At 39.1% G+C, this 72,089-nt stretch overlaps 5 protein-coding genes across 6 annotated transcripts; 2 read left to right on the top strand and 3 right to left on the bottom strand.

Moving 5' to 3' along the window:
• Positions 1–10,067: 10,067 nt before the first annotated feature.
• On the bottom strand, positions 10,068–17,427 carry dnaaf10 (dynein axonemal assembly factor 10). The gene is made up of 8 exons (XM_052613816.1): positions 17,130–17,427; positions 16,505–16,605; positions 16,304–16,434; positions 16,085–16,186; positions 15,340–15,455; positions 11,302–11,436; positions 10,598–10,695; positions 10,068–10,499 (listed from the first exon to the last, which is right to left on the bottom strand). Exons 1-8 carry the CDS (start codon positions 17,313–17,315, stop codon positions 10,292–10,294), a joined length of 1,077 nt encoding a protein of 358 aa, XP_052469776.1. The 5' UTR covers positions 17,316–17,427; the 3' UTR covers positions 10,068–10,291.
• Positions 17,428–17,629: 202 nt separating this feature from the next.
• Positions 17,630–19,847, top strand: pno1 (partner of NOB1 homolog). Its single transcript, XM_052613822.1, has 7 exons — positions 17,630–17,921; positions 18,534–18,683; positions 18,785–18,868; positions 19,021–19,081; positions 19,158–19,275; positions 19,469–19,539; positions 19,633–19,847. Exons 1-7 carry the CDS (start codon positions 17,718–17,720, stop codon positions 19,698–19,700), a joined length of 756 nt encoding a protein of 251 aa, XP_052469782.1. The 5' UTR covers positions 17,630–17,717; the 3' UTR covers positions 19,701–19,847.
• LOC128026564 (calcineurin subunit B type 1) lies at positions 19,843–32,392 on the bottom strand. 2 transcript variants are annotated; one of them, XM_052613828.1, is made up of 6 exons: positions 32,127–32,392; positions 27,432–27,471; positions 23,337–23,513; positions 21,745–21,804; positions 21,477–21,661; positions 19,843–21,250 (listed from the first exon to the last, which is right to left on the bottom strand). In XM_052613828.1, exons 1-6 carry the CDS (start codon positions 32,127–32,129, stop codon positions 21,203–21,205), a joined length of 513 nt encoding a protein of 170 aa, XP_052469788.1. In that variant the 5' UTR covers positions 32,130–32,392; the 3' UTR covers positions 19,843–21,202. The 2 variants fall into 2 exon arrangements, with proteins under 2 accessions (XP_052469788.1, XP_052469787.1); XM_052613827.1 differs by lacking the exons at positions 27,432–27,471; positions 32,127–32,392 and adding an exon at positions 23,702–23,846.
• Positions 32,393–33,665: 1,273 nt separating this feature from the next.
• cnrip1b (cannabinoid receptor interacting protein 1b) lies at positions 33,666–36,003 on the bottom strand. The gene is made up of 3 exons (XM_052613829.1): positions 35,437–36,003; positions 34,532–34,676; positions 33,666–34,368 (listed from the first exon to the last, which is right to left on the bottom strand). Exons 1-3 carry the CDS (start codon positions 35,613–35,615, stop codon positions 34,204–34,206), a joined length of 489 nt encoding a protein of 162 aa, XP_052469789.1. The 5' UTR covers positions 35,616–36,003; the 3' UTR covers positions 33,666–34,203.
• Positions 36,004–41,229: 5,226 nt separating this feature from the next.
• On the top strand, positions 41,230–45,542 carry plek (pleckstrin). Its single transcript, XM_052613817.1, has 9 exons — positions 41,230–41,396; positions 42,327–42,482; positions 42,573–42,754; positions 42,881–42,972; positions 43,169–43,353; positions 44,136–44,240; positions 44,447–44,530; positions 44,606–44,678; positions 44,866–45,542. Exons 1-9 carry the CDS (start codon positions 41,355–41,357, stop codon positions 45,003–45,005), a joined length of 1,059 nt encoding a protein of 352 aa, XP_052469777.1. The 5' UTR covers positions 41,230–41,354; the 3' UTR covers positions 45,006–45,542.
• The last annotated feature ends 26,547 nt before the right edge of the window (positions 45,543–72,089 follow it).

The following is a 72,089-nucleotide window of genomic DNA, read 5'->3' on the forward strand; positions in this document are numbered from 1 at the left end:
ATACACACCCAGGTATCGGATCAGTACTCGGTATCGGCCGATACCCTGAGCCCAGGTATCGGAATCGGTATCGGGAAGAGAAAAAGGGTATCGGAACATCTCTAGCAGAGAGCACAGACAGAGATCAGATGATAGTAAATAAATAACGTCAGCGGCCATGGCATTGCACGAGCGATCGTTGTAATAGTTCAAAAGGGCAAACAGTGTAAATTAACTCGAGTCAGAATGTACATGTGCACAGTAGCATTTGTCATCCGTCACCGTGACATCAAGTGGACTTTTGAAGCTGAAATAACGAGTGGATTCAGCTTGGACTTGGAATAACGAGAGGAATAACATGAATAACTTTCTTGTCGGAGGATTGTAATGCATCACAGGCAGTCAGGTACAAGGAAGAGAGACAACGGCTCTTTAAATTAGGTAAGACAAAAAGCTGTATTCTTCGCAACATGTTTATTGACTTGTAATAGCAATTTAAAGTGGAATATGTGAACGTCGGGTCCAGTCGGGTCTGTGTCTTCCCGGCGGGTTCGGGTCCAGAATTCAAATAATATACAGGTCCGGGTAGGCATTTCTCGGATCTACGCGGGTCTGGGTCCAGCTTTTGAAATATTAGACGGGTCCGGGTCGGTTCGGTGTAGTACATTACGGGTCTCTGTCGGGTTCGGGCACGAATTTTTGGACCCGTGAAGACCTCTAGTCCAGACTACGAATGGAACCGCAAAGTGTTGAAGAGAAAGTGTTGAAGAGTGACACCAGATTCTGGTCTGGGCCATTCAGTAACGGCGCGGACCTTGACATGGTCCATACTAACCCCCTGGGAAGAGATAACGGAACCGAGAAACGTGACCGATTGAGCATGAAAGGTGCATTTCTCTGCCTTGACAAAAAGACGGTTCTCTTATAGTCGTTGGAGGACCTGTCTAACATGTTTCATGTTAACTTGGAGATTCTGAGAAAAACATCTGAATATCATCGAGGTAAACGAACACAAACGTCTCTAAGGACATCGTTAACCAGAGCCTGAAACACGGACGGAGCGTTAACTAGCCCGAACGGGAGAACACGATATTCAAAGTGCCCAAGGGGTGTATTAAACGCCGTCTTCAACTCGTCACCCTCCCTGATACGCACAAGGTGATAGGCATTACGGAGGTCCAGTTTTGTGAAGTATTGTGCCCCCTGCAGGATCTCAGAAGCAGATGACATAAGGGGTAATGGATACCGGTTCTTAACCATTATGTCATTCAAGCCTCTGTCATATATGCACGGGTGCAACGTGCCATCCTTCTTCAAAAAAGAACCCAGCCCCCGCAGGAGAGGTGGAGGGAACGATAGTGCCCGCGTCTAATGATTCTGAGAAATATTTCTCAATAGCCTTACACTCGGGAATAGAGAGAGAATAAAGCCTCCCGCGATCAAAGTACTCCTCAGGAACCCCAGACAAATCACCTGGCTCCTCCTGAAAAACAGAAACAGAAGACACGGGAGAGGTAGCAGACACCTGACATCTGACATGACATGACAAACCCCAGGAGAGAATGGAATTCTTAGCCCAATTAATATGAGGATTATACTCAGACAACCACGGATGGTCCAAAACTACAGGGGTCTCCGGGGAGTTAATAACTAAAAAAGAAATAGTCTCTCTGTGGTTACCGGACACGGTGAGACTCACCGGTGCTGTAGAACTATTCAGCTGGGCAAGAACGCTACCTTCAAAGACGAAGACAGAAGTGGGGTCCCGAAGACTAACAAGAGGAATACCTTGTTCCAAAGCCCAACTCCTGTCCATAAAGTTCCCCTCCGCCCCAGAGTCTATTAAGGCTGGACAAGATGCAGCGGATTCGGCCCAGCGAAGAAAGATAGGGAAGGTGGTCCGTAGGCGCGGTTGAGGGTCCAGAGAAGAGGCGCTCACCAGTCTCCCACTTACGACTGGTGAGCTCTGGCTTTTATCGGGCACGCCGCGGCGAAGTGTCCCTCCACGCCACAGTACAGGCAGAGGCGGTTTATGATCCGAAGCTGGCGCTCAACAGGTGAGATGCAAATTCCTCCCAGCTGCATCGGCTCAGGAGCGACAGAGACAGTAGGTGGGAAGCATGCAGTTGCAGATGAGGTGGGTGTGGTGTGTGCGCGGCGAGCCCGTTGGCACAGCTCGAAGCGCTTCTCAACTCGTAGGGCGGAGTTGATCAGGGTATCAAGGTGCATCGGGACATCTCAGGCCAATACCTTGTCCCTTATCTCACCATCAAGCCCCTCGATGTAACGGGCCACCAGGGCTGGTTCGTTCCATCCACATGACGTAGCGAGAGTGCGAAACTCCACGGTGAAGTCGGCGACAGTGCGGCGTCCCTCTTGTCAGGAGGACAAGGTGCGAGAAGCCTCTGGGCCATGGACCAAACGGTCGAAGACACGTAGCATCTCTTCTTTGAACTGGACATAACTGGTGAGACAGTCAGACTCAGCATTCCATACGGCCATCCCCCAGCATTCCATACGGGCTGGGAAGTATCCCTCCGAAGTGAGTGGAGTTGCTGCATCAGATCAGTCATCTGAATGGATAATGAGTCAACCATACGGCAAACCGTGTCGAGCTCTTCATCGTGCCTTCCAGGCAGTGCTCCCTGCATTTCAACAGCTGTCTGGAAAGGGTTACTCCCAGCCTGGTCCATTCCTCGCTTGTCGGATTATTCTGTGATACAGAGAGGGGTCCAGAGACAAAGGCAGGTTCAGTCTTGTTCTTTAATGAAGCAAATAAGGATGCACCACACGGCTGATTAATAGAACTGAGGATACACAGGATACACAAAGTAAACAGGGTCCTTGACCACTTCTTAAAAGGGAAACTCAGGAATACAGCCGGAGGTCCGGGCAACTCTTTGAGCGGCGAGATCGGGAACACAGGTGAGAAGCGCAGTTCTCTGCAACCCTCTACGAATCCCGCTGGGCACAGCACAGAGGAGGTAAGCACAACCGCTAAACTTAGGCTCTACAAGAAACACTGAATATGACAATGCAGGACTATACTTAGACAGGACAAGACAAGACTATGATGGAGAAACAATCACGCACAGCTCCGTACATCAAGTATTAACAATAATCCGACAACACAGACACGAAAAAGAGAACTAGATATAGCGAAGGCAAAGGGGCAGATAGCAAACAGGTGTGACTGATAAGAGAATGGAATTCAGCTTGCGGTAATGAGGGGTAAGAGTGAGAGTAGGACGAAAAACAACCAGCAGAGGGAGGAAAGGAAAAAAAGGAGGAAAGCCAGGATCATGACAGTCTATGCAAAGTGTAAACTATTAAATATAATATATAAATCATGCAATACTGTACAACTAAATAAGAAAAGTTTTTTATGGAGGTTTTAAGTTTTTTAAGCTAATTAGACAAATTAGAGACAACAAATCTCATTTTGTATTAGTCTTTCTTTCATTTCACTAATACATCTTTTTTATATACAGTATTGTTCAAAATAATAGCAGTACAATGTGACTAACCAGAATAATCAAGGTTTTTCGTATATTTTTTTTATTGCTACGTGGCAAACAAGTTACCAGTAGGTTCAGTAGATTCTCAGAAAACAAATGAGACCCAGCATTCATGATATGCACGCTCTTAAGGCTGTGCAATTAGTTGAATTAGTTGAAAGGGGTGTGTTAAAAAAAATAGCAGTGTGGCATTCAATCACTGAGGTCATCAATTTTGTGAAGAAACAGGTGTGAATCAGGTGGCCCCTATTTAAGGATGAAGCCAACACTTGTTGAACATGCATTTGAAAGCTGAGGAAAATGGGTCGTTCAAGACATTTTTCAGAAGAACAGCGTACTTTGATTAAAAAGTTGATTAGAGAGGGGAAAACCTATAAAGAGGTGCAAAAAATGATAGGCTGTTCAGCTAAAATGATCTCCAATGCCTTAAAATGGAGAGCAAAACCAGAGAGACGTGGAAGAAAACGGAAGACAACCATCAAAATGGATAGAAGAATAACCAGAATGGCAAAGGCTCAGCCAATGATCACCTCCAGGATGATCAAAGACAGTCTGGAGTTACCTGTAAGTACTGTGACAGTTAGAAGACGTCTGTGTGAAGCTAATCTATTTTCAAGAATCCCCCGCAAAGTCCCTCTGTTAAAAAAAAGGCATTTGCAGAAGAGGTTACAATTTGCCAAAGAACACATCAACTGGCCTAAAGAGAAATGGAGGAACATTTTGTGGACTGATGAGAGTAAAATTGTTCTTTTTGGGTCCAAGGGCCACAGGCAGTTTGTGAGACTACCCCCAAACTCTGAATTCAAGCCACAGTACACAGTGAAGACAGTGAAGCATGGAGGTGCAAGCATCATGATATGGGCATGTTTCTCCTACTATGGTGTTGGGCCTATTTATCGCATACCAGGGATCATGGATCAGTTTGCATATGTTAAAATACTTGAAGAGGTCATGCCCTTGAAATGGTTGTTTCAACAAGACAATGACCCAAAACACACTAGTAAACGGGCAAAGTCTTGGTTCCAAACCAACAAAATTAATGTTATGGAGTGGCCAGCCCAATCTCCAGACCTTAATCCAATTGAGAACTTGTGGGGTGATATCAAAAATGCTGTTTCTGAAGCAAAACCAAGAAATGTGAATGAATTGTGGAATGTTGTTAAAGAATCATGGAGTGGAATAACAGCTGAGAGGTGCCACAAGTTGGTTGACTCCATGCCACACAGATGTCAAGCAGTTTTAAAAAACTGTGGTCATACAACTAAATATTAGTTTAGTGATTCACAGGATTGCTAAATCCCAGAAAAAAAAAAATGTTTGTACAAAATAGTTTTGAGTTTGTACAGTCAAAGGTAGACACTGCTATTTTTTTGAACACACCCCTTTCAACTAATTGCCCAATTGCACAGCCTTAAGAGCGTGCATATCATGAATGCTGGGTCTCATTTGTTTTCTGACAATCTACTGAACCTACTGGTAACTTGTTTGCCACGTAGCAATAAAAAATATACTAAAAACCTTGATTATTCTGGTTAGTCACATTGTACTGCTATTATTTTGAACAATACTGTATATATTATTATTATTATTAAACACAATGCTTACATTATAAAAATGTGCAGATAACAGACACAATGTAGGCTTAGCTGTCTCTGCAGGCTGCCTGTTTAGGGAATATATTTAATTGTAGATTCTAAAGCATTGTATGGCTAATTAGATACATCCGAAAGTTAATCTAAGATTACCATGATCCTTCCAAGCTAGAGTCCCTCCAGTGAGTTCTGGCCATTTCCATCCCTCTGTTGAAGTCATTATGTTTCTGTACTGTAGGTTCTGTAGATTTTGACTTTTGTGCTGTGAGAGTTCATCCTCAGACAGCAGACAGACAGCTGTGAATGACACTTCTGGCTCTAAACTCATGTTAAATGGAGGAGAACTAGCTATGATAAAGGTGAAGTCAGCAGATGGAGCCAACACTCAAGTAAGAACTAAAACCAGCTACTAACCGAAGTGAAATACACTTATTCATAACTCCACACAAGAAACACAGTGCTACCATGTTTTGTTTTAGTCTTTCTACTTTTCTTTCTACTTTCAATTGTTGTGTTCAATTCAGTGTTACATGCCATTTCTTCGTTATTTCTGAAAGTTTCAAGAAATTTTCAAATATGTAAAATAGGATTCCCATGATATTTTGGGGTTATGATCATGGAATGATATTCTGCAATATTTTTTCTAATGGTTCAGTAGAAATATACATATATATATATATATATATATATATATATATATATATATATATATATATATATATATATATATATATATATATATATATATATATATATATACATATAGTTATTTTGATGAAAAGCTATGAATTAAATGATAAAAATGGATATATCAAACTATTTTAAAATGAAATTTTATCTAAATAAAACACGTTGTTTTCCTGCATGTCATGTGAAACATGAAAATATGGTACTTAATTACTAATTATTACTTTAAAATCTCAGGGCTACTTCAAGTAAAATATTATATTCGATGAAAGGGGTTCAGCTGACAACTTTTTTTCTTCAGGAAACTCTGCATTACATGTCATTAAGAAATAACATAAATCTGTGCATTTGAATGTATTTGAAAAACAAAGCTTTCCAAAGACATAGTAATGCATGGTTACATAACCCACTGAGTGATAATACAAATGGCTCGATTGCCTCCCTGCTCCTAAGATGTAAATAATGAACACATAAATACAGTTTAGCCAATTCATTTGTCATTAATAGCAGTCCACTTCTGTGATTTGGATTGTGTTCACATTAGAAGCGAACTGAAGCGAGTATCCCAGACCGCCCTTCACAGGCTGTGCACCCGAGTTCAGAAAACAGCCTTCACATTATCCAAGGAAAACCGCGCACTGGCGTCATACGAATCCAGCAGTGCAGCGACAGTGGGAGTGTGAAAGCCTCCTGTAATGTGTTCATCAGAATTTTGAGTGTTTATTTCGGTGTAATTATAGCCAGCTGACTAGTGACTGGTCTCTGTGTGAATCTCCACAAGACTAGAAGAGTTCATAAATGTAGGCTATATAAGTAGTAGGCTATTTTAGAAAGAAACATTCAAAAAACGAAAATGAATAAAGTGTCAGAATCAATCAATTATGAATTATTTATTGCTATTGAATGAATGTAATCATATAATCAATAAAAGAGTGGTGCATCGAAATTCTGATTTCTGCCACGTATTAATTTGCTACGTGCTTCACAGCACATCCCTTCTATAACAGTCTCTTCCAGAGTCCTTAGAAGACCTCTGCAGTCAGATGGAGACAGAGATAGATAAGGCCTTTTCATTTAGTTCCACAATGTCTGTATCTTGAGTTATTTAGGTTTCTGTTATGTCTGGGTTTTAATGAGAAGCACATTCTCTTAATGTATTTGTAACCCTGTATTAAACTGAGCCTACTCCCTTCGAAGAAATTAATTCTAAATATTGGCAATCATAGGACGTTCTGACCTGCAAAAATGTGGAAGCGAAACTGGACCGCAAGGCATATCTGGGTATTTCTGTATAGACTGGAGACATAAGACCAGTATCTCATATCTATTTGAGACATGACTTCAGCTTCGATCACAGGACCTAGGGGTATAAAAGAGGTGCAGACCCCCTCCCTTCTCAGTCTAGAGTCTAGTCTTGTCTTGTCTATACCTGACTGAACTTCAGTTTCTCATCTTTTCTTTATCTTTTATTCCGGGCTCACTTGAATGCTTTGAACTTTTACAGGTTTATTCAACTCAGATACTTTGACTTTTATATACTTAGACGTTTGATACTTTGATTTTGGATACTTTGAATTTTGGATAACTGAATTTTGGATTTGTAAAACTGCATCTCAGGGCTACTTCAAGTAAAATATTATATTCGATGAAAGAGGTTAAGCTGACAACTTTTTTGTAAAACTGCATTTTTCCATCTCAAAAATATATCTATATTACGGCCTATCAATGTCAAATGCATAAACGTTAATTCATGCATTAATGACCTCAAGGTTAGATTACTGTAATGCTTTATTGGGTGGTTGTTCTGCACGCTTGGTAAACAAACTACAGCTAGTCCAAAATGCAGCAGCAAGAGTTCTTACTAGAACCAGGAAGTATGACCATATTAGCCCGGTCCTGTCATCGCTACACTGGCTCCCTATCAAACATCGTATAGATTTTAAAATATTGCTTATTAATTATAAAGCCCTGAATGGTTTAGCACCTCAGTATTTGAATCAGCTCTTGTAACATTATACTCCTCTACGTCCGCTACGTTCTCAAAACTCAGGCAATTTGATAATACCTAGAATATCAAAATAAACTGCGGGCGGAAGATCCTTTTCCTTGTATTTAGTAAATATAATGGCTACATTTAATACATATATGATATTTTACTCAACATCGTCAGTACTTAATTTAGTTTTCCAAGAAAAAAAATAATTCTGAGAAAATGAAATTAACTACTTTTTTGTACTAAATTTACAGTATAAATGTTAGAGAGCCAGTTCCTCTCGACGTTCTGTGATGTGAGAGAGCAGATGAAGTTTGAGTGTCCTGTCTCTTTAAGAGCTTTGGTCAAACCCCTTCACTCATTCTGACATCTACATGAGCACGTGTGTCATGTTTGTGTGCAGTGATCCCAAGACACTATTTTCAGCCGCATATATTGACATGCTGGGGCAGAGGTCAAAAGTCGATCTGTTCACTGAACACAAGTAATTGATTTAGAGGGTTAGTGTTCAGAAATAACTAGACATTAACTCGTCTGAAATGGTTTATGACTTCTCAGGAAAAAGAGAATAAAAGTCATACACGGAAAATCAGAAGCATGTTTACCAAAACTTCAACTAAAAAAAAACAATTCAGTATCAGCTCTGTTTAAATGACAGATGTCAGTCCTCACAATAAAGTATGAACATAGTAAATACTAAAGAATATGTGTGTCTGTTACTGTCTGAGCACCTCAAACCTCTAGATGACAAAAGTGTGAAATCATTAGACCAGATTTTACTCCGGAGTGCTTATATATTAATATCTTTCTCATGTGAAAGAGCCATATGTTATCATGTGGGAGCGGATTGTTTGAATCCCACAGGCTCAGGAAGATGAGCAGGATACTGGCCCGGCCAAGTGTGCTGGGAGGCAGGAAGAGATCTGGCTGTCCTGGACCCCCGACAGAAGAGAAGCAGCTCGAAGATACAAGATCTCAAACAGCCAAGGCTGATCCTCTGGCTATCAAAAAATAGCTGGAAAGGTGCTTGTGCTGTCTTTTTTGGACAATGATTCACAGTCAAAGTTTGCAAGCATAAAAAGGCATACAAAAGAATTTAATTTTGATAGGCACATCCTTCTTATTATTTTTCTGTGACAGATGATAACAACCAGCATTGTGCTTAGTGGCTCTCAACCTTGTTCCTGTTGATCCTAGAACAAGATTCTTCTCAAAGAACAGACCTAACTACACACGCACACACACACACACGCCTCTGTGTGTGTGGTAAGGTCTGTGTTTCTGGAGAGGAATCTCGTTCTAGGATCCACAGGAACGAGGCTGAGCACCACTCAAACGTCTTGTGGAATAATAGTGTGGTCAGTATACTACACCACCATCATCTCATCACTACTGGAGCTCCTCCAGCGCGGTTAGCTTCCTGAGCCAAACCTCCAGACCGGGAACAGCTTGTAATCACACCAGGCAGAACCGTGTTTTGGAAATGCAGCTTTAACTTTTAATCTGACAACAGTTTTGCTTTATTGCGGTAAAATATTAGCCTATCAAGGTATCCAAACTATGATTTATGCAAAGTAGACAGTCTTGTTATAATCTTACTATGTATATGACATTAACAGAGGCAACACGCCGGTGTGTATGGATTAATATTAGGATGGTTTGGAGCTTGATCCTAAAAGTTTTGTGATCCTATTAGCTTTGTTTGCTTGGTTAAAATACTTTACATTGCCAAAGCGTTGGTTACATTAGATACAAATTTAGAAGAAAGGTTTGACTGGAGATTTGTTCTGGGGTTTAGCTGGACCTGGCTATATTGGGCGTTTGTACCATGGTTTATAACTGGATCCCAGACCTGATGGGTGCCATAACATATTATTATCTTTAGTCTGATTCTGATAGGGATGTCTATATCTTTCTTAACAGCAGAAGAAGCTCTTAGTGATTAGACAGCTCTCTGGTGATCACAGCCTTGGTGAAGTTTCCTGTGATGATGCTGATGTGTGGCTCAAGAGACTTGATCTGAAGTGAAGATGTTGGTCTTGGAGGTTTCTGAGCCACTTGGTGATAACTCATCATAAGTTACACTCTGAAGTAAATATAAGCTTGAAGGGAAGTCTTCTGAGGACAGTTTTCACTGTTATCCATGACAGATCAGTGGATGATGAGGAGCTGCAAGACGTCTTCAGATTCAAGTGCTGAATGTGATCTTTTTAGTTTGGGAATGTCCTTCTTAGTTAGGTGGGACAACAGGGAACTGATTGGATTATGAGAAGCGGGCATTAAAGAAAGACAGCAGGCTGAAAAACACCATTTAACTTGAACGAAGATTGCAAAGACAAAATTATTATTTGTACTTAAAATAACTTTACCGTGGTGTTACAGGCCTTCACATTGTGCATAAAAACACCAGCGAACAAAGAATTATGACAATTGTTTTCTTAAAAAAAAACGTTGCACATCTAAGCTGAAGCTATATCTGTGGCATGTAAACAGTGATCAGATTGGGAATAACAGTAGAGATGTCAGACGGTGTTGAGTTTGGTCACGATGAGGACTCGTACAGACTGGTCAAATGAGGAGCAGACACACAGCCCCTGTTTGTCCGGGCTCCAGTCTACACTGGATATGGGTTGTGTGGACAGAGTCACGTTCTGCAGGAGGTTCACCGAGCCAGCTACGCCCATGTCCACGTCATCCGCACCCTTTTTAGTCCTCTGGGCTGGATACTCACTGTGAGAGTAGAAAAATCAACCAAAAATGGCACAGTTAGAAAAATAATGAAGTTCTCTTCAGATGTTACAAAATATTAGCTGAAAGAAATCACTTACTATTTCCATAAATGCAGATTGCCGGCTCCACCGGCCGTCATGAAGATGTCGCGGTTCTGAGGTAAATGCCTCACTTGCCATATTGTGGATTTGTGAGCCTGAAATACAGAAAGCAAATGCTAAAAACTTCCAGAACAGTATTAAGAGTAATGGGCTGTTCACACAGAAGACATGGTTCTATTCCAATGTGCTAATTTTACAGAGTTTTCCATGTAAACACACACTAGATATACGCGTATGACCGCTGCGCTCGCATCTTTTACAGCATCCCAGGGAACACATGTTAGGAGAAAACTGTTAGCCTGGATGCAATGTCGCTTTGGATAAAAGCTAATAGTCAAAACTATGGACCAATTAGAAGACATCATCAGATATCATACAAGTGTCCCTCGTGACTCATGCACTACAATCCAAGTCTTCTGAAGCCTCATGTGATGAACAGACAGAAACTGACTCATTAATCAGTGACAGTTCCTCCTCACAGGTTTCAGATATCCGTCATCATGTATTGGTTTGAGACCTTAGAGTCATCACATGGCTTCAGAGGAATATAGTGCATACATATTACATCACTCTTTTATGCTGCAATAATTGGAACTTCATGAAAGCAAACTAAATGATCATTCTGCACATACATAAATCAAAAACAATAATTTCAATACTACTCCCTTTCATGAACGCCTGTTGAGGGGAGTGTGGCCTACCTTCTCCGACACTGAAGCGAATCCTTTGGTGGGGTGCTGGGTCCTCATGTCAAACACATGAAACTTGCCCTCCAGAGATGTGGCCACTAGTTTGTTCATGTTGATGTCTTTCCTGTCAAATTCAACAGAGCACACCTGCCAAAGACAAAAAAAAGAGAGAAGTTTTCCCCTGTTCCACTACATCTGCTCAGAACTGGATTGCTCCCACTGTAATGAAGCAGCTCTCTCTACACTATGCACTCAACACAAACCCTGGTTCTATTCCTCATGTGCTGCTCAACCACCTTACAATCCCTGGCCAGCAGAAATTAAAATCATATCTGATGGTCTGTTAGTTATATTTATGGTCTCCTAATTTAAATCATCTTTTAATTTTAGGCATATTTATACACAGGCAACGTTGTGCCAATGCATTTGAGATGCTTTGATGCTGCTGTAGCTGAAGTGTGCTTGCTCTGTGGTTAGTGAACACTGACGGTCTACACAGGCACTGAGGAGTGTTTAATAATGTACACTGAAACACTTCTGAAGAAGAGACCGGATGAAAATCATGTGACCAATAAATGTGTCTTCATAAATGTGTCTTCAGAAAGGTGTGTTTATAAGCGCTGCACTGCTTTGTGTGCGGCGGTAACCAGTGAAACACTGTACTGCTTCTGCTCTATCAGAGCCATTGAGAAGGCGACATGTTTTGATCTCGCTGCCATGCGCTCACGTGTTTTATTGAGCTCTCACTAGGTCCAAACAACTCCACACTGTCAATCTGTTTGAACAGGTTTAATCAGGACAGACAGCAGTTTCACTGAATTTGCATCTAGTTATTATTAACTCAATTAATAACATTATTAACGACACTGACTATAAAATCATTTTATTCTGGGGAGTGATAAAGACAGCATTACTATGTTCTCATACTCTTTGGCAGTCAAGTGTGGCCAAACATTTTCAAGTGTAACTTTAATCAATTAAATAATTCGGTAACACTTTAGAATAACGGTCCATTAGTTAATGTTAGTTAACTACTTTAGTTAACATGATCCAAGCAAGAGCAATCCTTCTTAGGGATGTAACGATATTGACGATATCGCGCTATCGCGGTGGTAAACGTGTCTCGATATCGTCGTGGTTGGGTTACAATATTAAAAGGACAGGTCTCCGCCAAAAAGCAAGAGGAATAAACACAGTCCCGCGGAACAAATCATTGTTAACTACATATACCATGATCCTTTGCGCTGCGTCGTCACAGCAACCGTTGTTAAGCCAATAGGATTGCACGCTGTCCACACAAGCTCACAGCAAGCCAGCATGGCCGACAGCGATACTGGATGAAAACAACAAAACCGAAGTTGAGATTGTGCCAGCCCCTGCAGCTTTTAAATCAGATGTCTGGAAACATTTTGGTTTCGCCGGGTCAAAAAACGCAAAAAGGAGAGAAGGTTGTGTACAGACAATGGACTATGTGCAAGCACTGCCACAGTAAACTGCGATACAACACAGGAAACACAAGCAACATGAGTCAGTTTGGGGATCACGAATCATTTGAATCAGTTCGGGAGTTCGTAGCGGGTTCACGAATCATTTGAGTCAGTTTGGGGATCGCAAATCATTTGAATCAGTTCGGGAGTTCGGAGCGGGATCGCGAATCATTTGAGTCAGTTCGGGAGTCCAAAGCGGGTTCGCGAATCATTTTAATCAGTTCGGGAGTTCGTAGCGGAAAAGAAAGTTTCTAAAGAAAAACTTGAACATTAGCTAAAGGATAGTTCAGTGTTTTTCTGAAGGCTTTTTGCCAGACTGTTAAGGATTTTTTTTTACTGTTTTTTTCTTCTCCCTTGCAATGTAGATATTTTGATCTTTCTGATGAAAAACGTGAACATAAGCTAAATGATAGGTCAGTGTTTTTTAAAAGGCTTTTATACTGACTATTTTATTTAAGTTTAAGTTATGTTCCTAAATTCCAGTTTTAAAAGGCTGCTTTTATTTGCCTTGCACATTTAAACCTGACTTATCTTGATCTTTGTTTGCACTTTAAGGGAATTCCCTATTGTTTACAATTGTTCTAGTTGCTTCTTAACTTGAACATTGTACAGAAGAATCAGTTATGCAACCAAATATTACTATACAGAATATTGATGTTCCTGACTACAACTTGAACTTTAAAAGCACTGTGTGATCAGCGTTTTATGTTGTCATGGATCCATAAATACAACAATAAATTACCTGTTGACTGGCAATGCGGAATAAATTGTCAGTATTTTTTCGCTATTATCATCACAAACACTATCGTAAACTATTTAACAATACCGTGAGCATTTACACAATATCGCAATAAATATCGTACCGTGAGGTCAATATCGAAATTGTATCGTACCGTGAGATTTTGATATCGTTACATCCCTAATCCTTCTACAGCATTTATTCATCTTAGTTCATGTTAATTTCCACATTTACTAATGCAATATTCAAATCACAAGTTGTGCTTGTTAACATTAGTTAATGCACTCTGAATTAACATGAACTAACAATGAATAACTGTATTTTCATTAACTAACATTAACGAAGATGAATACAGTAATAAATGTATTGTTCATTGTTTGTTCATTTTGATTAATGAATTAACTAACATTAACTAATGGACCATTATTCTAAAGTGTTACCAATAATTCTACTATAGTTTAGTTCAGTTCTATTTAGCTAATTTTTTTGTACTAAATATAATGTGCAAAAATTATAACCAATGAATGGTCATTTAAAATGTAACATTTTCTAATTATTTTTATTATTTAATATTACAATTAGTGTTGTATTTAGTGTAAAAATAGAGAAATTTTTATTTTTAATTCTAGTGCAAAGAGGCAAATTATTCATCTGTAATGCCTGTGATTTAACCACTAGATGCCCATATGGATGATTAATAAATATAGCCTAAGCCTACATGTCGTTTTTAGTAGTAAAAAAAACAATTATCGCAGGTCATAATTGCTTACTTATTATTTTTTTAGGTTTGTAGTTTTTCATGTATATTTAGAAATTAGCAAACGCTTGATTTTTATAAGTTTCGATTTTTGCTTAAATGTTAAGATTGCATCCCAGTGTTATTTTATGATATTCACATTAGCATACAACACAAGTGAATATCATAAAAGGCAAGCAGATACAAAATTTAAATACACAATAAAAAATAAAAAAAGTTTAAAAACCAACTGCATTCAGCAAAACTCTTTATTGCATTCCTTACATGCACAGTCTTCACTGAAGCTCATTCAACCTCCTACAGTTAGAGAAAGATTACAGAAAGACTAAAAACCTCAAAAAATGTGATGTCAACTAGAATCTGGTTATAGTCACTATTAAGATGTTTTTCATGATATCTAACTGAAAATCTACTATAACTGTCTATTATCTAACGATAAACGTTAACTACAACACGCTTCATAAAAAACACTACTGCACAGATTTCTGAGAGCTCAACTAATGCATTAAAATATCATAAAATGATGAATTCCTTGAGAAACAGTAAAATGAATGGGCTTCTTCCTCAGTTCCTATGGGAGAGTCACAGCAGTGTCTCAGTGGCTCTGTGCTCCATAAACTAAAGTCAGAGCATTCGGTTTTACTTCAGATCTTATAATTATACCATCTAACTTAGATCAGAAACTGCTCATGGTGCATGTACAGAGTCTTTGTTTGGACTGTGATTAATATACAGTGGTTGTCTCTAATTTTAAATGGAAAGAGCACAGACAAAACCTTCGTTTGATTATATGAAGAGATTTATTTAATTTGTATTATTTATTTATTTGATTTGGGATTTGTTTTAAAATTTCAGTTTAGTTTTGTTACATATTTAAATTTCACAAAGAAAATGTGCAGCATTTTGTCTGAGAAATAATAAAATGACACCTTTTCATTTATTATGTCTTAAAACTCATTTGGTTAGAAATCGTATTGTGAACTCAGAATGCTCAATCGTATCGCATGGTGAGTTGAGTGAGTTGTTACACCCCTAATCAAAGCACATCCAAGTTTAAAATGTCTTACCCCGTTTTTGATGTTAGTCTCCCATCGTAAAGCCATGTTTCTGAGATCAAACAGCTTGATGTCACCGTTGTCGTATCCCGCACACACACAGCGGTCCTGGTCATTAAAAGCGTGACCTGCAGATAAAACACTCTGTAGTTAGCCCTTTCTGTGCTTGTATTTCTAACTTAAATCCACAGACAGGTTTAGTTTGAAATGACCTCGATTTCCCTTGAAGTAAACTTCTGAACACATTAAGAGTTAATGAGCTGGTTCTGCTCCTGTAGACCAATAAACTCCTGACTCTCCAGTGGTCTGGGACTGATCTTTCCAAATCATATTTATAGGGGTATGAATCGACAAAGTGCATTAAATACAGATGTTTTAGAACGGATTTATTTTCAATGCTGTTTCCAGGCCTGGAAATGACCATTTTACAATACAGAAGGGCTTTTCATACTTGAAGTAGTTAACCCTTTGGTCACTTTAATCCAGGGATATCTTGCTTCATGTTTCACACCTCTCACAATTTACCCTGGGTTAAAAATACACCCTGTGTACTCATAATCTGACCTTTCCCACCGTACATTCCTCAACGCCAGGTTAACGCTCTCATTTGCATATTTGCTGTGTTTTTTTCAGACTATAGTGTGAAATGCTCCATTTATATTTTCAGGGTTTGCAATAGCATGAGGACTCAGAATGAGGGTAAAACTTCAAAATAAGCTTTTAATCCTAAATTTGAATTGGGTCACAAAACCCCCACCGAAAGCAACGGTCCAGCAGTCTCTCTTGGTTTCTCCCTCCATGGGCTCCATGTTCACCACAGGTGTGTCTTTCTGCCTGGAGTCCCACACCTTGACTGTGCCTGTTGATAAAACACACACACACACACACACACACACACACACACACACACACACATGATTATCAAAGGTGATCAGAAGTGTCCCTGTTTCAGATGTGATTTGTAAGGTGTAGTCACCGTCTCTGCTCCCGGTGACGATCTCCGGGGCCCCGTCCCCGATGCCCAGTCCTCCCACTCCATCAATGCTGTTGATGATCTCCTTGTGTGCCTTCACCGAGTACACTGGGCTCTCCGGCATCTCCAGGTTCCTGCAGAGCAAGGCTTCAATCTCAGACTGCTGCCTGAAGCACAGATCACAACAACCAGACGATCTCCTACCAAACATTCAGACAGCCGTCGAAGTCCCCCGTGGCCAGGTGCCTCTGCTGCAGAGACGTGGCTCCAAACGTCCCACACTTGATCGGCTTGGCCTTCTCGATCTGGAATACAGGACAAGACATGCTCATTTACATTCAGTCAATTAGCTACAGATGCTTTTATCCCAAGTGACTTACAAATGAGGACAGTGGAAGCAATCAAAAACAACAAAAGAGCAATGATATGCAAGTGATATAACAAGATCAGTCTGCTTGACACAGTACATGTAGCAAGGGCTTTTAAAGAATATAATAAATAAAAATATTAGGATAATAACTTATGTAATAAACTGTTTTGCTGTCAAAAACCGCCCCAATGACAGACAAAAGTTAGTTAAACTTTTAAAAGTTTAAGAAAAGTTGTTATGTGTCTCTGAACGGATTCTTCTTGTTGATCCTGAGAGAACGCGACACATGCGTCGCTGTTACCATGACAACCGAGCGCCAGGAGTTTTCTAGAAAGAGACTAACGTTAATCCTGCTCGCGCTAATAAACGAGTGTTTGTTTCGTGGGCTGGATAAAGTGTGTGCTAATGTTGTGTTTCAGTGTTAGCTGCCGTAATTATTTGCAGCTGAATGACCCTGACCTCTTTGAGCAGCTGCAGCTCGCCGCGCTGGACCTCGTAGATCTGCAGCACTCCGGAGCCTCGGGCGAAGTTCCCCATACAGACAAACTTAGCGCTGCAGGGGATCCATCTGCTGTCAAACACCGTGTAGTTCAGACTCTTCTGGATGTGCGCGATGATCTGCGGCTTCTCCAGCGCTGAAGACATGTTGCTTTAACCTTTCACCTTCAGTTAAAGAGCAAACCCCGCTCAGCTTGAGAGGAAAACACGAGAGATTTCAGCAGCCAGCGGTGCGCGTTCCCGATACAAGGACCCTCCCACAACACATAGCAGCCCTACTCATAGCCTGACCAAAATCAACGACAAATCTCTACCATGCGGATAGACTATGATATAAGTTAATTTAATATATAAATATATAAATAATAATAATCATAATGATTAAGTTACAATTATTCTGTCAGCTAACATTGAAACACATCACTCATTCATTTAATAGTGGCACTCGTTGGACAGCGATAAGGTCCTTTCTGTCTGTAAGATGGTAGAAGCCACATGTTCGTGGTAAACATCTCTGAACTGTAACGTTAGTGTCGGATCTCTTTCACAATGGAGTCTGTGTCAGTAACACCGGTGGAGGTGAGCGCTGCTGCGGAGGACTGTGAGGAAAACACGGACTCGTTTGAGAAAGTCACATCAAAGAGGAGTCATAAACGGAAGCGGGACGCGACGGAGGTGGACATGCGGCCCGAGGAGAGCGCGACAGCGGCCAAGAGACCGCAGTTCCCCGCGCTGTCTGGAGCCCAGCTCACGGTACTGATGTCTGTCTGGAGAAGAGCTTTATAATGCAGGCTTTAATACACGACTCTTTCACAAGTCAAAAACTCACCCTTTACTCATAACGCATTCAGAACCGCTACAGGGTCGCCTTATAAAATAGACTCAACTAAATGATTCAACTAAACACGCACTGTGTCTGATAAGCAGCTTTTCATTAATGAGGGAACGAGTTATGTGTGTTATTGCCATGTTTTTACTGCATTTGTCTATTTTGGAATAAAGAAGTTCTTTAAAATTTAACATAACACATGAACCACAAAAAAAAAAACAATCTCTCTCTCTCTGTGTGTATGTAGATGATACATCTAATTGTTGTATGATATTTATAAGAACATATAATTACCAGTATATTAACCCCATCATCATCGCTCAGAAACGTTTTGATGCCTACATATTTATTTCTTAAAAACAACAACATATCTGTATCTATAATAGAAAAAGTTTAATTCCCTTACTAAAAACTGTGCTGTTTTCAGAAAGGTTCGCATCTTTTCCAGGTCAACATGTCCCAAAAGTGTTCGGAGGGTTGAGTCTGAGTCTCCTGTCTGATGTTCAGTGGGCTTTAATGAAAGTGTTGTTGTTTAGGGAGGCTCGGTGGAGATGCGCAGGGTGCCTGTTCCTGCTCACCGTTACACTCCTCTGAAGGAGAACTGGATGAAGATCTTCACCCCCATCGTAGAACATCTGCAGCTCCAAGTGCGGTTCAACCTCCAAACCAGGAACGTGGAGATCAAGGTAAGTGCTGGCGGTCGCTGTAGGTTCATGTACTAGTGGGAAAAGATCATCTCCAGTAATGTCAGATCAATTCTAGTGAATGAAGTGCTGTTGTGTTGCAGACGTGCAGAGAAACGAGTGACATCGGCGCTCTGACCAGAGCCGCTGACTTTGTGAAGGCGTTTGTTTTGGGCTTTCAGGTGGAGGTGAGTGTGACCGAGCTCATGTCTTTGAGAGATTGAAGGTCCTGTCATTGGATGTGGTTTCAGAACGCCTGCGAGTGTGAAAGCATTAAGACAGAGATGTTGTTAGGAGTTTGGAGCGTGCAGTAATGTGTGTATCACATGTCTCTCCACAGGATGCTCTCGCTCTGATCAGATTAGATGAACTCTTTCTGGAGACGTTTGATGTCACAGACGGTGAGTCTTTAACCTCAGGTCCTTCACCAGAGAGACGTGTGTCCAGCCGCTGATTCCTCCGTCTGTGTGTTTGCAGTTAAACCTCTGAAAGGAGATCACTTGTCCAGAGCCATCGGCAGGATCGCAGGGAAGGGAGGGAAAACCAAGTTCACCATCGAGAACGTGACCAAAACCAGGATTGTGCTCGCAGACACGTGAGTGCACTCAGAACACACATTATTTACTATGTATTTGTTTATTTTACTTCATTTTCAAGGGATGTAATATATTAATGCACTGTTATTTTAGCCATACATGTTGAGAACATGTCATATTTAATATTATTTCAAGCGATCTGTTTGTGCTCTTCACGACTGCATGATTTACTTTTTTTGTTTTTCTGTACAGGAAGGTTCATATTTTAGGATCTTTCCAGAATATCAAAATGGCTCGAACAGCGATATGCAACCTCATTCTCGGTTAGTGAAAACTTAATGCCTAATGTTTGCATCTGAATGGATAAAAACAATCCCACTAAGAGGAACTCTTTCTGCTGTCTGTATCTCTCACAGGAAGTCCTCCATCTAAGGTGTATGGCAACATCCGGGCGGTGGCGAGCCGCGCAGCCGAGAGGTTTTAACACATGAAGAAACACAGCTCATGGACTGATGCGGAAACAATGATTTACTTTATTAGTGTGATATTGGCTTGTATGTGTGTGTGTGAATGATATGAGCGCTGCGTGAGCCTCAGAGAATAAACAGAAACCAGACACGTGTGGATCCAATGTCAAGTTTTACACCTTTATTGTTTCATACAGTATCAAGTAGTCCATATATCCCATAATAGTTGCTTTTATTTGATGCAGCATGCAGAATAGACATCCCATAACCGACGAGCTTCATGTGCCTTCATACGTGCGAGACACCATCTCATTCACCAAAGCTGCAGAAAACCCATGAATATCTGGTTAGATCTGAAGTGACAAAACGAAGGGGCAAATGATGCGAGCTGAATATGATTGGATCTGAAAAGAATGCACCTCTGTCTGATTCTAATTTGGCAACTTATGTAATGCATTTCATGGTTCTGTTGGTTATAAATTTCACAGCTTAAGTGTAAAGCAATGGAATAGATGAAACAAAGCATGCAGAAAGGAAGTAGTTAAAGCGAGCACAGCAGAAGCCTCATACGTGTCAATATTACTGGCGTGTGATGCTGAGGTGGGAGGTGCGTTTGGTTACTCTGCTCCTGTCATGCATGGAAAACGTTTTTATTTGAAGCTCCAGTCTTATACACAAGAGTTTAGATGCCTTAAAGCTCTCATGTGGATGTTATACACGTATCAAAGCACACAGATCTCATGCTGCCGTTAGAAAAGATGGAGGTGAAAATAATCATGTATTAGAGACGATCGGACGCTTCAGCCACACACTAGACGAACTATCGAAGCAAGCGTCTTCCCATTAAAAGAAAGATGGCACGAGCAACACCTCTGGATGAATACAGGTTTGTTAGTGGTTCAGCTGTTCAAAACTGAAAACTTGAGTTATTAAAAGTCACCGAGCAACATTAGTTTATAAAAGAGACGTTCTGAGATCCTGCTGCATCTTCTCACAGATGAGACGGTCAGACTGTGAGTGATTGTGTTATCACCGTGTGCGGTTTCATCTGTGAGAGTCATTAAGACAAGAGATACATCTGTGTTACATCCTGGTAACTTTCTGCTGTAGCGTCTCAACGCTTCTGACCTGAAGATGCACTTTCCAACAATATAAACGTTATATCACCACTGATACAAAAACAGTTATTGAACATGAGTAAATGCTAGAAATAGTGTACATCACAGAAGAAAGCCAACACTGCCAACAACATTGTTCTGCTTGGCACATCAAACCCTACACAGATGTATTATATCATACTTAATATTTAAAAAAAAAAAAAAAAAAAAGACGGCACAAAATAAATATTAAAAAAGAAGCATTAAAAAACAAAATAAATATGGACAAGCCAATGCTCTCTCCTGTTGAAGCGAGATGCTCTTTCAGTGTTCGTAAGCCCATGACTGAGTTCAGTAACACTGAAACACATAGAGAGCATCTGCTGGACGTCTGGAGCAGGTCGACAGATGGAGAGGGAAGATCACACATCCACCACCATCTTCTTGTGTATATCCAGACCTCCGACCACCTGAGGACACACACAACAAGACCATTCACTCCTGAAGACCTCTACATGAAATACACCGCCTACTGGACACTAGGCTAGTCTCCTGAGAAGCGGCAGGATTTTAACATCACAATATAAGAGGGAAAAAACTGCTTCTATAGTGTATCTATAATTTGTGTATTGTATAGTCTGTCATTCAATAAAGTTATTTAAAAAAAGCTATTCAAATACACACAAACAGACTTACAGCACAGAACTCCTCGAAGGATATCCTCCCGTCCCCGTCCTTGTCAGCGTTGATGATGGTCTTGTCCACGATCTGCTGCAGCTGGGTGTCCTTCAGGTTGTTGCCCACCATCATCTTCAGCACCTGGAACAGCTCTCCGTTGGAAATGTAGCCGTCCTTGTCCATGTCATAGATCCTGAAAGCGACTGGGTCCGGGAGAACAGCAGAAGATGACTGAGAGTCCAGCACTGAGTGATGTGAGATCAGAGGTGAAGTGTGTTGTACTCACAGCGCAGTTTCTGCTCTTTATCACCCTTCACACTGAACTGAGAGACGCCCTCGATGAACTCTACACACACAAACAACATCATTAGACCAATAACTCGAGCAATTTAGCTTTTATTATTTTTTAGTTTCAGTTCTAGTTAAAAAGTTAATCTAAATGAAATGAGATGGTAACTAGCTATACATATATATATATATTTTTTTTTTCATTTGAAGGCAGATCTTTGGCCACTGATAGAGATTCGTGGTCAGTGTTATCCTCCAGGTGGGACGCACTCAGAGGCAGACCTTCTTTCATAATGAGTACAGCCAGCCATTAGCACCAGTGTGTGATCGTTGTACTAGGTTTGAGGTTGAGGTTGTTATATATTCATAACGACATCATCTATCATTAAGCCCCTCCCCTCGAATGCAGGTGAGCCAATGGCAGTCCAGTATCAGTTGCACGGGGAATGTAACGCAGACATCTGCAGGTTTCAGCTCCATAGAGAAACACTGGAAGATCTGAAGCTTGCAGCGTTTTTATGGGGTTTATGATTCAAAAATGGAAAAATGATGTGCCTGGCGTCCTTGTAACACTGATTCCAGATGAGAGGATTGGCAATGGAATGGAGACCTGGGTTCAAATCTACTGTGAGACACCAATGTGTCCCTGAGCACTTAACCCCTAGTTGCTCCAGAGGCGTGCAACCTCTGACATATATAGCAATTGTAAGTCGCTTTGGTTAAAAGCGTCAGAAAAATAAATAAAATGGCTTAGTTGACTATAATCACCTTTCTGAAAAAATATAGAGATCTTTTAACCAGTGTGAGAGAATGTGAACGTTGTTGGCAAACGACACAAAGGGCTTCTTTTCAGGATGTGATGCAACAGGTCTGAGCTTCTTTAAGCTCATTTGTTGAAGTGTTTCACAGCTGCAAGCTTGAGTTCATGCACGCATGATGCAAACATTCAATAAAGACAAATCCTTAGATTCATTATGCAATGCATTCAAATCATTACACATCTGCATGTGTAGGTCTCTAACAATCAAAATGCTATATAAAAAAATCAAAACTGAGCCTATTTTAAGAAACATTTCAACATTTAGTCTGTGCATCAAAGCATGATATTTCATGACAATATAAATTAAAAATAATAGCCACCCCAAATTCCCAATTCTTCCTATTTTATTGCAAAAGCTATCATCCCCTTTACAAAAATTAAATACAAATAACTATTATATTTAATACGTCTGGTATTTTTGTTGTACTGCCTTTATGCTGGTTTAGATGACATTTAAATTTAATTTAAGTTATAAAGATGTTTGTACTAATAAGACTCACCTTTGTGAACGCATGCATGTAAAACAAATCAAATGTGCTTAACTTGTCAAGAAAATACTAAAAATAAATCATAGTCCTAAAATACACCCAAATATAAATGTACAAATAAATCATATCAAATATGTCTAGAATAAACATTTATGCTCAGAGAGTGATGATGGTTCTGGGGTGAAATGTTTTCATCAGATGCGTTTCATGTATGATTTCAAGCTTCAGACGAACAAAGCGTTTGGATTCTTGTGCAGCTGAATGATTTCTGGCATGCCTCACCTTTGAAGTCCACCTCTCCGTTGCCGTCCGTGTCGAATATCTCGATGACCCTCTGCACCAGTGGATTCTGCTGTAACTCGGGCAAGGACATGAACTCCTCCACGCTGAGGGATCCCGAGTTATCTAGGTCGAGTTTCTTAAACCTCTTTCCCAGCCTTTTAATCTCATCAGCATCGACTGGCGTGGACCGAGAGAAAACGGCAGACACACACAACAAACACAGACATGGACAACATTAGCAAACACTTGAATCCAGCGCATGAAACAAACACTGGCCGTGTGTCGGAGCACAACACCACCCAGTCCAGCCGCTCTCTGTGCTTCAGCCAAACACACAGCAGATGAGTGAAGCGTGACACACTCACATCCTGTGACGGGATCCTTGGCTCGCGCTGGCATGGCTCGGGTCACCACACACAGAGGTTTGCCCATCGCACTGTACCGAAGAGCCATGCGGATCCCCCTCGCTGCTTATTACCACTGCCGAGCTCTGAATATCAAACTATAAGCTCATTCAGATTCAGTCACATGACCCTCCAGCTCTGAGCTCTTTACTGCACTACATGTGTCTGTTCTTACACTGACGAATGTTTGGAATAATCATGACCTGTATTGCTTTTAATCAGCAAATCTGCATCTATTTAATCAAAAATGTAATTTATTTCTGTAATGTGCAGCTGTATTTTCAGCATCATTACTCCAGTCTCCAGTCACAGAAATCATGAAAATAACTGATTTACTGCTCAAGAAACATTTGCATTCAACATACTGCGTTTCATTAGATCTGTACTCGTACTCTGCATTTTGACAATGAAGTTGAATCTAATTCTAATCTAATTTCTGATTATTTTTGTGTTAAACTGTAAATATACCTCCATTCAAACAAATAGAACGAGTCGTTTTAGGAGGCTGTGAATGAGTCTTAACTTTTAGAAAGAATATCTCTTTGGGTTTGAGACTTTAGTCTTTGCTGCTTTACAGATCTTCTTTATGCACCAAGAGCTTGTAACACTTCAAAGAGAAAGGAAAACTTGAAATCGAACATATGACCCTTTCTTTGTGTTGGCAGTCAGCTGCAGGTGTGTGGATCATGAAGAAGATGATATCTGTCCTCCTGCACACTGATATGTGCACATGCATCAACTCCACGCTCAGATCAGTGACGGTGATGAATCACCAGCATTAGATCCACTGTAATTAATGCAATTAGAAACACTGAGATGATCGAGAGGACTCTGTTGAAAGCATGACAGTCGCAGGAGGTCAAACTATCATGAGTACATGAGTACAGTGACTGATGTGAGAGCACATACGCACTGAAAGCAAAACTGATGATGGGGTATATCACACATTCAACGTATTACAGCCCAACACAGCTGGAGTACTAGACCATGGGAGCTTGTTTGTGTCACTCGACAGTAGGGCTGTCACTTTTGAGAAAAATCTAATTCGAACAGAAATCGAATATCATGCAATTAATATACCCCCCCCCCACACACACACACACCCGCACAAAAAAAGCACAAAAAACAAAACACCGCAGCCTAAAGGAGATTCAATCACAAATGTATTAACAGTGAGTCATAAACAGGACTATCTGGATTATTATTATTTTTTTTATCAATATCAACTTGTATGAAGTGCCACTATGCATATCCCACAATATTAGGCTAAATGAAAAAAAAAAAAAAAAAACGATTCAGAACAGGCAAAAACAATAGCGTGACAACTTAAACAGCAGCAGAGTAAGGCATATAGCCTAATTCATTTCTTAATATTGTTTGCAAGAAACACCAGTCTATCAAGTTGATCTGGATTAAGAACACATGTTCGGTGCGCACAGACGCGCCTGACTACTAGCTAGTACGGTGTACATTTTAGGACAGCCTCAGACCTCAGTCATTAAACGAAAAGGTGTCATGCCTCAGACAAAACGGCATCGCGCCTCGGGACTGAAAAGCTTCAGGTCTCATCTAAAATGACGTCAGGTCTCATACAATTAGGCATCAGATGAAATGAACTCAGAACAAAAGGCAACAGACGAAACGGACTCAGGTGGAGTATTGCGTTCTGGTGTTTTACATATATACATATATAGTTAAACCATGGTTATTTTTCGTAAGGGTAATTTTACTACTTTGCCAAAATAAAAGCTCGCTGGTTGCAATATGGCTAACTAACTTATTAAACGTGCACACAAGACTCTCGAAAAGCATGTTCTCTTCCCTATATAACTTAATTAGTGTAACATTTGAATAAAACTGTAAAAATATAATATATTAGACACTGGTTATCTCCTTTTGCCAATCAACCAACCATTATATTCCACTTCCTCTGAATGGCGTGCGTGTGACGTCATATGAGCCGGGGCAACGCGATACTTCACCTGAGTCCGTTTCGTCTGATGCCTAATTGTATGAGACCTGACTTTGTTTTTTCTGAGACCTGAAGCTTTTCAGTCCCGAGGCGCGATGCCGTTTTGTCTGAGGCATGACGCCTTTTCATTTAATGACTGAGGTCTGAGGATGTCCTAAAATGTACACCATAAGCTAGCTATTATTCGCTTGATTTGGTCATGGGCCTACGCTACAATACCTCTAGAGTGCCCTCTACTGGATAAGATGCAAAGAATTAAATAAAAAAAAAAAAAAACGGTCTAATCATTGACTGTAAAAAATGTGTTACAAATGGCATTTTAAAAACCAGATATTTTATTTATAGTTTGATTACAGATATTTCACTTCATGTCCGAATGCATATTCGAATATCGAATAAAGAGTGACAGCCCTACTCGACAGCTTGGGATGTTTTCGGCCTCTGCCACATTAAAGTATTAGAGATATGCCGGAATCAAATTTTCCTCTTGCGATTAATTGCACGGTATACGGTATTATTACGGTATTGAAATGTAGTTTTAAAACAAGTCATAATAAAGTATGACAGGTTAAGTAACTTTTTTTCTTATAACAAAAGAACTGAACATTTAAATAAAAGCAATACAGGAAAGTGTGTAAAGTTAAGAGTTTTACACAGATTAAAGTGCAAAAGATCTAAAAGACCAATCGGTATCACTTTACAATAAGACCTCATTAGTTAACTTTAGTTAACCATTAACATGCACAATGAGCAATAGCTACATTTGCTAAAGAAGTTATTAATCTTTGTTAAAAACTATAAGTCTTTGTTCATGTTAGCTCATTAAATAACACATATGCAACTTTAGAGTTTAACAATGTGTTATTAAATATTGTAATACCTAAAATTAATGAATGTTCAGAAGAATTTTTCATTGGAAGTTTATGTTAGCTAATGAATTAATTAATGTTAACTAATACACAAATCTGAATGGCCATTTAAAATGATTTAAATATGTTTCAGAAAGTAGTGCAGCTGCTTTATTTACGGGGTTTCCAGAGTAAGGACTTCATTTTCTGCAGTTTAGCGCCATCTGCTGTCAGAGAGTGAATGTGGTCTCTCACGTGTTCCTCACGAGTCTTTCAAGCATCATTCAGACGTGTTCATTTTGACCAATTGATGGGAAAAGTATTCTTAAAATGCATCCCAATTCTGAATAATTTGTAATAAGTAATTATTCACAGTATTTAGAAGTGCACACGATAATAGTATCATGCACATTCATTCACTAAATGTGAACATAAAATCACAACACAAAAAAATCTTGCTGATTCCACGCATGGCTCTTAGTGTCTCGTTTCTTTCTCTGTTCCTCTCTGTGAGTTGAATGGCGCGTGTCATTTGCATGAGACATCTTCAGTAGGGCACAGCAATGGTTAGATTTGACAAATATTAACTAACCCAGGCCTGGCCTACCGCATACGCTCCTGATCTCTCGCTACGCTCCTGATCATTCGCACACATCAGAGGGAAGCAAAACCAATTAAAACCTTTCAGAGCTAAATATAAGCCTCGGCATCTCTGGAGACAAGCTTCACTTCATCATGTTTAGCTTGATTTGTTTCACAACTAGTGATTCAGGAAAGAGTGAGCACGCTTCAATCACCATCTAGGTCTGATTAGCATTTAAAAAAATGAAAGCATTGTATGCAAATTTGGAAGAAATGTAATGATACTTACAATGCGAGCACATTTCCAGGGGATAACTTGCCTCATTTCCCTACAAAAGAAGAACAGGAGCAGATTTCATGAACTTTCTACACATGACCTCTTCTCATACAGGTATACATGTTATATAATAATAATAAATAAGCGTCATATTTTAGGGATCAAAAACACTGAGCAATTTGTGAGACATTCAAAGTGAGTCGACCAATAGGAGGACTTCAGATGTTCACAACACCTGTGAAGAGACCACACCAACTCTGAATCAACATATTTACAATATGATTAAAAAACACTAGCCTATCATTGATGCCCTGTCAAAAAGCTCCTATTTAGGTTATTTTGAAAAAACCACTGAAATAGCCTCCCACCACAAAATCCTACATCCTGACGTTGGTTTCTGTCTTGTCAAACAGTACTTGTGCATCACCTGTGATCGCAGAGACACAAACCAAACGCTGCTCTGTTCTAGAAGATCAAATACTAAATGGCTGCACTCTCTGGATCTCCATCTGCTTTGATTTATTATTTATAAATTCAGTTCAAGGGCTCACAGGTCCATATTCTGTCTGTGTCACAGCACTGAGCCTCCAGGAGTTTAAACATTACGATTCGTTGTGTGTTTTGACCAAACACGAGCGCTATGTCAGGGTGAATGTGTGATGTGTGTGAGTGTATCTGCAGCAGAGAGCGTGGGCTTTGTGAACGGATCATGTGACCAGCAGCCCGAGCTAAAGCCCCACAGCAGCGATGCAAAGAGAGGGACTCAGAGACCCCGAGAGACACCCGCTGATGGGGACGGGGCGGCTAGGACTGGGGAACAGCTTTGTGGTTTAGTCTTGCATCCTCAGAGATGAAACATCACAGATCTACCAAACTGACGGTGAAAAGCAGATGCAGTTTATGCAAATGGCATCTGAAGTGTTTTTGAAGAGTGGGACTGGGTTATTAATACCAGATCCCCCGAGTCTAAAATAAAGAAATGACACCAGTGATTATTCACAGTAGACCTTACTATCCACGAGTAGATAGAAAGAGAGAAGCACTGCGGCTCAGAAAGGAAAAGATGGCTGAATCGTTAGTGGGCTCTTGTGAGATGTAAATGAACTCTTTCGTGGGCTGAACATTGTCTGGAAGACCTAAGAGGCAAACACTCAGAGCAGTTTATTAATAATGCATTCGCCATTCAGAGTCAATTAGACCGCACAAAACATGCACTGCGCAGTGAACACACAGCCCTGCTCCCTGCAGAGCAAACATGAATGCACTAACAAAACTGGCTGAAACGTCTTCAATAACACTGGGTGAAAGGAACAGAGAGGATGTCACATGTGTCACGGCTGGAGAAGCTGCGTACAGCTGCTCAAGTTCATAACGCTCGGTCTCTGGTGTCCTTTTGAGCAATACGGTATCGTAGGAGGCGGAAGAAGTGTTTGAGATGGAGACGTTAGACTAGACAGAGGAAACCTTGAATAGGATATCCGACAAATTTTATTATCGAGCCGATACCGATAACAGTTAAAAAGAGCATGTATCGTCTGATACCGATACGGTGGCCGATATATCATGCATCCCTAAAATACAGTAATTATATACCATTACTCCTTTAACACATTTATTACATTGTCTACATTACAAATAAAATGAAAGTTAATATATTTCAGATTTCTCCCAGAACACCATGGTGCTGTTAGTGTTACTACAGTAAATCCATGGTGAATGATTGTTGACCGTCTCGTTGTGTCTGAATCATGCGTGTTCTTGGCTGTATTCAAGATCTTCACACTGGATCTCACAGCACTGTTTAGTGTTGCATGACTGACACTTATTCACGAGTAAACACATCTTCACTAGTGAGCTTGCCCTGCAATTTGAACTTTGACCCAAGTGAATAAACAAACATTATATCGCACAGTTTTATCATTATCGTTTTTATCGGCCAGCACTAGCAAAAATATATTCTGATATCTACGTGACACCACCTGTCTATGGTAGTAATAACTGAAAATATCAGCCCTAAAGCTAAAGATTATTATTCTCTACTAAAGCTTAAATTGCAAGTATGAGTAATAAAGAGGAGGGAACTGATATGATCTTCATTCTCCTTCACAATGCCCACAAAAATGACTAATGCTCCCAAACAGCTTTGCACTGCCTGAGTGCAGGCCTCCGCTTGACTGATGTGTGTGTGTGTGTGTGTAATACCTGGAGAAAGCTAGCCGCTAGCATTCCTATTGATCTCAACTCCACACAGGAACAACATTATCTTTACATGTCAGACAGACTCTTCCTGTCTAGGTGGGCGGTTCTCCAACAGAATCAACTGCAATGTACCAGACCTTACATGACGTCCAGTGAAAACTCTAGGAAACCTTGACCCCGCAGGCATACTAATACTAATTATTCAGTGCCTGAACTAAATCTAAGACAAGATGCACATTAGATATCACATGTGATGTATCGTGCAGCCCTGGGTCAGTGCATGTGGTCTTAAAGTGACAGCAGCCGATAAATACCTGCTTCTAAATAACATCTCAGCTTTAACATAGATTGATCTGTATGTAACTAGTGCAGTGAGTACTACTGTGTTATTTTACACTTCATTATTACATTTCTGCACCTGAATATGCTTGTCATTTGTGTAATTGTTCTTGTTTTACTTTACTAATTTTACTAAAGCTAGTAGTTTTGTTGTGGTATAGAAGTACTTAAAGTAAGCTCGCACTCTTTTTTAATTAAATTGTTTCTAGTTTTTGCCTTTATATCACCACAACCATTTATGATAATACATTTAAACTTAAATCATAAATCCAGAAAAATTAAAAAAAGCACAATTCCTCAGAAAAAAAGTAGTAGTATTTACTACTATTGTAAGTAAACAAACAAATAAATAAATGTTTAAAGATGTATTAATTCATTTTTTTTTTGTATTAAAATGTAATTAAACCATTAAATTAAGACAGAAACTACTATCAAAAAACTAATTTGGGGGGAAATACAAGATTCAACAGGACCCTAAAAATGTGTTCATCTTTTAATAAACCACTGTTAAATCATATAGGTTTCATTATTTCAATTAATTGTACATACTTTTTGAATAATTGAAATTAATTAACCATTAAAAAGAATGGGGGGAAACTGATTTCATTGACCCTGTAAATATCAGTGTAGGCTGTATCTCATATACATGCATTGAATCGCAGATCCCAGTGAACACATCAGGAGCTCTGCATCACACTATTCTGTAAGACAAGGCCACACAAAGCCATTCCTGCAGAAGACGTTTGTCTAGGGCTGTAGCTGCTGAAATACTGAAGTAAAGCAGTTCTCTAGCTGTAATATCATCACCAGAAACCAGGACAGAACCTAGATTTCAACACCAAAGTGTGGCCAGCTATGATGGACGCAGCTTCTCATCAACCTGCTTCAGTCTGACGCTTCATCCTCAAGGGTTTCTGCACTACACCATCATCAGAGTCCTCCAAAATACTGAAATCTGTCCGAGCCATTGCCTTGTGGGAGAATGCATATATAACTGCAGAGATCAACCGCTTACTGTTTCTTCTATAGGCATATCAACACAATATCTGTAATACAGTCAATGAAAGAATTACCGGTAGTCACGGGTCTGGAGCATTCTGTAAGGCACTGAATAAGCAGCACCACATCAGTCTTCATGAAGACTCATATTTAGGCAAACACAAACTCAGCGTTTCAGGGTTACAGTCTGACCTCGAGTGGACAGCCTGACAGAGTTTGACATGACACCCCTCCCAACAGCTCTCAGTCTGTCACAAGACTCTTCCAGAAAAAGACATCGACTATAATAAAATGAAGAAGCCCTAAGGACCTGGAACAGAACATTGTAGAGCAGACCTAGATTTTGCTCCAGTTCACTTTAATGAAAACGATCAGCTAGAAGCTTGCTTTTCCAGCTAGAAGCTTGCTTTTTGCTTTTCCAAGGTAAAGGCTAGTACAGGTGAGGCTTCTGGATTGGCAACTTCTTGTCGGTTTACACGGAAATCTGTTAAGTCATCACATTAACAACGAAGTGTAATGAGTTTCTGGTGTAAGACTTCACTACTGAATTTCTAGTGTAACAGACATTTACATCATTGGTGATGATGGTGCAATACCGTGGATCTCTATAGTATTAATGGTTTTCTTGTAAAAAAACTACATGAATGTTGTAATCATTCAGTATCACGGTATTACCATCGGATACCATCACAACGCTGCATTTGTTATGTGGGCATGAAGCAGTTTGGTAGTAATTATTGAAAGTGCTGAATGTAGAGATGTAGCACTGCAGGATACATTGAGTGAATAACTGTATCATTCATATAAAGGTGGATTATAGGTGAGATGAAACATCTCGAAACAGTGTCCATTTCTCTTATTTATCAAACTGTTGATAGAATAATAGCAATGGAAATGTCTGGTTGTTGTAATAAATGTGGTGTGTATATGTATTGTCATACTTGACAGCATCACACGAGGCACAGCTCAGGTAAACACTCATTTTACAAACACTTTGCATGAAAACAGACTCAGCCTGACAGATGCTCAATAGGAAACCCATAAATCTTCATGCTATGACAGCTTAGCCAAACGTTGAATGTGTTGCCCAGGGTTTGCAGGAAGCATCTGAAACTACGATATGTGGTATTTGTTTACAGTGCTGCAAACGTGTCGTGTTGTGTTCCTTACCATTTTGCTGCTTGCGCGACGGAATTCGCCCTCGGAAACGAACAGCAGTAAATGACAGCACAAAAATAAGAGGGAAATGCTGCTCTTGGTCTTGTTGTTTTGTGAAGAAAAGGCTGGTTTTGACACAGCAGTAGCGTAACCTATTTTCCGTCCGTTTCCGTGGGCTTCACTGCAGCAGCGAGGCGAGGAAGCGCCGCAGGGCGGGGAGGGAGGGAGGAGCCGGGGAGGAGCGCTGCTATTGGACGACGCGCGAAGGAGGCGGGGCAACGAAGCGCTGATGGGCGGTGCTTCGGTACACTACATACGGGAAACCTTTGCTCCAATCCCTCCCTTCACGCTCACTCACTCTTGGCAGTCTGTCTTTGGCAGTGTTGGGGAAAGTTGCTTTTAAAAGTAATCCATTACAATATTGCGTTACTTCCTAAAGAAAGTAACTATAACGTTACTTGGTTACTTTTTATTGAAAGTAATGCGTTAGGTTTCTTTTTTTTTTAAATTTGGTCTAGGCTTGCTTGTTTGCTTATAATATAAAAAATATATTTTTTGCAAACGTAACAGCCCTTTCACACCGAAAGCCTCAGGCTGAAGGAAATAATCTCACGTCTGTACAGTAGAATACAGAAAAAGAAAGTACAACACTGTTCAGCAATAAAAAAACAAGAAATGTTAGTTTGTCTTGTGCAATTTTTGCTTATTAGTATGGTTGAATTAAAGGTCAGTAGCAAATTGATTAATAAAATGGGATTGGACACATAAAGGATATTTGTATTATTTAACATATTCAATTATTGCAGCTTTGAGTCGTCATATTTTGAGTTGCTTTTAACTGTTTTTATTAATTTTGAGGAAACCTTTTTTTTTTTTTTTTTTTTTTTTTTGAGATGTGAGATGAATTAATGCAGGTTCACATTTATTCTAGAACTAAAGTAACATCTTACCACCAATTTCTCTCAGCATGGAGACAGGAGAGCTTTCAACCAACAGATGTGAAACGAGTAACTCAGATATTTTCTTGTAAATGAAAAATTAATGCATTATTTTACTAGTTACTTGAAAACAGTAATCTGATTAGGTAACTCGCGGTACTTGTAATGCGTTACCCACAACACTGGTCTTTAGTCATGTAATTAGTTGGGCCAAGATTATATCTGCAATGAATAATATTTTTAGATAAACAGTTGGTTATGGATCCTCTAATGTTGATCCTTGGTCTTATCGTGGTCTTGGGCTCTTTTCCTCATTTTTAGGAGTTGAGGTCTTAAAATGTTTAATAATTATGCTAAAACCTAGTCTTCTTGATATTTCATAAACACTATGCTGCAGCGCCACCTGTTGGCTGCATGTTTGGATGATGTGAGCATTCAAGTGCTGCTTTATCTTGGTGACCCTCTATTAGCAGTCATTTCCAGCTGTGGGATGATCAGTCATGTGTAAAATTAAAAATAAATAAATAACTCGTGGTATTTTTGCAGTGACACTGGGGTCTGCATGCATGGCGACGTGTTTAGTTCCAAGACAACTCAGTTAACACACCGCATCCATTTTTGGTACATTTTATTCTTCTTTTAAGGAACATTAGGCTACCATTTTGAAAAAATGAAAAAATATGGAAAAATACAACCAACTTACAATTATTGCACATTAATCACAATGCACCATTACAAAACACTCATAAAAAGACACTATAAATGTATTAATTGGCTCAATTTTACTGCAAAAATGCTACATTTACTTGGATTAACAAACGGTGGCATGCTAACAATTCTAACATGTAATCTATATAAAATCTGTAAACTGTAAATATATCACTGGGTCCTTCTGAGGTAGACAACTGGAGGGAAAACTGCAAAAGAGACAACACTACAAAAAACAGGGTAAAGTGCTCCTATTTTGCATCAGACACATTGCTTTGATTTTCCAGCAGCACCAAGACAAATCCAACAGAACTCACACTCCATCACAAATCATCACTAACAGGAAAGGCTACTACATCTCTATTCATATTTCAGTGAGAACGACGGTGTGTCGTTTAGCTCAGATTAAGATCGTCTTCCCTCTCGTTTAACCACAGACTCTTTTACAGAAACAGTTCTTTATTGATCCACATGAGGGTGCGTGTGTCGTTGGGTTTACACTCGTACTCGATGCTGTTGAAGCTGTTCCCCCATTGACAGTGGTCTCTCTTGTTGTAGTTGTAGAACTTGACCTGCCAGACGGTCTCGAAAAGCCCTGCCTGAGTGAACTGTCGAGCACAGAAACCACACATCAGGAGAAACTCTCATTTTTAGTCACATGGCTGTTATAATATATTCCCAGTGAGCTGCATTGCTTTACTTTCTACTTCAAAGTGAGACCTGATGAACCCATTTAAAAGACCTTCAGCTTCTCAGGGTGTCAGTTCTCACCTGTATGTTGACCTGAACAGGTTGCCTCTCGCCGCTTTTGGTGTGTGTTACCCCCTCAGTGTCATACATCCCAGTGTACACTACGGACTGAGGGTCTTTAGACTGCTGCTCCAGCGGAAAAGACACTCCGCCGATAGTCATGGATCTGAGGAATGAGATGAGTATTGCATGTTTACATTATGATAAGATTTAACAAAACCTATACCACATTCTGAATATCAGTCATTTACTGTGCTTATGCATATGACGAATACATTTTCTAAATGAAACAGAAATTCAGAACGCAATGTCTATTCGAACTGTCAGACATCTTTGCCTAGATATGTGTAGGATTACACGTAACAAAGAATACTTCATGCATTACAACATGTATCCAGTCAAACATGGCTGATGCTTTAATCGTCTGGATTTGACTGCCAAAGGAAGCAATCTGTCAGCTCCCTCTGTCAGTGCATGAGATGTAGACACAATCCTGTAGGATAAACCCCACAATCATGACATATGTATAACAACAACATGCTATATGCACAAATCTGAGTTGCTTTCATTTCATTTCATTTATTTTTACTATCATCAGTTCACCATGCCAATCCCAGTGCAAGGATATCCATAGCAAACAATAATAATTCAGCATTGCTGTCTTGTATAGGCTATGTCAGAATACCCTCGTGCTGTAAAATGGTACCACGGGTCCATTTGCTATTTCGCATCACTATATAAAGTGTCGTTTATTTATTCCTATAAGCAATAACAATATTTCTCAGACACTGAAATGCATCAGTGCATCTTATCTTTCAACGCTGATGCAAACCAGGCTTTATTCAAAACTATGATTTTCAGTTCAAAACGAGACAACCAATATATTTTCAATTTCTGGAATTACTATCATATTTCTATGTACTCACGTCGCCTCCACCGCTCCCGGTTTAACGATCACGTCGATCTTATATTTAGTTCCCGTCAGTAGTTTGATGGTTCGGGTCTGACCGAATCTCGTCCCGTCCGATTTGAAGTAGACTGGTCCGTTATTCGGAGTGGTTTTCAGCGAGACGCCGACTTTAATCAGTTGGGGTATGTCAGCCATGATGCCAGATGATGCGGAGAAGGCAGTCAGGTGCAAGAAAACAGGTCAAGATATTTCAGGCTGAACTAAATCGTTACGCCGTAACGCGGAAAAAAGCCACATCGCAGAAGGCACGTCCAAAGTCATGTCTGCTGTTCCTGTCCATAATCCGCACACGAAGAGTAATCCGAACAAGCGCGTGTGTGTGCGATCTAATGAGATCACGAGAGAGCCGGTGGAGCACACTTCAGATTAACACCATGCAGCATTCAGGTTTTTAGATAATTGATCATTCAAATATGCTTCTGTCAAACTAAGTGCCTTGCAGTACAGCAAGCTTCTGTTGCTCAAGGATATCAGGTGTGAACAGCCACTGAACAGGTGTCAAAATATTATGGTAGGCTACCCTATTTAGTTTTTTTGAGCATGTTTCATGCATCAAATACAATATATTTTTAACTACCTTTAAGTACCATGTACTGCCCTTCTGAAAAAAAAAAAAAAAATATATATATATATATATATATAGACACACACACACATACACACACACAGGGCTATACACCCACAAGATATTTTGAAGCCACATATACAACCCTATTATTTGTATGGCCATCATATAAAAATATCTAAATCCTTAGGCTCAGGCCATGTGACATAATTAAATGGGTCATATGATGCTTTTTTAATATCATTATTTTGTGAATTTAGTGTAATAGAATATGTTGACATGCTTTAGTGTTCAAAAAACACATTATTTTTCAAATACTGTACATTATTGTAGGTCCTCTATGCCCCGCCTCTCTCAAGTCCCTCCTATGTTCCACATATGTTAGTACGTCATATATTTGTAGAAAAAAATAAACGTTGGAGGCCATTTATCGCGTGCAAAGTCCTAAATTAATTTTGCAGTTATAGCATCACAGCCATGGCAAAAAGAAAACAAGGCAGTTTAATGAATTTTGGTTTTATTAAGAAATTGTTTAGTGATGACGTTAATAGCACGACTGATTCACCTGCTGCAAGCACTGTTACCTCCCGCCGCGATATATAATAGTGCATATACAGTTGTAGCTGTTATGTATCTTTGTAAGTCATTGCAAGTCCTTTTTTTCGATAATGTATAATAGTGCCTACACTTGTAGCTGTTGTAAGCCCCAAGAAAACAAAGTGGGCTCCCCCAAAGGACACGGTATAGTTCGAACACTGATTGGCTGAACACTGCAAGCCCTCGTCAGAAATGTAACGCCTCTTTCCATAATCGCTAGCTTCATCTTTTAAAATAAATGTAAAGACTGTTAAGACAGCTGACTCCACTGAGCCTTAGCTCTCTCTCTCACACACACACACACACACACACACATGCAAAACTCTGCATTTGAACAGTCAATAGCAAATACTTAAACTAATAACAAAACATACTTACCTCTCCTAGGTTCATGAAAGGGTCGTCCATAAAATGCATTGCTGTTCTGTTGTAAGTAATCTTAAAGATTACTTTCTGAAGGCCAAATAAAGTGCTTTTGCTTTCACCTAAATACACACACATCTCCCTGACATGACTGCTTCAACACTAACTGTGTTACTGAAACCACGACTCCTTTCTTTGCATGAACATTTGGCTGGCATTACGCAAATATTTCCACACAGTGATGTGGGGGCGTGTTTGAATGAGGGGGCGCAGTCTTAACTTTGAAAAATAATATCTGTTAGGATTTGAGACTTTAGTCTTTGCAACCTTACAGATCTTCTTTATGCACCAAGAGCTTGTAACACTCCAAAGAGAAAGGAAAATAGAAATTTGCCTCATATGACCCCTTTAAAGGTTTCTCATAAACAGCACCTTCACTTCCCTTTTCCGTTTCTTCATTTTTTTGATATCTCATTTTCTCCCTCCTGTTTATGTGTGCACATTTTCCTTGTACCTGTCACTTCTTTACCAGCAGGTCTACTGTTACGAAGACAACAGTCTCCACCTCGCTCCAAAAACAGTCACCTCTTTGTCATTTGCTTCAACACAATCTAAATTTGAGTTAAATTCAATGGATTACATTGTTTTGTCATTGTTATTTCTCTCAAAATCTATTTAATACTAAAGATTAACAAACGTATATTTCATACAAATATTTAAACATTTTCTAAAGTACCTAAATGTCAAAACTAGTACAAAATATCTATTTTTTAAATGATACTGAACAATAATACTCATATTTCTGTGGTGTTCTCCTCTCTAGCTCCCTCCTTTACTATAAATAGGCATCTGCTAAATTTATTAATGCAACTTTACAACAGATAAATCATTTTTTTCTTCTTGAAAACTATAATTTCGTCATCCAGGCTTTCCATTAAGTTGCACGTGAGGGGAACAAAAGTAGTGTCCTTCCGCTTAAAGAGTCGATACAATGGTGTTGGTATTGGTTGCTAAATTTTTCTTGGATTTAAACCTGATGAAAGCGAGCACCCAAGGGACCTGACTGAAGTTGTGTACAAGATCTGCTCATGTGTGATCCACGCAAAAGATGGGTAGATGACCAGTCTTCATGACCACTTGTGTGCTCGACATCCAGCAGAATATGCCACGTGCTGGGCCTAGCCAAAATAACTAGCCAGGGTCAGCAGATGATAACTGGGGCTTTTGCAAAAGGCACTAAATATAAAACTGACAGTGAAAGATGGAGGCAGTTGACAGATGCGGTAACTGGCTTCCTGGCCAAAGAAATGGTTTCGTTCAATACAGTGGAGAAGCCGTCATTCAAGGCCATGCTGCATAGCTTTGATAAACAGTACGAGCTGCCAGGTCGGAAATATTTCTCAAAGACGGCTATCCCAAACCTTTTCAACATGGTTAGAAGTAACATCACGAAAGAGCTGGGTGATGTAGAATATTTGGCCCTGACGATGGACATGTGGTCCAGCTCCAATACGATGCCCTACATGTCAGTGACAGCGCATTATGTAAATAAAGAATGGACACTGCAGTCCAAATGCTTACAAACTTGCTTCATGCAATTTGAAAGAAGCACTGCACCGGGCAATTACTGACTGGAAACTACAGGAGAAACAAATTGGCTGTATAACTGCCGACAATGGGCGAATATTGTTGCAGCCATCCGGCAGTTGAAATGGACATGGTTAAGTTGCTTTGGGTACAACTTGAACCTGGCCATAAACAACTCGCTTGCGCAACACAGGGCCAGCACAGACCGAGCTTTTGGGGATTGCCGACTGGGGTTTGTCCACACTGCGTTTTCGCACAGCTGGCTAAGGTGACGTGAACTGCAGAAAGCACAAGTGGAAATGAAACTCCCTGAGCGCTCACTGATCACGGTCATTTTTAAAACAGTTATCTAACAATTAACAAATTATTTAAGAACTATAAAAAATGTATTTAATATGTATTTTATTATTTACTGCATCTTTACTGACAGGAATGTGCAACATGATGGGGCTCAATACAGCAAATGGTGGAGAGACTGCTGGAGCAGGGGCAAGCCATCAAACGTGTGTTTGCCCAAATCAAAAGTCACCCCCACTCCTCCAGACTTTACAGACATTCTCTCTGGATAACATTACGTAATGGTGTCCTCACTGCTGCTCATGTTGGCCCATTTAGAAGATGTGCTGGAGGAGTCAGGTGATGATTCAAACTGATATGATCTGGAGCGTCATCCTGGAGCAGATGGAGGCAGATGGTGATGTGTAAATCAACACTGATTGACCCAGGGTACCGAGGGGACCATATGAAACCTCCCGAACTTCATTCTAAAATTTGTTATGATGGAAGAGATTGTAAGAGAGATTGCTCTGTCGCTGCCAAGACCAACACCACGTCCCTCACATGCTGGAGAAGATGGAGAGGAACCAGATGGCGGCCACGCTCACTGAAGAGCAAAGGTCGAGTCAGAAATGACCATGTACCTGCAGGAAATGGCCATCGATGGGGAAGAGGACCCACTGACTTGGTGGAAAATGAATGAAGAAAGGTTTCCGTTCATTGCAAGATTAGCACAGAAATATCTGTGTATATGTGCTACCAGTACAGCCACAGAACATGTGAACATCTGATCAAGCGTTTGGACACAGAAGCGGTGACTGTCACGCTGTCAGTCTCTGTTTTCCTGGGTGTCCACTAGTGAGCTCACTTCTCCTAAGGCACTTCACCATAGGCACTATAATTCCTCTAGTCTGGTCCTGTCTTCACAGTAATTGCACTCCTGTTAATCGCACAGGTGCAGGAAATCTATTGTCATTAGTCCCCTTATAAATACCTGTCTTTCCCTGCTGTTTGTATGGAGTCCTTACCCTTCGTGTACTATGTTCTCGTCTCCCGAGACTTACCCTTGCCTTCTCGTCCTCCGAGTTCCCGTTCCGTTCCTACCGGTTCCCTCTTTTGTTTTGTTTGTCTCTTAAGACTGTTTTTGTTTGATTACCCTTTTTGTCAATAAACATACCAGCAATTGGATCTTCCCCTCTCCTTGTGTTTTCCTGATGCACGATCATCACAGTGACACGCGATGTCAGACTTAACAAGCAAATAGACTACTAATAATTCATTAATAAGGGCTGTTTTTTGTACCATTTTAAGTTAAATGTACAGTGTTAGACATGTAAAAACTATTCCCATTATAACCAGTAAAACCATTACAAATTCTGTGATTGTTTAAAAGATTTTCCAGCATGGTTTAAATGACATGGTAGACTCATATGAATAAGAATCAAATACAAATCACACCATTACTATGTAAACACCAAGGTATTTGATTTGGTAATCATTTATTACAATACAATGTATTTTATAATAATGCCAAGTATAGTGGTATGACCACCATCTGATATATCACTGTGTCACAACCGTTCCACCTTTTTGTGTTTAGCTATTTTGTCAGTAATATTTGGTTTAGCTTCCACTTTCAGCAGCATCTGAAGACACTGAAGATGAGACAATAAGATAAAAGTTTATTATCTCACGTCCCAAGGTACAACTCTCTCACTTCCTTTCCAAACCACATGTGAAAACACCGTTCATTTAGTGGATTTAAAAATCTAAACATTGAATAATCCAGTAAACAACCGGATGATGTTTTAAATTCTCAAATGGGTGTCACAGCATCACTTTATTATTGTAGATAACCTGCAAACACAGCCGAGGCCGAGTCAGACCGCAAACATGCATTGCTCCACTCTTTTGTAACACATCTATCTTCACAACTATCTTCATTCAACTTCCTGTAAGAGTATTGTTTTTTCTAATGTGATGAGTTTGTTGTAGTTTTATTCCCACGAGTGCAGGCTTCAAAATAACTTGAAGTTGCACCACGACTGGTTCAGTAAGGGCTTCTTATTGAGGACTAATACGGTTCTTTGCAAAAGTAAATAGTAAATAATGTCTGTTCTAGCAATTAAACACAACGATACTATAAATGTTGACATTCAAATTAAGACCAGAATAGACATTTTTTTGTCTTTGTCATTTGTCTTTCACTATCACTGACAAGCATAATATAATCATGGGTGCCCACGGGTTCCTTATCATTAAACACAAGCATATCGTTTGCCCTCTGACACATTTGTGTGTGGGCTGAAAACACAAAGGAAACTAGCTGACCATGAAGTTGCCTGTCAGAGAGTGTGCAACTTCCCTTTCATCAAAATGTGTCTATAACTGTCAACTGAGGTTACACGTCAGACACAAATTCGTCTGAACTGTATGGGTCTTACATTCACCACTCCCTGCAGACCGACACTCTTTACTTCATAGTAATGGAGCCAACAACAATCAGAGAAGGATACCTCGTGAAGAAGGTAAGACCTCCATTCATCTCTGATTCTGTGGCTCTTCTATCATGTGCTTCAGGGTTATAGAGCATTACGTTTTCTGTCAAATGTGTCAATGTGTCAGTTTCACTGGTGACCTTAAAAGGAAATTTTACTGCCAAGTACAAAGAAAAAAAAAAAAAAAACCTCTTTATTTAAAATCACTGGACTACATGAAAAGAAACGACAAGATGTTTCGACGTTCATCCAAACACCATTTTCAATTGTAAAACTGAACATTTTATAATCTGGATGTTTTAGAAAGTCATGAATGTATATAGACAAAATTATAGATTTTTTTTTTTTCTTTTTTTCAGATTAACCCAAAACAGCATTTGGCTAGTTGATAGTTTAATTAAAGTTTTTGAGACTTTGGCAGTATTTTGCACTGCTGGCACTGAACAATTTAGTTACAAGTCTCAAGGCAGGCTGTACTCTCTTGGTTTTTAAACATGCACCATGACAATACCATGTTTGACAGTGCTGATATTTTGTCATGTTTTTCCATGAAGTTTTTCTATTTTGGGAATAGAAGTGGAAACACCCTCCTTTGGATTTCATTTTTTCCGCACAATTTGAATTGAACCCCTAAAATAGTTTTGTAATAGCATTTCATAATATTCCTGTCTTTGAGAAGCACTGGATCCTGCAGCTGAAAATATTCAACAAATCAAGCCACAACTGTGTGTGAGAGCTGAAATACAGAACTGAAAATGGCCTAAATCGAAAGTTTCCACTTTATTGAAATTCTTTTGCATACTGAAATTCAACCAGTGTTGATGCAATGCTTCATATCAAACAACATGTTTCTTTTATCTGGGGATTTGTTTGTAGCTCAACACTACTACTGCATTTGTATTCAGTAATTGTGTTGGCCATTTCAGGAAGCTACAGCGCTGAACGGTTCTTGTTTTGCAGGGCACTGTGCTGAACTCATGGAAGGTGTTGTGGGTGGTGTTAGCAGACGATGCCATTGAGTATTACAAGAAGAAGACAGACAACAGTCCGAAGGGAATGATCCCTCTGAAGGGTGCGAAACTGACCAGCCCGTGCCAGGATTTCACTAAAAGATCGGTGAAGGAATCACACACCTTATTATACCAGTATACAGCTGACATATCTAGAGTTTCTCTTGAATATCTCTCGTATGCTTTTTCTGAACAGCTAGTGTTCAAGGTCAGTACAGCTAAGAACCAGGACCATTTCTTTCAAGCGGCCCACCTCGAGGAGAGGGAGCTCTGGGTTAAAGATATCAAGAGAGCCCTCACCTGTTTACAGGGAGGCAAGAAGTTTGCCAGGAAGTCAACGCGCCGATCCATTCGCTTACCAGAAAATGTCAACCTGAGGTATTATTATTACACAGTGCTTTCAGTTATAAAGCTTCAACAGATTTGAAATCTTTGTCTGTTTTGAATTCAGCTCACCCTGCTGTGAATGATAACCCTGCTGGTCTTTTCTCTGTCCGTCTGCAGTGAGCTCTATGTTTTAATGAAAGATCAAGACAGTGGAGTTAAAGAGCTGAAGGTAGAGAAGGATAAACGGCTGTTCAATCACTGTTTCACAGGTAAGATATTCACTTCAGCTCAAGTGGTCAAATGAAAAACTAGTCCAAACCTGTCTTACTTCTGAAAAGCAGAAGTATTGCCTTGACACAGCACCGGGGTGTTTTCCCCAGAGGAACAGCTCTCTGTAATCTCTGTAATCTCTCTCTCTGTGAGTGTTGTTGACCTGTAAATGTCTTCTGGTGGATCCGCTGGTAGGAAACTCAGTGATCGACTGGTTGATTTCTGAGGGGAAGTCCAGAAACAGAGCCGAGGGCCTGATGCTGGCCTCCGGACTGCTGAACGAGGGATTCCTGCTGCCCGCCGGAGACGTGTCCAAAGACGGCGCAGAAAAAGGAGCCGAATGTGTTTTCCTGGATCAAATCGAGGCTCTTTATTACTTTGTGAGTTACTGGCTCTATTCCAAAAGTCAACTCACCTTTATTTCTACAACGCTGAATACAATACAAAGCAGCTTCACAGTTATAAACAGGAAAATAACAGAATCAGTAATGCAGACCTCATTGAGTATGTTGCAAATTCTACAAAGACAATTATGTCACTATTCAACTCAATTGTTGTCAATGTTGCAGTATTCATTTATTATAATGAACTTGATTCAGCTATAAAGCAGCTGTACAGAAGACAATGCTGTCATTATTCAGTGCAGTTCAGTTGAAGATTTGTTCATATTTGGTGCCATCGAATTGGCGATATTACTGAATATCAAGGATCCCAATTCAAACCCCAGCTGAGCATGGAGTCGATGTAGCAGTTCTCCTCCAGATAAACACACTGCATGTCAACTCAAGATTTGGGGATTGATATTATTTAAAAAAAAGTGCATCCAGCTCCTTCTGCTTGAAGATCAGGGAGCTGCCTACATAGGCTGTATTTTAAGACATCATTTAAAAGGTCCTATTCTTTGCAGAAAAGAAATGTAAACTTAAATATTGATGTAAAATGTTTCATCTTTGTGATATGGTAAAGTGAAACTGAAGTAAATTGAGTGTAGTCTCTCGTGCCCTGCACAGAAGAGCCTAAGTAGGGCGTCTGTGAAATGCTTTTTGATTTGGAGTAGAGCTATGCTGTATTTTCAGTTCTGGGTGAGCCTGCACCTCATATACAGGGCGTGTGTGTGTGACGCGAGAGCTGGTGTTGAGCTTGTGTGTCTGTTGATCTGCAGGCAGATAGTGGTTTCTTTTGTGAGGGTTACTCGAGCGATGAGGACGTGATCTTGAAGGAGGAGTTCAGAGGGGCCATAGTCAAACAGGGTCTTCTGCTGAAGCAGGTGAGCACTGAACACACACACGAGGAAGCAACGCTGGTGTGAACGTGTCTCACAAACACAAGCATATGTTTCAACCCTAACCTTCAAAACAGACATGTGTTTGATTGAACAGGCTTTGATTTGAATGCTCCCTTCTTGTGAAATATAAGTATTTATAAGCATGTAAGATATTAGATGTTCTCAGACATTTCTTTTTTTATACACAGGGTCACCGGCGAAAGAATTGGAAAGTCAGAAAGTTTATCCTTCGAGATGATCCTGCTTATATCCACTACTATGATCCCACCAAAGTAAGTTCCTGGCACCTCTGAAGATTTAGCATTTAATATTAAATCAGTTTTGGATCATGTGTGTGTCTCTGTAAGGGCGAGGACGATCCTCTCGGCTCCATTCATCTGCGTGGCTCAGTTGTGACGGCGGTGGAATACGTCCCTGACGGTATGACGACTAAACACCTTTTACCATCCAAACAGAATACAGTACATCTCAAAAGAGTGTTATCAGATTGTTCAGAGACCTAAGAGTTGGCACCTTTATTGCTCAACAATCATAATGATATATCCATTGCTAAGGGTTTATACAGTGAATGAATAGAAATGTTTCTCTCTCTTGTAAACACCTTCAGCCAAGAGGCAGGAGGTGGATGGGAATCTCTTTGAGATCATCACGTCAGATGAGGTACACTACTATCTGCAGGCAGCTACAGCCGACGAGCGCAAGGACTGGATCAGAGCCGTACAGAGCGTCGCCAAGATGGGGAAATAACGGTGGTCTGGAGAACAGCAAACACACCTGATAGAGACTTGTTTTGTCCGCCCACTAAATATCCTAAAATCTCCTCTTCAGCATTTTCTAAAAAAAAAAATTCGATTTCGTTGTTTCTTCACCTTCCACATTTGCACAGAGCGAGAGGCTTTCTAACAATCATGTGACATGGGTTTCTCAATTTAACACAAAACAAAACCCTCCCACTGAGTTCGAGACAGGATGTGGGTGAAAGGTTTCACCAGAAAGTGGTGTGAATGGCATTGATCTGGCCGTCCTGAGCTGTCCTGCATTTTCCTGTTCTCATTTCAACTTCTCGTTTCTGTTCTTGAGTGGGTTTAGATTTAGAGATGTGACCGTCTGATAGGTGAGGTGATGTAACGGTCTCTAGATATCACAGCTCTACCCTGCTCACTGTCCTGATCCTCAAACCTACAGCCAGATATACTTCAGGAACATTCTGATGTTAATATATACACTGTATTTTATTACACACATCTATTACACAATACAATAAAAACTATATAACACCTTTAAGTGGGTTATACATGTTAATGGTGCACAGTCTGGTAGTTGAATTGTGAGGAGTGTAGTGTAGCCTACCTGGAAAGCTTGTTGTTTTTTTTTAGTTTCTGCAGATTTGTTGTACTTTTGAATGATTTTTGTGTATGGTTTGGTGCTGATCTTTAGTGAGGGGGTGTACCGTATTCCTGATACACAAAGCAGAGCGTTTGCCATGTTTCACATCACCAAACTACACTGGGCTACTCTCATATCAACAGAGACTGCAGCCGAGCATCCACATTAAAGGGAGGGGGGGTTGAAATGCTCGTTTTCACTCAATCTCCTGTTAATCTTGAGTACCTATAGAGTAGTACTGCATCCTTCATAACTCCAAAAAGTCTTTAGTTTTATTATATTTATAAGAGAAAGATAGTCTGTACCGATTTTTCCCGGAAAAACACGACCGACTGGAGGCGTGACGTGTGGGCGGAGCTAAAGAATCACGAGCGCGAATAGGCTTTTGCTTTGAGAGCGTTTGGAAGTTGTGACATTACCGTGAGGAAAAAACCATCATCCAAAACAAACCATGGCTAACAGATTCAGCCGTTTATTTATGATCCAGAATCAGATCCAGAGGCTGAAATTTAACAAGAGCAGCATCAGCAACGACGTCTCTATGTGGTATGTACTGAAACTGTATATATTTGCTTAGCGGTTTTGGAAAAAAGTTCCACTTTATGTCGTCTTTTTTTTTTTTTTAAGCTGTACATGTGGAAAGTGCAGTTTGATGACAACATCGCATGTTGTTTACTTGATGTGCTTAAGCGCCGATAGCTAAGTTAACAACACAGAGATATTTGAAGCAGTTTTACTCACCGCATGCGGTTCCAACACACGATCGTGACCCTTTTTCCTTGGGACTGCATTATCCTTAAGAAATAAACGATATGCAAATCCGAAATGCAGGGAACAAACACAAACACTTGCACAGCTCCGTTGATGCTCTGTAAAAATAAACTCCATCCACTGGTCCCTTAATGCTGTTTCTCTTTTGGTAATCTGTGCAGGGTTGTCTTGCCCTGGCAACCAAAAACACACTCCTTTTGTGACTTTTCGCGACGCTCTCGCTCTGATCAGTGAAGTCTGTTGTGCTCTCTCTGCTCTGGTATACGGGAGCGCGTGCTCTTCCGGCAGAAGTGCCTCAGGACCCATATAAGGAAATTCCGCTCCATCTAACGTCACACAGAGCCATACTCGAAAAAAACTTTCCGAAACTTGTGACAAACCGGAAGAGGTTTTTTTGGAACAGAAATACTCCTTCAAACGTACAACTTAATTTTTGAAACTTTGTCCATGTTTAGCATGGGAATCCAACTCTTTAACAGTGTAAAAAACTCAGTATGCATGAAATAGCATTTCACCCCCCCTTAAGTAACAGCTTTTCAGCATTTGAAGCACCAAACTACTAAATGCATGTTTAATATGAGACTCGAACTCAAAATGTCAGGACCACCTAACGTGTTCAAACTAAGTAACCAAAAAAAGGACAAGCTATCCAGGAATTAAGTGCAAATCAGTACAGCTCATGGTGACACTGCGATTCTGATATCAGGGTGTTTTCAGTATGCTCACACTGCATGACTAACTCCATCACACTTACATGGGCTCTTCACATCTGACTAATATGGAATGCTATATGACTTAAGGGTTATTTATTTTGTATTTTTTTTACTAACGCTAGGACCAATTTTTCAATACTTGGGTCAAGCTAGGCTTCTGCAGTAATACCATACTGAGATATTAAGATGAAATAATTTCAGAACAATCAGATTGTAGCTGAACACTTATACAGGTGAAGTAAGTGGACAAATGAGGAATAGGAACCTTGCACTGTAATGTAAATATGGTCCATGTGACATTTACTGAAGTGAATTCTAACATTAGAGAATGTCATTGTTGTTTTGGAAAAAAAAAATACAATTGAAAACAATGTGTAATGCTACCTGTTTGTGTTCTGGAATAATGGCTTGATTTGAGACTCTGGAAAGTGTTTTGGTACAATGTACAATTTGAATGTGATATTTATATATAGCAATAATATACAGTACATGCAATGAGGTGGTTAGATTTATAGAGCAAAATAAATAATGTTATAAAAATAAGAAGATTAAAAAATGTAGCTACATACATATGTGTACAGTAGGTGTGCATGCAGATACATGTTTAAGACACAAGAGGACAGTAAAGGCCCAAAGAAAGAAAGAAAGAGTTCTGATATCTTTTATAATAAAATAATATACTGTATAATATTTAATAAATGCAATAAATGAAATTTTAACATATATTCATATAGGAAAGCTGATGATAATGATAATAATAATAATACCTTTTTAATTACTGTTTTTCATATTAAGTCAGACTTTAGGAGCAAAAAAAGACTTCATTAAAAAATCTTACTGAAAGTTTTTAATAGTAGTGTAGAGATGACACATATGGCCTAAGTTCAGTTGTGATCTCATAGAGTCTATAATAATTCATGCATCAGCTATACTGTGACATCGAGAGCATGTTTGTATTGTTGAAGCCACTCCGGTTAACATGATGGTGTACAGAATAAAGACCTGTGAACCACTGCCAATACAATGCAGTTAAAACAGTTTTAAATGTACAGGTTTTTTATAGTTTGGTTTTTTATCAGTTATTAATGAAGGGTTTTCTGATTATAGTACCAGCACTGTAGCACATACATTAATTTTGGAAGCCAGCCACGGAAAGGAACCAATCAGAAATAAGAAGAAAAGAGCAGTGATAGTACATTCAGTTCTAACTGCAGCACTGTCAGCATCTAATAGCTTTTTAAATGCAATACATATTTAAAACGAGATATTGTCATAGGATGACATTAAACTCAGAATGGCATATGATAAAGAATCATATAACACTCCTACTTAGAGTATGTGATATTGCTTATATATGGTTAGGATTACAATAATACTGCAGTTTTCAACCCTCAGGAAGCACTTGCCACCCATGTTTTGATTTTCAGACAAGAGTCATAAAGCTCCTGCATACTGAGTTAAGAGCTATACATCAAATGTAAAGATGGAAGCCCACACACAACCATAAACTGGATCTGTCCATGAGCGGATGCTACAAGTTTAATAAAAGCCGAAAAACATTCTGCCATTTTACCAAGTGGTTATTTTCTGCATGCACAACACGACATCTGTGCAGACGTCTTTTGTGTGTGTTCAGGATCAGCTGTTTTTACCCAGAGATGTTAAAAGACGATACAGAACGCTCACATTAAAGAACCCAGCGTGAGCGGCTCTCAGTTCAAAGGTAAGGCATCATTATACCATCATTCCCTCTGAACGCTCTGGGAGAATGCATCTTTCTCACAGAACATCATTGTTATCTTGTGAAGGCATCACCCACACAGCTCTGTATCTGATCTCATGCAGTCTGTATGAACCGACATCACATGGGTCAACCTGAGCTGACCGACCCACACCTCTGTCTGTATATTCACATGCTTGTCTTTAGTTCTAACTCACTTTGTTTTGTTTTTAGTTTCTGAAAGCATTCACCTACAAAATACTCAATGTTTTAAACATGCCTGACTTACTTCTTTCGCTGCACACACATAAGGAATATCCTTGAAATTTGTACCAGCCAAAAATACTGAGGACATTTATTTTGGTTACACTTTATTTTGATAGTCTACTTTAGACATTCTACTGAATATAATGCAACTACATTATTTTAACCTTCATTATTCATTATTCATTATTCAATGGCTTTTGGGGATCTGTAGAAACGTAACATTAAAAACAGTGTAATGATCTCTGTGAACCCATCAATCACTGACCACACCAGTAGTGAACCAGTGCATCACTGTCTATGGGTTTTACCTGATTTTCATTTATAGTCATTTTTTAAAAAGAACCCATATTATACAGACATGTCATATTTAATGCTATTTGATGCTATATTTGTAAATACATGGAGCATCACTGGTTTTATTAATTCTATGATGCATATGTAGATTTTATGCGCTCCAGTATGAATAAAAAATACATTATAGCACTAAATAATTGCCAGTCCAGAAAAAAAATATACATATGATAATTCATGTTTTATTACATTGTACAGAAGTGTACTGGAGTTTTAATTAAAGGGCACTATAGTTTTATAAAATAGCATTTTAAATTTCATATTGCAAACTCGGATTTACCAAGCCACCAGAATTGAACAGAACCAAAAATCATGGTAAAAAAAAATATATATATATATTATATATATTATTTTTTCAAGGTTGTCAGGTCTGTGAACCTGTGCCATCTACAAACCTGAATATTCCAGAGATTTGAGAGAGCTGTTGTCACGTTCCCAATTTCTGTCTTGTTAGACTTTACATCTAAGTTTTGGTTGTTTGTTTCCTGTTCTTATCTTGTAGTTTCAGGCTGCATCTGTAAACTAAGGCTGCTGACTGGATGCTTCACTGCATTATCAGACAGTTACTACTAATCTACAACAAAGAAGAGTTAGTTATGGTGAAAACTAAGAAAATTATGACCACACTAATTTCACACTAAATGAAATCAAAATTTGATTGAAAAGTTGATTGAAAACCTAAGGTGGTAGAACACACCAACTGTCCACCACCCACAACTTTTATTTAATTTAAGCTCATCTGTCATGGATTTGAATAAGAGGATTGTAGGACATCAACAGCAGAAAGGGCTGTATCTATGCTGCCTTCAAAAACTGCTCAGCAGAAGATATATTAGGAAGCAGGAAGTGAAGCTAACATTGGATTTGGGTATGTCTTGGTTCCTTAAAATGTAACCTCAGAAAGCAGCAGTTTCAGATTTCAGATGTAGCCCTGGTGTTAATTAGTTCCTTGATGGCCCTTCTTTCTACTTTATGAGGTCTTGATTGTCTGTCTTAGTGGTTCATCGGGGGTTGGCCTGTTTCCCACTTGATTTTAAGAGATCTTACCATGGCTCTGTATCTTCATTTGTCTGCAGACATTGTGATTCAAAAACTGAAAGCACCTCTCACCTTACTGTTATGAAGACAAGGGTGTTTCTTTATCTTCAGCGCTTGTGTTCTCTGTTTTTTTTGAAGAGGAAGAACTACCCTCCTTTGATTGAGCGTTTATCATCTGTGCCATTTGACATGTCCAAATGAAATGCCTAAGAGACTCTTAAAACGTGCATGTCAAAGTAGGCTGGCAAAGTACTGATTTTCTCCTGCATGTCTGAAACACAAGTACAGTATAACCTCACATTCTGCTGTCATTGAATCACATGATTGTTCATGATACATGTACTTTTCCCTCCTTTTTTGGACTGTGTTTATGTGAAAAAAAAAAATTATCTATATATATATATATATATATATATATAGATTTTTTTTTTTTTTTCACATAAACACAGTCCAAAAAATATCTTGTAGTTTCAGGCTGCATCTGTAAACTAAGGCTGAGATATATATATATATATATAATCAGCCTGAGATATGTATAAGTTGTTGTCTGATGAAAAATAGATGTGGTGGGAATGTTGTGCAACTCTGCTGTTAGTAGTGTGCCTTTACAACAGCAAAACATACCACTGGAGACTGTCTTTTCTTTCTTTATTGAGTTTGTTTGTGTGGGTGTATGTGCACTTTTACATTTGAAATGTAGCATCAACAACAAAGTTGAAAAATTACCATTTCCTGCTAAAACTGGTGCTTGAAAAAGAGGCCAGTTACAATGAAAGAGCACCAGACAGACTTTACTATGCAAATATTGCAATGCATTTTTATTTGATTTTAAATGAATGGAATCTGTATTTTAATTGAAATGTAATACTTTGGGAAATATGTTTGAGAAATATCAATACATTTAATATTTCTTGGAAATATCAATACAATGCTGCCTTTCAAACAACATTACAATATTGGAAAACTAAAAGCATCATTCATTCAAAAACCAGCACAGCACTTTCCTGAATGCCTGAACACCCATTTGCTGTTATCTTTGCTGAAGTACAGTACTGAAAAATAGAAAAAAAATATATTTCTATAAAGACAAATCTCTTATGAAAGGATTCTCGTGAATTGGCTTAACACAGCAGATGCTCTCAGCAAGTGTTCAAAGTGAGATGAAAGGGGTGCGAACATGTTTGCTTGTGAATAGTCTCTCTATAATACTAAGATTCATGCACAGACTTCAAATGCAAAAGGACCAGACAGACTGCATTGAAGAGTTTTTATATTGGAGAATAATATTGAAGGTGAACCTTGATCTAAAGTGTAGACAGAATTCATTTAGTATCATCACTTATGTCAGATTACTTTCCTTGCAGAAATATTCATAATTTGATGAGTTATTCGAGCTAACCCTTTAACAAACGCCTCAGCTCAAATCTTCCCAGGTCTGTTTTAATAGATTAGTCCTCAACTTACAATAACAAGGTCACCTTTTTCACATCATTTTTCAATGGAACTTCTGAGTCATAAATACTAAGAAATAGATACAAAACACGTGATCCCAACAAAATCCCCAAATACTGGATAAACAAAGAATTCCACATTAAAGAACGTTGCTGAAATGTTTGGGGTTTGTGGGTTCCCAGCATGCACTGCAGCATGAATAAATTATGTGGTTAGGAATACCATTTTGCTTTTTACTGACTTTATTTAAACCTTTGTTGTTGTTTTGTCGTTACTGATAGTTGTTAGTTGTGTTGTGAGGATAAAATCTCAGAATTTCACACTGTTGTCACCAGCTGCGTTTACATGGACCCTACTTATCCGATCCTAATAGGACTAGAAGCACATTCAAAATAAAAAGCTACATGTACACAGGTCAGTCGGATTGGATTGGACAGATCCGATAAAAATTTTGATCGGATTGTAAGGGTTGGTTTATTCCTTTTGTAATACGAGCAAGAGGACAAGTATGCACTAGATTGGATTGAAAACCGAAACTGGAAAGTACTGCGCATGTGCAGTAACGTAAAAATTGCATAATGATGTGCGAAATTAGCTGTTCTTACTGGTGAATAAAGTGTCATAAATTAGTGTTTAATCAACTCCCCTTTCACTCAGCCTCTGTGAAGAGGAGCAGGACAGTGTCCACCAGTCCTTGTTTAAGACTCTCATCAACAGATGACTGGTTTTGGGTGTGGGAAGGGGCACTTTTACTGTTTTATAACAGTTTATGTGCTGGTCGTTGCCTAATTAGGACCCGAAGTAGATTAATATCACATGTGCTTTTTAAAACAGTATGCGACAACAGCAGGGAAACTCTGTATATTCATGAAGTGTGCGCATGTTAAAAGATTAAATCCGATCAGAAGCTTGTGACATATAAATGCGCACATCAACGCAATCACTTTTTTTAGCGTTCATGTAAACACTACGTTCGGATTGGTCAGTCAGAATTAATTTATTCCGATCGAAGCAAAAGGTGTCCATGTAAACGCACCTACTGTCTTGATTCACATTCACATGATTGTCACTGTGTCTTGTTGCTAAAGGTCTATGTATATAAAACTATATCCCGAGTATCTTTGATTTGTGAGATTATTGCTTGTTCAAAATCATTCATATGTAGTTCCCTTCATTAATTGGTTTCAATGTGCTGACTATGTTTACATAAAGATGACAGTGTCATATTGAATTGAATATTGTTCTACTGTGATTTGATTATCTTTTGTTGTGAACACCCAATTAATGTGATTTATTTTGTTATATAGCAGTCAAGTCACACTCACACTCCTGTGCCTGTAGTATTATACTGAGAAAACCTTTAATAAATCCAGAAGGTATAAGAAAATGAAAGTAGAGAACAGTAAAGGAGAGGACATCAAGACTGAGCAAAAGCTATATTTTGTGTGCCTACAAACACTGAGACTATGGATGTATATTTTCTATCTACATTAATGTATACAGTGTTGCACTTTAGTTTGAACATGTTCCAGTCCTGTTTGGAAAATAATCAATATGGCTCAACCTTGCTGCATTAAAGGTGCTCCATACTGCTGTCTGCTTTTATTCTAATTTCACTGGTAGTTTTTTTCTGAGCAGACACTGAGAGCAAACTGGAGAACTCAGTATGAAACAAATTGGGAGAATACAGTATTTAGTTGTTTCGTTTATTTTATTGTGGCTGACATGTTTATCATATTATTTTCCTTAAATGTACATTTTACTGTAGAGTTAGGACATCCCTTATGAAAAAGAAGTATTAACGTGTGTTATTAGTATACTTCTTTTAAACTAAATATAGAAAAGTATGCTTTTAGTTTACTTTATGTACTTCTCAGAAATAGGCTTTATGTATTTCCTCTTAAAATTGCATTTAAGTATACTTGACTTTTACTTAGATTAAAGTGTTTAAAAAAAGAATGTATGATATATATATATAAATATATATATATATATATATATATATATATATATATATATATATATATATATATATATATATATATATATATATATATATATATATATATTAATCTAGATTAATCTCAATGTGATCTTGGAATTAATCTAAATTAATCTAGATTAAAATGGCTAATTTGAACTAAGTATTTGAGAAAAGGTTTCATTAAGGTGGCGCATTAGACTAGGGACTCATTTCCTGTTTCCAAAATGCATCACAAACTGCTTGAGAAAGCTGTTCTACTATAATAATTGGTGATGAAATTAAATTATGTTCAATAAGATGTGCTTGTTAGTACTGATAGAGGTGTGCTGACGGGCTTGCCTCGGTTGCACTCAAACAGTAGTTTGGCGACGTCTCTTCCCCTGCGCTACATCAGTGCTTGGCCCCGGCATCTTAGCTAAGGGATGATTTGCATTTGGTACTTAAGACTGGAAGAACTCCTGTAAACTGATTCCACATTGCACAAGTTGCAAACAACCTTGCAGTGCGTATGCGCTGCGTATTTTTTGCACCAATGTTAACCAATGTCACCCCAGCCAACACGTATATGTGGGGCCCATATGGGTTACAAGTGGGCTACAGGTGTACAGAGTGGGCATGGGCTCAAAATTGGCATCTTATCTGGGGCCCACTTGGGTAAACTAAGTAGGTCCCACATGGGCAAACCCAGGTGGGCTCCCCATGTGGTAAATACTTGGTTCACTAATGGGAAATGAGTACATGGGCTGAAAATGGGCTACTAATTCAGTTTAGCAAGAAGACAAGTGCAAACACAGTCAATCCCAGAGGTTGATTACATGGATAGATTGTACACAAATATTTTGCTTTAAAATTATTTTTTATTGTTATTATGACAGTTTAACACAATGTGACTTAAATACCAAAACTGCTCTTGTACCCAAATTCCGCAATTTAAAATGTAAAATGTAAAATCTAGTCCAAAGACTCATTTATATAGCTTGGAATTAGATGCTACATGAGAGCTGCTTCCTTTTATTGTCTTTTGTGTCTTATTGTCTTCCTACATGTTGTTGACTGTTGTATCATTGATATTTTTGTATTATTTTTGTGTGTACAGCACTTTGATAAACACTTGCTGTTTTTAAAAAAGGGCTTAATAAAAAAGCTTTGACTTTGACCCTAAACAACATCAAGTGCTTGCATACAGAGAAAACATACTAAAAATAGTTTACAAAACTTTGGCAGGATGGATCTCGCGATATTTTATTCAGCAATACCCATCCCCCACCCCTCCCTGCCTGAATCGCGCCATCGTGGCAGCGCCAGCACTCACTGTCTGTCATTCACAGGGGGGCAGGGTTTCATATTTTATTGAAGTAGCCCTGTGCGCCGCCATTGGCTAGCGGACCCCCACCTGCTGTTAGCATTCCATTGACTCCCATTCATTTTGGCGTCACTTTGACAGTGAATAACTTTACATACGAGGCGTTTAAAGACTCTAAAGAGTTCACGCTCGCCTTCTCTGCAAGATTCGGTGGGTAATTCAGATTTCTCTTGGCACAGCTATTAGAAGACTTATAATTGTCAGACAGGTTGCTCACATGACATTTACGTCATCAATCTCAGTTTGAGTCTGCGCAGTACGCTCGACCCCCAGGAAGTGCGTGCTTCTTATTGCATAGTTGGTGGGGAGGAGTCAGCAATTTAATCATAGAAATATTGTAGAATGAGGTGTCATGTTTCCATAAATAAAGGTTTTAAAATACAAATGTTGCCCTAATCAAATATATATATATACATTTATATATATATATTTTTTTTCCATATTCAAATAAAGGTTTTAAAATGTAGGCTAAGTGTCACTAATTAAACTAGTAAATGCAGTTAATTGTCCGACATGATGTTTTATAAACAAAGTTTAGGAGGAAAACACGAGAGCACTAGAGAAGGTATAGCCTAAACACATGGACTAGAGATGACTCGCCACCACCCCGCTCCTCTTTTTCGGCTGGGGATATGGGGAGAACTTTGGGTTTGGGCTAAATTCCAAACTTGGAGTCCTCCATCCGCTTGGACAGCACACCAAATACACTTATTATATATATTTTTACTCTATTCAATCATTTGTAAGTGTAAACTCATGAAAGCCACCGCCACAGGTAATTGGACAATATTAGTTTGTTAAAAATTTATTTTTGGCGTCTTATCATGTATCTATAAATCAAAATGTATTGCATTTATGAAGAAAAAGTTCAGCACCTAAGGCTCTATCACTATTCCGTCAATGATGTACAGTGTCTTTGGGTGGATTAGGACTGTTTGTGATTTGGTCTTAGTGTGACTTAGGAATCCTCTTCAATACTCCTAAAGTTTCACAGATTTAGGAACTAGTTTTAGTGCTAAAATGCTTTGTGAAATACTCTTAGGGCAAACATGTAGGACTCCTAAAATTAGGACTGACACACCCATTATTTTTAAGAGTTTCTCCTAAATCGTCAATTTAGGAACTATTAAGATGTTAATAGTTCAGGGCCCGTATTCATAAAGAATCTTAATGCAAAAAGTATCTCCTAGTGACTAAATTCTTAGAAAATTCTTAGAAATGTGGGCGTTTACTCTTAAAATTAAAGAAAAAATCCTAGTAAAGAAAAAAGTAATTCAAAAAGCATCTTAACCCTTAAAAGAGGTCTTAAGGTCAAACTTGTTAGGAGCACAGACGAGGACTTTTAAGAGGCTTAAGAGTTTCTTTAGCAGAAGTGAAAAATGGCAGAAAGATGAAGAGACAGAAGAAATGTGTTGCAGACAATGGATGACAGTGAGTTAATAAGACGCTATAGATTATATAATAATTTATAATTTAATATATAAATTAAAGTAATCACTACATTATGATATTTGGCAACTGGGAACATGCAACAATGCAATAGTGATGATTTGGGTCGGTCACAACATTCTGTAAGCAGAGTGATCACACAAACAATTACAGCACTTTCAGAGCATCTTATTGTGTCGCAGTTCATTTCGTTTCCACTGGACATTTCACCTTGCCGGCTCAAAAAACTGCATTTATGAATATAGCAGGCTTATAGGTGCGCACAAGCAGGGGGAATGAACCGTTAATAGTTAGAGCTATACGAGCTATACGCTCTTTAAGAATGGCCTTGTGTTCATCCACTAACTGGGCTAACAGTAAACACTGTTCCTCTGTCCAGTTGGGCTTTCTCACCCTTCTTGGTTTTGATCCCATGTTTGATACATTAAAACCAACATTCAAACCGCCGCTTAAATAGGACAGCAATCACTGTAACTGGAAAGAGTGGAACAATGTTTATCATTCTAAGCCAATCAAATACATTATAGGAAATTACAAGCATGGTAAATAAAAAAAAAAGATTTATATACACATATAATGTGTGTATGTGTGTGTGTGTGTGTGAGAGAGAGAGAAAGAGAGAACGGTCAAATAGGAAAAATTACGCATGTAAATTCAAAGTGAGAATTAGAATAGACCCTATACTTAAAATCACTCTTTTTTTCTTTCTTGGACAACCAACCAATCACAGTCTTCAAAAGATTGTGTCATACATAGCAACAGGGTCAGCCCCGCCTCCTCACTAAGATGAAAGTTTTTGTCTTTTCCTTACTCAGAGTTGCTCTCAGATCAGTCCCGAATCGCTCTTAAGATAAGACTCCTACGTAAAAGTTTTTAAGCTAAATTACGAGTTTTCTGAGAGGATTCTTAGAATCTTTATGAATACGGGCCCAGATGTTTTGTGAATACGGCCCCAGAATATCAGTATTTTAATAGAGACATTTACAATTATATTAAATGTAAACAAAGCAGAAACATTTGCTTGACCAGCCGCAACAGCTGCACATTGCAAAATTATTTATTTACCTCCAACTCTTGCAAGAACACAATGCTTTGCTCTTGCTCTCCACATCTCCCCAATCAATTCCTCCTGAAAAATTGCTCTAAAAGAAGTATAAACACTCTAAAAAAGAGAGACTATCATTTAATTTTCATAATGTTTTTTCTTTTTATACTTTTCACAAATCAGCACACAGACTATTTGTTCTCACTTGAGAACTCCGGTCACACAGTCATGATCTTGTTATTTCCTTGTCACTTCTCAAGTGTTTTGTTGTGAAACATAGTTTGCTGACAGGATAGAGTTGTCGGCGATTGTTCCTCTTGAAAAGTCATGCAATATGTAACCCCCTGTCCATCATGCAGACTGAACAGTGTCTGAACGATACCCAGATAGTCATGCAGTCTGAAAAAGCTGTGATCTGACTACTTTGAAAATTGTGCAGTGTGAACTCGACATAAGGTACCTCACAAAACTGATTTTGGACAGACGAATGAGGTAATAGTTTAATTATCTACAACAAAAGAGAGAAATCATTAGTGACAAAGTGAATATTTTATTAGTACAATACTATTTTCTCACTAGAAATGACTTCAGAAGTGTTAAAAGTTTGTCAAAATGTACATTTTGCACAGCCTGTATGTGCAGTGCTGGGAGAGTTCCAGGAAACCCTGATCTATATCGACTTGATGTGGGCCACCAAAGGGTAACCTGACACATCTGTTTGAACTGTGGAAAAGGGAATAAAAAAAGTGGCACAATGATTGTTCATGAGTGTTCAGAAGATGAATGAATGTCTTATGAGTTTGGAACAACATGAGGGTGAGTAATTAATGACATAAATTTTATTTTGGGGTGAACTAACCCTTTTTTTCTTTCTTTAGATAGTTGTGTTTTCTAAAGTTGTAAATGTACAAGTACTAATAGTCATGTTCATATTATTATTAAACATTGCTTAATAAAGTAAAGCATGAACTACTATTTTCTGTTCACTGCATACCTTTAACATTTCATTGTAGTTTAGTGGATTACATAGAATGCTTGTATTTAGGCGTTTACTGTACAATAAGGTAACCCAAAACATATGGTAGCCCATATATATATATCCGTTGTGACCCATAAGAGCCCTAGATAAGTATGATCCGGGCCCCATCATTAACCCATATGGGTGGAACCTTGTGGGTCCTAAATGGGATCTACCTGGGCTACCCATATGGGCTTGATATGGAGCCCACCATCAGCCCATAATCAACCCATCTGGGCTAACCCATGTGGGACCACAATGGAAACTGAGGACAAAATTTGCTTGGTCCCAGTTGGGTAGCCCAAATATCAGCCCAGGTGCAACCCCTTTGGGCCCCACATGGGTGTGTTGGCTGGGACATTTTAATTTTAAATATTTGCAATATCCTAACAAAATAAGTAGGCTAAATGTTGCGTTTAAAAGTTTTGCTGCTTGCATGAAATATAAATTGCTTATGTTTATTGAGTTTAAACTAATATGATTATTAAAGATTGTAACTGTTCTGTAATAAAATAGTCACAATGTTGAAAAGTTTTTTTTGTGGACTAAACAGCCGCGGATCTGTAGCGGAGTTCAAATGCATCCTGTGTGAAAGCACAATGACCTCTGATTTCCACTGCACACATCTCTGGCCACGATTCAATGCTTGTGTTTACATCAGACGCGCCGCAGCACTTTTCAAAAGCATCCCAAAAGTGGCTCTCCACGCTGCTTCGCTACAGATAGGCACCTAGTCTATTTTTGATGCATGCCGCGTCCAAACCGCACAACGAATACAAAATAGAAGTAAAAAAAAATTGTGTACATTTCAAAATAAACCCCCTGTGCAGACATTACTATATTCATGCTAGGAGGCCAGAAAGAGATGACGAGAGGTTCATCCTCGAAGTTGAAAACATCACAATATATGGCACCACAGATCCTTTTTACAAGGACAGTTACAAAAAGGACGTGATGTGGAGTTTAATTGCAGGAGTTGTAGGAGTGGAATAAACTGAATTAAACAGGACAAAATATTAACATTCAGCCAACCATGTTAGAACACACAAAAATCAAGAAAAACAATGTTGGACCATAAACCGTAGTGTTGGACAGACAAATCACGTGGTCTTGCGAATCCTACTGGGGCGGCAGTGGCTCAGTGGTTCATGTAGTTTGTTTACAAACCGTAAGGTTGGTGGTTCGATCCCCGGCTCCACCTGACCAAGTGTCGAGCAAGACACCTAACCCCAGCTGCTCCCAACGAGCTGGATGGCGCCTTGAATGGCAGACACCGCCGTTGGTGTGTGAGTGAGTGTGTGAATGGGTGAATGTGAGGCAAATTGTAAATTGTAATTGCTTCTGGTGTGAGTTGATACCGCGTGGAGGATGCAACAAAACCTCCTCGGAGAGGTAATGCGCTGCTGACACATGCAGTGGAAATCGGGGGTGAGTCCGTGCTGCTTCTGCACCACCGCATACGGACTGTTTACGCACTGCAGACAGAGAAAGTGTGAACAGCCATGAGTCTTTTCAAGGTTTCCATTGGGAAGTTTCTTAAAAAAACAAAATTCCCTTAAGCAAACCTGGCAGTTTCAGCTGTATCTATGTTAGCACGTCAAGTTTAATGTTGTATTCATACATCCGCGCTAAAATATCAAGGTGAAATCATCATAGCTAGCGTAGTATAGACCCAGCTCCCAACCCAACTCTGAGAATAGATTAACGGCGATATTTTTTTTTTATCGCCCGGTAAGAGTCTTGTGTTAATGCAGATAACAGCACACCACTAATATATATATATATATAACAAAATATAATGCAAATTAAAACCTAAATAGGGACATAAGTAGTATACTTAGTGAAAGTGAAAGTGACGTGACATTCAGCCAAGTATGGTGATCCATACTCAGTATTTGTGCTCTGCATTTAACCCATCCGAAGTGCACACACACACAGAGAAGTGAACACACACTGTGAACACACACACAGCAGTGGGCAGCCATTTATGCTGCGGCACCCGGGGAGCAGTTGGGGGTTCGATGCCTTGCTCGAGGGCACCTAAGTCGTGGTATTGAAGGTGGAGATAGTTATGGTGTTCTTAATCACAGCTTTCCTTAAAATACATACTAACTGGACCTATGGGAGGAATTTTCTGCATTCGTGTAGTGAACTCTGGCGAGAAACGGGTTTGCCTCTTACCATCTGCCCCCCGGAGGATCCACTCCGGACCCAGAGCCCAGCCCACCATCTCCTGATGTGCAGAGCGCATGCCCGTGCCTGCTGTGACCGATAAGCCATCGCTGCATAGAGCGAGAGAGCTGAGGTTCGCAGTGGAGCCAGTGCTGCTGAAGACGTCAGTCTAGGTGTGTGAGCCGGCAACACCACCTCCTCTCTCCGTCATCTCCCCTGGTCCCATCTAGCCCTCCTTTGTCCTTGCTTCCCTCATCCAGCCCTGAGAGGGCTTCTGATTCTCCAGTGCCTGCTCCTAGAAAGTGCCCTCCAGTGCTTTCTCCTAGAAAATCCCTGCCCTCCCACTCACTCCTGCCTCCTCCACTGCTGTCTTCTGGTAGCCCCTCTTCTCACCCTCAGCCCACCATCATTGCAGTGCGAGCCCCCCACATGACTGCCATCCTCCAGCATCACCATGGTCAGAGTCTCCCTCACTTCCGCCTCCTACCTCCGAGGCCTGGACTCTGCCTTGGCCCATTGACCCGTCGGTTCCACCATGGCTCCAAGCTCCCTCCTCTCCATCGGTGCACGACAGTCCACAAGTCCTGCCTGGTATCTGTACTCCACCGGAACCTTCCCCCAAAGCTCCCACCCACGCCTCCCTCTGTTGTTACTACGGTGTGAGGACGCACCTTTCGGGAGGGGTTTTTATGTCAGAACTATGGATTTGTCAATGTGTGCTTTTGGCCCTGTGACAGTTTCTGTCTTCCATGATTTGTTAATTGGTTTCCAGCTGTGTCTAGTTTCTTTCCCATGTGTTCCATGTCCTCGTTAAGTCAGTAATTCCATACACCTGTGTTTCCCCAATTATCCTGAATTTTAAAAACCTCAGTCTATTGAGTTAATTTTTGTTGGAGATTTTTCATCTACCCGCATGTCCTGTGCTCCTGTTAACCCCATTGGGTTTTTGAAATTGAAAGAAGAGTTTGGAGCATGCCGTGTTTCCTCGTTCCTTGCTCCTTGCAACACATATCATAATGTGACAAGCTTTAGCTCTCTCTTTGTATTGGTACAAAGAATGTGGTGAAGTGGTACTTTTCCATCAGGTTTCCACATATCAGAACAGCTTAGCATCAACTCAGACCTCGATGAGCCTTTAATCTGAGCCACAATCTCCTCTGCCTCAGTGCAAGTCAATCATGGCCTCAGGCTTGCCCTTCACTCTTTGTATGTGCATGTGTGCGTGTGTGTTTCTGTAAACTCCTCGGGCCATTGACATCTGGCTGTTGTATTAAGGAGTGTTGTAAGGGAGGAAGGGATGTCTAGCAGGTCTTACACTAGTTCACTGCCCTCTTTTAATCACTACTTCACTGTTAGCCATTCAAATCCAGCACAAGCCCACACAGAGATGATTACAGATGAGATCACTTTAGTATCACAGCTCTTTCTCTTAGATTGCAACGTGATTAAACTCTGTCATGCTATTCTACTCTGTTACAAGAATGATCAAAAATCAGATTTGCCATGATACCAAAGCCTTTGAGATTTACCTTTACTTTTAAGATCTAATAAACAAACAAAACCATAACCGTAAGTATTCACATGTAGCTTTTTTTGTTTGTGTTGTAACATACAAGTGACCAGGTGACCATTCTTGCCTATGTCTTTAGGAAATATTATTACAAGAAATCTATTAAATCAATATTCAATGGTTTTTGAAGAAAACATAGCATCCCAAAACTACTTTTTTTACTACTTCTCCCATTTCTTAACTTTAACTTAACTTAACTTAACTCATTTGTATTTATTTTTAATTTTTTTTAAGAACATAATAGTCATAAGCACAAAAAACAATAAACAAAATATTCTAAGAGGGTTGCAATACAATAATCTACAATATAAAGGTAAAACCATAAAAGCAACTTATGAATATTATTTTTTTTTTTTTTTTAAATGTTCCATTAATGAAAATAAAACTGAACAAGAAGTAGTGTAAGGAATAATTAAGGGTTTACTTTCAAATATTAGTTTGGAGGTAACATCTCAGTTACATATGTCACCTTGATTCCTTCTATAGGGAACAAGACACTGCGTGAGATATGGAAAAAACCTCTGGTGTGACGATTGTCTAAAGCCCTCTACCATCACCTCAATTCATTTACCAATTGAGCTAGCACCATGTCTAAGGAATACGTCACATATACTTGTAATTGCATGTTCGCGCCAAATCAGTTTGTCAGTACGAAGGAAGCACAGATGCAAGGTGGGAAAATTAACAACTAAATATTGCTCCCAATTTAGGGAGCCAAGATTACACACGTAACTGAGACGTTCCCTTTCATAGGTTCACTCAATGCTCATACCTCTCAGCAATAAAAAAACAACGAAAAACATGTTAATTTTTCTTGAGTAACTTTTGCTTATCAGTATGGTTGAATTTGATCATCGAAGGTGAGCAGCAAAGACACTGTGTAATAAAATGGGATTTAAGGATTAATAAAGGAATTTATATTATTTTACATATTTAATTATTGCAGGTTTGCTCATATTCAGATTTTTTTTATTTTATAAATGTTATTAATTTTGAGGAAAACTTCATCTGTACTTTTTTTTTTTGTGAGTGAGATGAATTAATGCATGTTCACATTTAATCTAGAACTACAGTAACATCTTACTCCTGATTTCTCTCAACATGGGGACAAGAGAGCTTTCATTCATTAAATGGCGGGGGGTAACTGGCATTACTTATTTAAAAAAGTAACTCAGATTTTTTCTTGTAAAATAAACAGTAATGCGTTACTTTACTAGTTACTTGAAAAAAGTAATCTGCTTACGTAACTTGCATTACTTGTAATGCATTACCCCCAACACTGATGGTATACCATAGCGCTTTTGACTATATTGCAGAATTGTCTGGGAGACAGGGCAAGGCAATCAAATCAAAGTAGGTGGGGTTTACTGTTCACAGAAACATAGTTTTAATGTGAGAGTGAGGTAAAATCAGTGAAAAAACTCAGAGAGTGAGGTAAAATGAAGCTGCAAATCATTTAACATTAGTCAACATTTAACGATACGTTTACGATCGAAATGTCAAATGACCGAAAGCTATATCCAATGATGCAAACTACTCTTATTTTTTCTCAGATATGGCCATCTCGAGAGAAAGAGAGTGAGAGATGTGTAAATTGTCTGTGTCTCTCTCTACAAACATTGAAGCTGAGTTCAATAGATTTTATAGACATGTACCAGACAAGTACTGCACAGTTCTGAAAACTAAAGCAATCATTGCTGCCCAAGTTGTGTTGCCCTGTTTTTGTAATCAAGCAGAAAAAAAAACTGTTATTATGAGACTCTCGGTTGGTTTTGAAAGACTTGCACAAAATTTGGCAGCCAGACTAATTCGCTTCAGAAAAGCAAATATCTGTAGAAACATCATACAACAGATCAGCACAAATATTCATGCAAGTGTTTAGTCACAGAAGTAGTTTGCATGAGTCTTTTTGCGCACAAGTTTTGAGGTTAGAACAGGTGAAAACAGACAGAAGGACATCTTTTGTTCACTTTAAAGCACATTTACTTATGGTCCTGATTTCTGTCCCTTAACAGCAAAGAGGAAAAGGGCTAAAAAAAGGCCCTTTCCAAACACAAACCATAGCCATATGGATTGATCATCCAAGACTAGAACCAAATCAAGTACCTCTTTCAGAAACTTGACCGTGCACTACTGCTACTTACTGCTTTGCAGCTATTCTCAATCAGCTTCACTGATGGCTTCGATATTTAAGTGCTCTTAATTGTCATTAAACTCATTAATTTCAATGATTAACCTCCAACCTGGAATGAATTTTGTCTGCTTATCACTCAATCTGGTATAGCTTTAAAAGTAAATGATGACTCAATTACAGAATATACAGTAGGACGTAAAGTATTTTTGAATGTGCAGAGAGAGGGCAGGGCAGTAAATGTCTTTTTACTTTTCTAAAACAACCTGGACTGGACAGTAGACTGTAATATAAATGGACTGTAGAACAGCAGGAGGCAGTAATGCAACAAATTGGATGCCAAATGCTGTAAAACAGTAGAAGAGGGGAAGAAGAGCATTAAAACATAATCTTAATTAACAATTAATTCTCAATCTCAAATCTCAATCTTCTTAATTACATTTTGCTAAAGTTGCATCATAAAATTTAGTGATTATAAAGGACGTGTTCTTTACTCATGGTCCAATTTCATTCACAGTTTTTCAAAAGTTATTGTGACCTTTCTTACAAATAATTACCTCACACTTCAGAAAAAGTGACAAAACAGATAGAATTACAATTAGTGTCATAATAGTGATTATCACATAATAGTGATGCACCACGCACACACTTGTAGTTGGAGTAGGATTTGATGGTGTACCCAGAGCTGGCCATAATTTGGCTTTTAGTTATCTAATGCCATTGCCAGCCAGATTTCTTACTGGATGATTTATTAAGACATTACAGGTGTTCTTATTAAAATAAATATATCAATAAATACAATGTTGCTTTCTTCTTCTGTAATATTACTGACATGGGATATTCATTCCAAAGCACACATTTTTAAATGATTAAGAATGAAATTATTACCCATTTTAGTGGGTTGCCAAACAGATAATTTGCCTGCATTTGGCACTTGGCAGGTGTTCATTTTGTTTCCTGGTTTGGTGCACAAAAAATTGTCTATGCAGTATTATAAGTGAAAGTTAAAAGTCTACTCAAGTCAAATCAGCTATTAAAAGGCAGTTTAAAAAAACAGTGAACAACTCTCCATTTCATCTCCTTTTTTACAGTAGCTTCCTATACCCTTATGGATTCTTCTGATTGCTGTTTGTAGTTTTTCATTGAGGCATTTGCGCTTTTTCAAATGTCATGTTTCACATGGTTTGAAGTACAAACAAAACACATCATCATGTGGGTGGCTTTCTCTGTTCTTCAAATGTTATTTAGGGGTCTTCATTGACTACCTAAGTGACCTTTAAGAGACACAGCCTGTAGGTCCACGGACACAAGCATTAAAGGTACTTAACCTTATCTGTCCGTAATGAATGTGCTGCACAGCAGCTCCAGATAATGGCAAAGCACCCTCACCCACTCACGTACCACAAACACACACACAGCTAATTCTCACTGGAGGGCCATATTGTAGTTATTAATGGATGACACTGGAGAAGGTCTTTGTGAGTATTCGCATGGCTAACCCTCTCTGCTGCATCTCGTCCACCCAAGACACCTTGAGGGATCATGTGGAAATCAAAACAGCGTAAGACCTTTCCTCCATTTATGAGACAGCCTTTCTTTTCACAAGCTCCCTGTTCAGAAATAAATGTCCCAATAAGATACGCTCCCATAAGGCAATATCCGCCAAATAGTACTCATTTATTTCCCGTTGCCTGCTGAGAGAGGGACTGTGATCTGAAGGAATACTAGCACATCATCATATACCACTGTTGTTCAAATACACACAAATTAAGATGGTGTTGCAACATGCATCTTCATTCTGTTAAAAGCGGCAAGCAGAAGACATAAATCCTAACAACTATACAAACTGCATCCTCCAACCATTATAAAAAGCGATGTGGTCAATCTTTCCAAATATAAACATCTTGCAAATGGCACCTGGTTTACCAGTCACACATCAGATGGCAGGCAAATAAATTGTTCCATGTGACCTGTTATTTCTTGGTTTAATAAAAGCGACCCGGCAATAAAATATTAAATGGGAAAATTGATTTTGTATAATACTGAAAGCTGCTCTCCCGAGCCTCTTGGGGTAAACTGATGGGTTATTATACTGTTTTTGGATGTGTGGAGTCTAAGCAGCTAGTTTTGCAACTCAGACATGGTCAAATCCAGAAGGGAAATCCCAATTAGATATCATAAATCATATAATTTACGTTAACATTAATATAGTCCTTGTGGGGACAGCATCTGGACTCCAGTGGTTTTCCTTATATCCTTAGCAAGCAAATAAACACAAATGGCTCAATTTCAAGGCCAAACAAAAAACAGTTCAACAATTTTAGACTGAACGGTGTTGTAAAAATGTATATTTAGGCTGTAAAACTAGATGAAACCAGTGGGAATTAACTTGTTGCTAAGCTAATGGCTGAATACTTTAAAACATTGATCAGGTTATAATCTATAAAAACATTGGGTAACACTTTAAAATAAGATTCATTACAGGTAGTTATCATTAATAAACCTCTTTAGTTAACATGAACTTTACTTCTACAGCATTTATTAATCTTAGCTAATGTTAACTTTAACATTAACTAATGCATTATTAAAATCAAAAGTTGTGCCGGTTAACATTACTGTGATTTAATGTAAACTAACAAATGAACAACTGTATTTTCATTAACAAACATTAACAAATATTAATAAATACTTTAATAAATGTATTGTCCTTTGTTTGTTAATGTTACATTAACTAACATTAACTAACGGAAATCATAAGTAAAGTATAACCATACTGTACTATATAATTACCACATTTTAGTTAAGTCATGGCCATGATTTTATAAAATTTAAACAAGAGGATGAATTAATACAATGTGGCCATGATTGAGCTCAAATAATAGAACAAATAAATAAAATGTAGCTTTGATTTAGTTTATAGTAATTAATTCTTAATTTGTGATATCAATATCTTTATTTAATGATTTATTTGTTTATTTTTTTATTATTATTTTATATGCAGGGTTTCATGAAAATGATCTATACATATGTTATGTACAATCATTTTTATATTTTTAAAAACTTTCAAAAAGGTTAAATTGTTAAGCAATTTTGAAGCAAGATGTGAAACCCTACAAGCTTGTTAGCGTATAATAGATATTATATTATGGTATTTTAAAAGTCTTTCTGTTCTGATGGTGTGTGTGGGTGAGTTGTGGTGAAGTGTGCAGTGCGTGTTTGGCTTGAGGACCTGCTAACAAAAATTCAAGCTGTTTTACAGACAGAAATAACAGACACTAAGCTAATCAGAAATCAAAGTTTTAATCTGGAATACAGCAATAGAAGAATGTCAAGTAAAGTGGTACAATGAAAATGGGTAGTTCCCTTTCGAAAGCTTCTGTTGATGCTGCACTGCTCAGCACATTGGGAAACGTCTTATTCGTGAGCAGCTGTGAATAATGTGTGTAACACGTCAATAGAATTGACCCGGTGGTAATATAGCCTCGGTTGATGACGTCATTGGGGCACGCGCCCGCAACACGGGCTATAAATAGATACGCCACAGGTGCATCCACAGGTCTTTTGTCTTCAGATCATTTTGTGCATGTGTGTGTCAGTATTCTTTTCGTCAGCTACAGATCTTTGTAGGATGAGCCAACGAAACAGTAAGTGTTGTGTTCCTCCATACTCTTGTCTTATGTATAAGCTGGATACACATGATTACTGTTTTGTTTGTTTGGGGGAAGAGCATGCGGTTCTGTCGAAATCATACTCTACATTTAATTCTGTCACATGGAATTGATGTTGATAGTGTTGAAATTATGCAGCCAAGTGATGATATCTCAGATCATTATTAGTTTTGTGCAAACTTCATATAGCCAAAATTGTAAATTCTTGTTACAAGTATGGTAGAACCATCACTTCTACCACAAGAGACTGCTTTTTAAGTTATCTTCCTGATGTATCCAAATTCCTTAGCATATCCAAAACCTCAGAACAACTTGATGATATAAGAGAAACTATGGACTCTCTTTTCTAGCACTTTAAATACAGTTGCTCCTTTACGCTTAAGGAAGGTTAAGGAAAACAGTTTGACACCATGGTATAATGAGCATACTCACACCCTAAAGAGAGCAGCCCAAAAAATGGAGCGCAGCTGGAGGAAAACAAAACTAGAGGTATTTTGTATTGCTTGGCGGGAAAGTAACCTATCCTTCAGAAAAGCATTAAAAACTGCTAGATCCGATTATTTTTCTTCTGTTTTAGAAGAAAACAAAAGTAACCCCAGGTATTTATTCAATAGAGTGGCTAAATTAACAAAAAATAAAGCCTCAACAAGTGTTGACATTTCCCAACACCACAGCAATGACTTATGAACTATTTTACTTCTAAAATCGATACTATTAGAGATAAAATTGCAACCATTCAGCCGTCAGCTACAGTATCGCATCAGACTTGCACTATAGACCCCCTGAGGAACAGTTCCACTCATTCTCTACTATAGGAGAGGAAGAATTGTTTAAACTTGTTAAATCATCTAAACCAACAACATGTATGTTAGACCCTATACCATCTAAGCTCCTAAAAGAGGTGCTTCCAGAAGTCATAGATCCTCTTCTGAGTATTATTAATTCCTCATTGTCATTAGGATATGTCCCCAAAACCTTCAAACTGGCTGTTATTAAGCCTCTCATCAAAAGACCACAACTTGACCCCAAAGAACTAGTTAATTATAGACCAATCTCGAATCTCCCTTTTCTGTCCAAGATATTAGAAAAGGTGATATCTTTACAATTTGAACCAATTTGAAAAACTAATGGAATGCATAGTCGATATAAAAAACTGGATGACGAGTAATTTTTTACTGTTAAATTCTGAAAAAACGGAGGTGTTAATTATAGGACCTAAAAACTCTACTTGTAATAACCTAGAACACTGTCTAAGACTTGATGGCTGCTCTGTCAATTCTTCGTCATCAGTTAGGAACCTAGGTGTGCTATTTGATCGCAATCTTTCCTTAGAAAGCCACGTTTCTAGCATTTGTAAAACTGCATTTTTCCATCTCAAAAATATATCTACTTTACGGCCTATGCTCTCAATGTCAAATGCAAAAATGTTAATCCATGCATTTATGACCTCAAGGTTAGATAATTGTAATGCTTTATTGGGTGGTTGTTCTGCACGCTTAGTAAACAAACTACATCTAGTCCAAAATGCAGCAGCAAGAGTTCTTACTAGAACCAGGAAGTATGACCATATTAGCTCGGTCCTGTCAACACTGCACTGGCTCCCTATCAAACATCGTATAGATTTTAAAATATTGCTTATTACTTATGAAGCCCTGAATGGTTTAGCACCTCAGCATTTGAATGAGCTCCTTTTACATTACAATCCTCTACGTACGCTATGTTCTCAAAACTCAGGCATTTTGATAATACCTAGAATATCAAAATCAACTGTGGGCAGAAGATCCTTTTCCTATTTGGTGCCTTAACTCTGGAATAACCTACCTAACATTGTTCGGGAGGCAGACACACTCTTGCAGTTTAAATCTAGATTAAAGACCCATCTCTTTAACCTGGCTTACACCTAACATACTAATATGCTTTTAATATCCAAACCCATTAAAGGATTTTTAGGCTGCATTAATTAGGTAAACTGGAACCGGGAACACTTCCCATAACACCCTATGTACTTGCTACATCATTAGAAGAATGGCATCTACGCTGATATTTGTCTGTTTCTCTCTTATTCCGAGGTCACCATAGCCCCCAGATCCAGTCTGTATCCAGATCAGAGGGTCACTGCAGTCACCCGGATCCTGTACGTATCCTGACCAGATGGTGGATCAGCACCTAAAATGGACCTCTACTGCCCTGAAAGACAGCGGAGACCAGGAAACCTAGAGTCCCAGATACAGATACCCTGTAAAGACCTTGTCTCAGAGGACCACCAGGACAAGACCACAGGAAACAGATGATTCTTCTGCAAAATCTGACTTTGTTGCAGCCTGGAATTGAACTACTGGTTTCGTCTGGTCAGAGGAGAACTGGCCCCCCAACTGAGCCTGGTTTCTCCCAAGGTTTTCTTCTACATTCTGTCACCAATGGAGTTTTGGTTCCTTGCCGCTGTCGCCTCTGGCTTGCTTAGTTGGGGTCACTTTATCTACAATGATATCATTGACTTTATTACAAATAAACGCACAGACACTATTTAACTGAACAGAGATGACATCACTGAATTCAATGATGAACTGCCTTTAACTATCATTTTGCATTATTTACACACTGTTTTCCTAATGACTGTTGTTCAGTTACTTTGAAGCAAGCTGGCTTTAGAGATGGGCGAGTGCGAGCATTGTGAACTGCTCTCAGTGAAGATGCTTAATGCTCATCTGAGCTATTTTCAGACCGCACCCACCTTTTCATCGAAGGGCTCTTGTGAGGATCTGCATGAAGAGCGCGTGACGGGAACCGAACCGCACCGAACTAGTGACTCTAGGTGCAAGCTTCGTCGAGCCACATATTTGTCTCCCTGTGCGACTAAGCAAACGGCTCGTGCCTTCAGCCGTTCTATGTAACAGTTTTAGTCAGCACGGGGAAGCATATGTGTCTTAATTTGATGGTATTGAAGAGACATTTGTCAGTTCCTCCCCCGCCGCACTCAAGGGGAGGGGCCATCGGCACCGCATTACACGGTGCCTGTCTCTTCTCAGTGCCCTCAGGAGATCGTTCTGCCAACCCTGTCGGTGTTTTCAGGGCGCAGCAATCTCCCTCTGAACAATTCTCTCAGTTACTGCCTGGAAACTAGCGGTGCTAAGAGACTCGCTACCTCTACGGAGGTCTCTAGAGCAGTTAGTACAGTCATCCCCTGCCGGTCCGCCGCTTCAGGGCACTGAGCTAATGGCTATGAGCACAGGAGGAACGGTCGCTGAGCTGCATCGAGACATGGATTTGTCTCAAGGGGAGGGGCCATTGGCACCATATCCCTTTAACTGCCTGCTCAACCAAATGGTTGATTTGTCACTTTATGGTAAACGTAGAAAAGCTAAGCTAATGTTTTCAGATAATCCTTTCTGCTGTCAGAATGTACTATTTGCTGAGAAATATAACTTTCTGATCATTCATTATAGTTCATATTTTCTGATTTCCATAGTATGTGTATGAATTCCGGTACTTTTGCCATAAAGTGACATATCAACCATTTGGTAGAGGCCGATATTTAAAAAATTATGGGACGTGTTGAAAAAAAATACATTGAGTGTGGTAACTAATGACATAAGGAGATAAGAAATGCAAACAAAAAATTTTTCAAATGCTTTTTTCTTGGTGGGGCAGTTAAAGGGATATTACATGGTGCCCGTCTCTCCTCAGTGCCCTCGGGAGACTCTGAGGTTCTGCCAACCCTGACGGTGTTTCAGGG

The sequence above is a fragment of the Carassius gibelio genome, chromosome A13 (genome assembly GCF_023724105.1).
Source record: "Carassius gibelio isolate Cgi1373 ecotype wild population from Czech Republic chromosome A13, carGib1.2-hapl.c, whole genome shotgun sequence".
Taxonomy (NCBI): Eukaryota; Metazoa; Chordata; class Actinopteri; order Cypriniformes; family Cyprinidae; genus Carassius; species Carassius gibelio.

Bases quoted from the DNA above. Each gene is read 5' to 3' on its own strand.
- plek (XM_052613817.1), top strand. From the start codon at position 41,355: ATGGAGCCAACAACAATCAGAGAAGGATACCTCGTGAAGAAG. The intron at 43,354-44,135 runs GTGAGTTACTGG...GTTGATCTGCAG, and splicing joins TCGAGGCTCTTTATTACTTT to GCAGATAGTGGTTTCTTTTG. The intron at 44,531-44,605 runs GTAAGTTCCTGG...TGTCTCTGTAAG, and splicing joins ACTACTATGATCCCACCAAA to GGCGAGGACGATCCTCTCGG.
- cnrip1b (XM_052613829.1), bottom strand. From the start codon at position 35,615: ATGGCTGACATACCCCAACTGATTAAAGTCGGCGTCTCGCTGAAAACC. The intron at 34,677-35,436 runs GTGAGTACATAG...CTCATTCCTCAG, and splicing joins CCGGGAGCGGTGGAGGCGAC to ATCCATGACTATCGGCGGAG. The intron at 34,369-34,531 runs GTGAGAACTGAC...TGTGCTCGACAG, and splicing joins CTGTTCAGGTCAACATACAG to TTCACTCAGGCAGGGCTTTT.
- LOC128026564 (XM_052613827.1), bottom strand. From the start codon at position 23,789: ATGGCTCTTCGGTACAGTGCGATGGGCAAACCTCTGTGTGTGGTGACC. The intron at 23,514-23,701 runs GTGAGTGTGTCA...GGTCCACGCCAG, and splicing joins CAAGGATCCCGTCACAGGAT to TCGATGCTGATGAGATTAAA. The intron at 21,805-23,336 runs GTGAGGCATGCC...TTGTGTGTGTAG, and splicing joins CGGAGAGGTGGACTTCAAAG to AGTTCATCGAGGGCGTCTCT.
- pno1 (XM_052613822.1), top strand. From the start codon at position 17,718: ATGGAGTCTGTGTCAGTAACACCGGTGGAGGTGAGCGCTGCTGCGGAG. The intron at 19,082-19,157 runs GTGAGTCTTTAA...GTGTGTTTGCAG, and splicing joins GACGTTTGATGTCACAGACG to TTAAACCTCTGAAAGGAGAT. The intron at 19,276-19,468 runs GTGAGTGCACTC...TTTTCTGTACAG, and splicing joins AGGATTGTGCTCGCAGACAC to GAAGGTTCATATTTTAGGAT.
- dnaaf10 (XM_052613816.1), bottom strand. From the start codon at position 17,315: ATGTCTTCAGCGCTGGAGAAGCCGCAGATCATCGCGCACATCCAGAAG. The intron at 11,437-15,339 runs GTAAGACATTTT...TGTCTTTGGCAG, and splicing joins AGACTAACATCAAAAACGGG to GTGTGCTCTGTTGAATTTGA. The intron at 10,696-11,301 runs GTAGGCCACACT...TCTGTATTTCAG, and splicing joins TCGCTTCAGTGTCGGAGAAG to GCTCACAAATCCACAATATG.